At 39.3% G+C, this 72,089-nt stretch overlaps 1 protein-coding gene, 1 long non-coding RNA gene and 4 other non-coding genes across 10 annotated transcripts; 1 reads left to right on the top strand and 5 right to left on the bottom strand.

The window, feature by feature from the left end:
* Positions 1–18,441: 18,441 nt before the first annotated feature.
* On the bottom strand, positions 18,442–25,543 carry LOC128605170 (hyaluronan-binding protein 2). The gene is made up of 13 exons (XM_053620358.1): positions 25,431–25,543; positions 25,227–25,332; positions 24,688–24,774; positions 24,325–24,432; positions 24,064–24,180; positions 23,289–23,399; positions 23,022–23,193; positions 22,827–22,918; positions 20,997–21,609; positions 20,151–20,293; positions 19,911–20,045; positions 19,651–19,796; positions 18,442–19,287 (listed from the first exon to the last, which is right to left on the bottom strand). The coding sequence occupies exons 1-13, from the start codon at positions 25,491–25,493 to the stop codon at positions 19,120–19,122; spliced, it is 2,061 nt and encodes a 686-aa protein (XP_053476333.1). The 5' UTR covers positions 25,494–25,543; the 3' UTR covers positions 18,442–19,119.
* A 1,198-nt stretch (positions 25,544–26,741) lies between these two features.
* On the bottom strand, positions 26,742–26,812 carry trnag-gcc (transfer RNA glycine (anticodon GCC)). Its single transcript has one exon. It is a non-coding gene; the product is annotated as a tRNA-Gly (tRNA).
* A 2,511-nt stretch (positions 26,813–29,323) lies between these two features.
* Positions 29,324–29,394, bottom strand: trnag-gcc (transfer RNA glycine (anticodon GCC)). The gene has a single exon. It is a non-coding gene; the product is annotated as a tRNA-Gly (tRNA).
* Positions 29,395–29,729: 335 nt separating this feature from the next.
* trnag-gcc (transfer RNA glycine (anticodon GCC)) lies at positions 29,730–29,800 on the bottom strand. Its single transcript has one exon. It is a non-coding gene; the product is annotated as a tRNA-Gly (tRNA).
* A 333-nt stretch (positions 29,801–30,133) lies between these two features.
* Positions 30,134–30,204, bottom strand: trnag-gcc (transfer RNA glycine (anticodon GCC)). The gene has a single exon. It is a non-coding gene; the product is annotated as a tRNA-Gly (tRNA).
* Positions 30,205–31,504: 1,300 nt separating this feature from the next.
* Positions 31,505–45,834, top strand: LOC128605174 (uncharacterized). Of its 5 annotated transcripts, XR_008385496.1 has the most exons (6): positions 31,505–32,406; positions 32,644–32,712; positions 33,022–33,260; positions 33,508–33,563; positions 43,194–43,391; positions 43,489–45,834. It is a non-coding gene; the product is annotated as an uncharacterized LOC128605174 (long non-coding RNA). The 5 variants fall into 5 exon arrangements; XR_008385494.1 differs by having other exon boundaries at positions 43,194–45,834; XR_008385493.1 differs by lacking the exons at positions 43,194–43,391; positions 43,489–45,834 and adding an exon at positions 33,935–35,507.
* Positions 45,835–72,089: the final 26,255 nt, after the last annotated feature.

Raw genomic sequence — 72,089 nt, 5'->3', positions numbered from 1 at the left:
AACACTGTCTATCCATCCATTTGCCATACCGGTTATCCTACACAGGGTCATCGGGGGAGCCTTGGGACTGCCATAGGGAACTCGGGGCACAAGGTGGTGGACACCCTGGATAGGGCACAATCACACACACATTCACACACCCATTCACACACCCGTTCACACACTACAGACAATTTGAGACGGCCAATCAGCCTAGAACGCATGTCTTTGGACTGGGGGAGGAAACTGGAATGCCCAGTGGAAACCCCCGAAGCATGGGGAGAACATGTAAGCTCCGTGCACACAGGGTGGAGGCGGGATTCGAGCCCCAAACTCCAGGGGTGCAAGGCAACCACTAAGCCACCATGGCCCCCACCAAGTAACTTCAATGCGAGACAATTTCAATGAAACTGCATTGGTTATCCTTGTTTTTTTGTTTTATTTTTTAATAGTAGCAAAACACCATATGAGATCTAGTCATTTTGCTCAATTTCTCAGTCCTAATACACTAGATAAAATTTACCCCATAAAACCCCGTAACCTTTTTCACCATTCCGGCTGTGCTTTGAAAGCATTTCCCTCATTTATAATATATTAAGCCCTTTCCTATATGTTCCTGAGCTAACATGGGTTTTACTTCAGCACTAATCATGATCGCTTAGGAAGAATTAAGCCACCCTGAGTGTGTATTAGTTCTTATATCCAGACAGATCGCAAGGAACAATAGTGAACACACACTGCTCGCTGCAGATACCGGAATCAGATGTAGGATTTATTCCTTAGCTTTTGTTTGCCTGGTGGTTTTTGGGAGAGATTTAGGCGCCGCAGATCTTCCTGACAAGACGCTTGTAAGATCTAGGCTTTAATGAGTTTCCGAACTTTACTAACTCGCAGAGCTGGAACAGGAAGGAAGTGGATGAAATATTATTTCTGCCGAAATTCAGACGTCAAAGTAAAAGTCTGGCGTTTTGACAAGCGTGACGAGTATAATGCTGAGATTTGACGACTGCGACGTGGGATTTACGTGACAGGAAAAAACAACATCAGTGACTTAAGACTGAGGATCAAACTCAAGAGAAGTGTGTTTAGCTGAGAGTATTTTATCCAGCACACGCTAATGGTGTCTTTAATCCTAAATTTGTGCACTGCTTCAATTGCTAATGCTCTGTTGAGGACGTCACACACTTTATAAAGTTACTATGTGTACATGTGCATTTTAATACATTATCTATCCATCTATCTATCTATCTATCTGCTAGATGAGATTATGAGACATGTATTATATGAATATATGTTCATATAGATTGTTCATATAATTTCATATATCATATAATATCTATGCAATTAATCTAATAGAAAAGGAAAAGGGAGGAACTTTTATCAAAAACTTACATCAGTAGTCTTATAGATAATTAATAATAATAACGTCTCACAGAGTGTGTGTATGTGTGTTTAGCATCAACCAAGTTTGTTGATGCGTTTTGAGTTTCCGTGTAAAATATGCTGAAATGTGCAGAGAGGTTAGAACACAAAGCAAACACTCGCAGCAGCACTTAACGACGTCCTCTCCTGAGTGACTGAGTAAATGATTGGCTGCTTAAAGCGCTTGTTTGTTTTGTTTTTTTTTTAACCTTCTCCCATGAGCATCTTATTTTTACTCATCTTTTCTGATTTTTGTTTTTTTAAGACTCTGAGCCTGAGAATAAGAGGCCTACAGCGCTGCGCATTGGACTCCAAAGCCACTTAAGGATTTGGACATGAAAGACGCATCACTCCGCTCCTGAAATGAAGTTTATTTTTCCACCCGTCCCGATTGACTGAAAGCGGCACCTCTAAGCCAAAAGAGAAAATTGGATTGGCGTTGTCCTTTTGTTCAATGTGAACATTAAGAACAAAGCACGCTGACAATGTGGTACAGGTATGTAGAGTGCTCTGGATATTGATGCTGGGGAAGTGTGCTAGATGAACGTGTAGTAGAATAAATAAGTGTAAGTATGCTAGATACGTGATCTGGACCGTGTTGTTCATCTGTTAAACGGTCTGGTCCTGTAGCAGCTCAAGCTTAAACCCATCCTTAATCCTAAAAGACTATTGAAGAGCACTAGCTCCGATGAAGTCCAGGAGGTAAACACTTAGTGGAGTGCCGTTATAGCAAAATAATCGATGACAGGATGGTGTGATGAAGCAGAGATAGTGTTACCACACCAAAATGGTTTTTCCCCGCCATTCTTACACTACAGCAATTTACCCGTTATTACAATCTTTTCTCAATTAACAAAATGTTGTGATCTACACTGATTCATGCATTTTCTAAACTGCTTATCCTTCACAGGGTCACGGGGGACCTGGAGCCTATCCCAGGGGACTTCGGACACCCTTGATGGTGTGCCAACCTACTGAAGGACACAATCACACACATTTACACACTACGGACACTTTGGACACGCCAATCAGCCTACAGGGCATGTCTTTGGACTGGGGGAGGAAACCGGAGTACCCGGAGGAAACCCCCAAAGCACGTGGAGAACATGATGAACTCCACACACGCAGCGTGGAGGCGGGAATCAAACCCCCAACCCTGGAGGTGCGAGGCAAACATGCGAAAAACTAAGGCATCCTTTTATTTGTATCCATTTATCGTTACGTATAGTGTTGTGGAAGGGGCGCAAAACAAGTTCCTGTTATCACTTGCGTTATAGCTGCTATAAACATAAACTCTTTTTTGTCTCTCTCGAGACAAAATCTGCCGCTTGTCATGTTCCTGTCATGTTCATACTGGTTTTAAATGCAACTGAATTGCAATGATCTCGACTGCCCATTGGCTGACAGAGCAACAACTGGATTTCAGCCGGAACGATAATGTATTAGAACGAGCCCATTAATATAATATAAATGCTCTGAGCTGCTGTTATAGATAATGAAATAATCAACACCTTCTGACCAATCAGAATCGAGAATTCAACAGCCCTGTGCTATAAACTGTTTGAGCAGTGAAATATCTTCCCAGTGATATGTTCTTATAGTTTCCTCATCATTGTAGTATTTTTTTCCCCCCCAGAACATTTCCTCTCATCAGTCTTGATGCATGTGAGGGCAGCTCTTTTTTTCTGTAAGACAACGGAGGGCTGTATTAGCACCACGGGGGCTTCAATCGGTCTCCGAGAACCCTCGTTAAGTTTCTTTAATAACCCCGTGTAAACTTAAACCCCTCTCTCATTAAGGGCGAGTCGGGAGTAATGCTCTCCTGATTGCTCGGTGGCACAACGAGAGGGAAAAACCAACAGGGGTCACTCTTCTACATTCCACCGAGCCATTACAGGGTGAAGCGTTTCCACCTGGGCCTGATGGAGCCAGTGTGTGTGTGTATGAGTGTGTGTATGTGCACAGTAACTTATCGCAGGCCAAAAACAGAGCTCTCATTGTTGCGGAAGGTGGTGAGCACCAAATCAGGCCTCAACGAGCGCAATGAGTCTCGTATCTACAGACCGACTCGAGCCACTGACCTTCAGGGATGAGAATGGAAATTCCCCCATTTCTTTTCCCCTTCTTTTTCCTCGCACACTTCACATGAGCTGCCGAAGCATTACTTTGAGCCCATTACTTTCCTAATCACATTGTAAAAAATCCTCAGCGCCTTTCATGCATCCCACCCTCCTTCTTTTTGCTCTTGCTCGCTCCCCTCTGCGTCGGTGTTCGCGTTCTCCGACTGTGAATGGATTACGCCGAAATAGCTGTTACTCAAATTTGAGGTCAGCTCCCAAATCCATTTGTGAGTCTATGTGTGTGTGTGTGTGTGTGTGTGTGTGTGTGTGTGAGAGAGAGAGAGAGAGCGAGAGCGAGAGAGACACATACAAATAGCATTGCTGTATTCCAGCTGTTGTGACCTGCTTTCCAGCAGTTCTTCTTTATTTTGGAGCTGAGGCTTAGTTCCTCATCGACGAAAGGCACAATTTCTGTTGTAATCTATATAAAAAAATAATAAAGAAATAAAGGATGTCAGATGACCCAAAAAGCAATAGCATTTATTTGTTTGTTTGTTTGTTTGTTCATTACTAATTATGACTTCATCGAAAAATAAATTAAGCACCTCCATAGCATTAACAGATGCTGAAAGCTTACTTTAACTTCGTCTTAAAGAACTACTGCTAGTATCTTTGTTCTACAAAAGATGGAGTGTGTGTGTGTGTGTGTGTGTGCTGTAACTCGGTCACGGCCGGCGGTAAAGCCGCTCTCAGCTTGCCTGCCGTCATGGAAACGAGTTATAATCTGGAAAATGAGGCAAGCGGAGAGGCAAACTGACCTCGTGTGTATCGGCAGGTTATCCTGTCTCGCAAATATTAAAGTAAGAATGGCTGCTCAGGCCAGGAGGCACCGCACAATAGCTATGTTTGTAGAAGGAGAAACCGGATCCTCGGGAAGGGAAAGCGTAAAGTGACTTGGCAAACGCACACAACAACTGGATGTCATTGAGAGGAGAGGACCGCTGAACGTGTGTGTGTGTGTGTGTGTGTGTGTGTGTGTGTGTGTGCGCCATCTTTGCTGTACCTTGTGATAAATTAAAGCTATATTAAGTGTTTGGGACCTGGGATAGAGTAGTTGGAGTGAGTGTAAAAACCTCATGATGATTCAGATAAAGGATAGGTTAGGAAGGTACTTCATGATACTCGAAGACATTTCCCTGACACTTATGTGTATGTATATATATATATATATATATATACATAAATACAGAACGCAGCCCTGTTAAATTCTCTAATCCGATTGGTTCAGAAGCTCTGAAAGTAGTTCAGGCTACAAGCCAACTCACAGGTTTATCCTAACGTCCTTGTTGTAATACGTCATCGTTTCTGTACTAACAGCTTACACAGGGACTTGTACGGTTTTAACGGGTTTAAAAACGTGCAATCGGTTATATAAAGAAGTGTTCCTGAGATGTCTATTTAACGTTTATGGAAGGAGTCTCCAGTGTCAGCGCTTCGTCACAGTCAGAGGTAAAGCTGCGACGTTGAGTTTTCCAACACGGGAAAGTCTTCAGGACAGAGGAGTTTATACTTTGCGGTTTCTTGCTAACACGACGGTTTATGTCTGTTAGAATGTAAGCGACAAGAGCGTCCAACTAGTTCGGTGGATTTCCCACTACATTAAACGTAAGTACGAATAGGGGGGAAAAAAAAAGATCATTCACGTATTAATGCATATCGCAGCGTATCGTGACGTATTGCAAGATTGTTTGATATTTCATTAATATTGAGAAATATTGTAACTTCTGGCATAAGAGGAATAAAGCTCAGAGTGTGCTGTGATTGGGAATTAATCGACTCTGGTGCGGAAACTGTGACTTCCGCTTCGCTCATCAGACCACCTGACCACCCGGTGCTTGATTCATTTCCTATAACAGCATGCACCCAAGGGTTTTCTTATTTACACCTTGCCCCCACCATACCACACCGACTGTAAACTTCTATCCTTTTATGCAAATGAAGTGAAGACTGCGTAAAACGTAAGAGCAGGTTGGTGATTTGCTCAGATTCTCCGAGAAATAAATTATTCAACAATGCACGTCTCAATTTTACAGCCATTTCATCCAGTTCCCCAGCAATCCAACCCTGGCTGGGCATACGCTTAATTAGGGAAGCGATGGAAAGTGTGTGTTAATTTCATTAATTTCAAGCTTTGTTAAGACTACTTACAGTGCACCTTGTCCCTGTTTCATTTATTAAATCCCAATTAGTAAATGCCTCCCCTTAATGATGCTCATACTCCTTTTATTATTGTAAAGAAACAAATCCTGTCGTTCAACTAAATACGGAATGTGTCTAATGTGAAAAGTGCTGTTGTTCAAGAAAAAGAGAGAGAGATAGAATGAGAGTGAGAGTGAGAGAGAGAGAGAGAGAGAGAAAAAAAAGAAAAGCAAAATGCATTGAAGCCAGCCAAGTGCATTACACACATATTAAAGTCATTTTCGCTTTGCCTGCCAGAATTGGCCTCGGCAGTGGGGAAAAAAAAGAAAATCAATTTGAACTTCTCATTGTAGTTTCAGGTATATAGGCTCCTTTCACCGCTTAACTTTGAAGTAAAAAAAAAATTTAGGTGGTGTCGTGTGGGCGCGGGTGTGTTTTCCAATCTTCATAGGGACCCCATAACGGTGTCCCCATAAGAGCGGGAATATCTGACAGTTCTGACCTTGTGAGGACGTTCGGCTTGTCCTTTAAGAGAGCGAAAAGGTTTTGTTTTGGTTGCTGGAGTTGACGTGAAGTTTAGATTTAGGTGTAATTCGCCGCATTAATGACTATCTCAGTGAAAGGTCCTCACTAGGATAGTAAGACAACCGTGTGTGTGTGTGTGTGTGTGTGTGTGTGTGTGGCATGCTGATGGTAGTGGTGGGGGTGTTGGGCGTAGAGGAGTGACATCTCATCATCAGCAACTTCAAAAAGCACGCTGCCACTTAGCACTCAGCAAGCTAATGTCCCCGAGCCATTGGGAATGTAAATTATTCAAACTCATTTAGCGCCGGCAAATTGGCCTAAGTTCAATCAAGAAAAAGCAGGCGCGAGAAGAGCGGCCTAATTGTGCTTGTTTGTCAAATGAAAAATTTCATTTGGCTGCGGAATGGAAGCTGCCAGAGGAAATTCTTTTTTTAAGGTGAGCTCCTAGCTGTATTATCACCTAAACGCAGTAAAATCCATAATCACGCGGTGATAATGAAAATGGAGCCGACGTTAACATTCAGGCTTTCGTGGCCCCCGGGGCGGCCGACGATAAAAAATTAAGTACCGTGCTCTTCGTTCCTGGCACAGTGACACCCGGGCTGCTCTCGAACCGCCGAACATTTTTTTTTTTTTTTTGCATTTAAAATAAACTTTATCAAAGTGCCATTGCAATGTGGAAAATGTCAACGCGGGATGCTCTGAAGGCAAATTGGATTTCCATTAATTGTAAAATTATTGCTTTTGACTGATGTATTGCTATGCTTGTTAAGAGCTGCCAGTGGAACGAGTCCCTGTCTCCATTTTTATGTTATTCCCGCTTCTCTGGAAAAAAAAAAAAAAAAAAAAGATAGATAGAGAGAGAGAGAGAGAGAGAGAGACTGGACATCCAAGTTGAAGTGAAATCACCTGTAAGTTAACCACTGGTCAAGTTTGTCCATCTATCATTTTCTTGTTTTTTTTCAACATCTGGGTTTTATGTTATTTATTTGTTTTTTATTCGATCATGAAGTCACATATCTTAAAGCACAATCAGATTCATGGGTCCATATTTCTGAATAAGTGAATTGTTGATTTCTAGCAGCAGCACGTAAAGTGGTCATCAGAATAGTTAAAAGTTGTCGAGAGCGATCTCTATCGCTCATACTGCTGAGAGTAATACACAACGCGTCTATTAAAGTGGCACGCGTGTGGCGTTTTAGCTGGTCTTTTAGCCACGTTGGCATTTTCAAGGTAAAATATCAAAGCAGCATAGTGGTAATTAAAAAAAAAAATTGAAATAGTTAAGATCGCTATAGCTATGTTCTGTTGATATCGATCACAACTGAACAACAAAAAGCATCATTTCAAGGTATTTCAACTGAAATAATGTGTTAAATCCTTTTACAGAACAAACCATTTCCACAACATTTTTACAAAACACCTGAGAGGGTTTCATCTAAACCTCTTTACACGCTGTGTAACAGAACCCTGAAATGGAAACGCACTGGTACTCTTCTTACTTTTAATGGAAAGAGGAATTCAAGCTTTTTTAAAAAATGTTTTTTTAATTTGATTTTATTTTGTATTTTGGGGTGCTAGCTAAATTCTCAACGTGTACGTGAGCACTGTGTCAATCAGTATGAGCGAAATCCAACACGAGAATACAATAGACACCTTATATTTTCAAATCTTCCGAGAGCATGACCACGTCACTCTCGGCCCTGCTATTGATTCGACTCCGAGCTAATCCCGGAGCCCGTCGTTTGCAAGCTATGACCACTATAAACACCATCGACAGACACCACACAGGAAGCTCATGATACACCAAATCCTTGTTTATTCTTATCCTGGAAAGAAAGGAAGAATACTCTAGAGAGCTTGTTCTTGACCTCTAACACTCAGCCCTTCACCTCACTATTATTTATCTTTATGTAGGTAATTCTGCGATTGCAGTGCAATTTTACCCTTGTAAGTCTTCAAAATGAAACATAATTATATATATATATATATATATATATATATATATATATATATATATAGCTAACATGCTGCGTTTTGCTCTTAAAGCAATAACAGAGATGGGGTTTATAGTGTAGATTTAGCAAATACAAACTATATGCTAATGACATGAGGGTTTGACATGAAGGACTTTCTAATGATTTGCTTTTTGAAATCAAATAATAATCCACTTTTAATCTATAAATCGTGGAAATAGGGTTGTACTTTCAAAGTGGCCTCGTCGGTATCACTCTCTCAGTTATTGGAAATAACTGAAACGTGAAAAGACTTTTCTTCTTCCCATGATCTTCAAAAAATTTGAAGGATGTGTTTCATAGGGGTGAATATGTTCAGCTAACAAGGTTCAGTTGTATATATATATATAATGTTTTATTATATTTTATTAATTTTATATAAACAGAGTGCATTTTCTATGTGTGTTCTGCTGTTCATTCATATCAGTGCCTATTATTCTGCATCTTAAAACCTCCAGCAAAAGGATCGTTAATACTGAGGGTTTAAAAAAAAAAAAAAAAAAAATGCAATTTCCCTCTAAAGACTCGTTCATCAAAGCCATGTTGCCTCCTATTTCATTAACTCTAATACAACAAGCTTAATTTTCTCTTTATAACTGTAATTTGGCATTTAGTGTGCACCTAAAATACTGTTTACACAGTCATGAGTCACTTCTAATGAACAATACTGCACAAGGAACTCTTCTTCCGCTAACGTGGCTGTGGTATCTATCAATTAAATGACCTAACACATCACACTTAGTATCGTGGGTTATTAACATTGGGGCTGTTTGGAAATCATTTAAGATGATTGTCCTATCACTCATCTGGATTCATCTAGATATTTCGAATAATGGGATTTTATAATCTTTTTTTTTTTTTTTTTTTTTAAGTGAACTTATTTCTCTGTAAGTCTGGCCTGGGCTTGGTGCTCCTGATAAGCTGCTATATTTAAAACCTGACATGCATAGATGAAAAGGACCGTATGGAAATTTATAGTTGAGTTCTGCCCTTTAGTGGTTGCTGGACAGAATTACAAGTGGAGGAGAGGTGGAAAAGGAAAATAAGTATGTGATGGTGTTCTCCTACTGCTGTTCAGTCTTTACAGGTGAACACAAGTAAACGCAATCGAAGTGCCTCGCGTGACAATCACCTTGTGCATACATCATACGCAAATTCTTGAATCTGATTGGCCGGAAGGTGTTGATTAATTCCCATTTGCTGCTCTGACAGCAAGGTGTATATTAACGAGCACAGGGACTTGCATGGCAGATGATCCACGTAAGCAAATTATCAATACGTTGGCAGGGTGAAGTTTTCTATAAGGAGGTGTTTATTTAACATTTAACATAACATGGAAGGAGTCTCCAGTGTCAGTACGTTGTAACACTCAGAGGTAAAGCTGAAACTTGAAGTTCACCGACACAGGATAGTCTTCAGGATGGAGGAACTTGCACTTTTTGACAATCTGTTTTTTTTTTCTTCTGTTTTGTTTGTTTTTTGCGTTATTAAATTCAAGAGAGAAACAAAATGGCTGCTGAAGGAACGTTTATAGCTGCTATAACGTAACGGGAGCTAACTTGCGGGCGTTTGTAGACGTTCCATAATATCAAATGTAAGTATAAACAGATGAAAAGTAATACATGGTGTTCTTTAATGAATTAAAAATTGCTTCCTGTTGGCAAATTTCTGTGGTGTAATTTTTGTCACTTTATAGGGAAGCTCGAATGAAAAGTACAGTCTGTTCTTATTGTTATTTTCTTTCGCCGAACAATAATGGAGTGCTATGTATAATTAATATGGTAGGCTAATTTGAAGAGCATAAGGTCTGACTACAAGCTGAATGTGACTGTTCACTCTGTTCTCCATTCACGCTCACTCTCCCTCTGTAAAAATACCCGCAATATGACCGAGCGATCAGTGCCGTCTTTGTCCAAGCAGCCTCCGATCAGGCAGGCACACGACCCCGGCCCTTGACCCGCTCTAATTAAATACTGGATTAAGCAGGAGGAAGCAAGCCGCCTATATTTCAGGCGAACGACCGTCCGCTCAAAGCCCTTTAAAATGAGCTAAGCGATGCGTTTAACTTTAGGAAGCTTACCTCCTCCACGTTGGGTGTCATGTTAGGCCCGATACAAAGACGCTGTTTGTTCGGGCTCTTAAGCGTTCGTACGGCACCGAGGATTCCGTTCAGGACCGGAGAACTTTTTTTTTTTTTTTTTTTTTTTTTAAAAAAAAGAGAGCTATATGAATCCATTGGTGCTGGTAGCGTTTCAAGGGATCTACTCAATCTTACCGCAGCCTGTTCTCTAGAATGAGGTAATTACTTATTGGACATCAGTATAATCACATTACTGTTCATTATCATTGTAAATGAGAGCATGATTAAGCTAAAAGAAAAAAGAAAAAGAATGTGATAGCAGACTTAGAGTGAGGGTTATACACTTTCTGTAGCTTAATTCTCGCTAGGTCTAAACCTCTTTGCTTCTAATGATAAGAAAGTAAAAAAAAAAATCAGGCTGGGTCGTAGTGAAATACAAGTGAAATACAGTGGTGTTCAGGCTGGGTCGTAGAGAAATACAAGAACCCCATTTTTCATTGTTGCAGTGTGTGTGGAGCGTAAAATTATAATTAAACCCCCTAAAATAAAGATACTGCATGTCTAAGTGGGACCTGAGATTGAGTTGAAGTGATACTGAGTGGCACCTGACCTCAGGAAATATCCTCTTTCTGGTATTATGGAATTAATTGCATTTTATTTGCACAAACAAGACAGCCTCGAGACATCCACAGCACATTTGTAAACAGTGGGTAAGAATCAGACCGTGTAATTCATTATGGGAAAACATTATCTACCGAATTAGGGCTGGGACAAAATACTGGTGTATGAAGATATGGGATTTTAAAACAGTTATATCGTTAATGTTATGCTATACCAATAATGTTAATGACAAAAAACTATTTTCTTTAAGTCAGAACTGAAACATTGCTTTAAGTCCCTGAGTCTGTGATGGTATGGAAAATTGACTGTATAATCAGCTGTACAGCTCACTAGCTTGTTTTGAACTATATCATGGTGCAAGCACCAAAACACCAATACCATCGTAAAAATAACAAGAATCATAATCTTAACTCATAACCCAATCCATTTCTCTCAGTTTATCAGACGCATATAGCAAGTTATATGTTGTGTTAAATTAGCCCCCAAAATATTAGCAATCCAGCTAATCATTGCAGGGTGATCACCATGCAATAAGTTAATAAAACAATAGCCAATGAAACAATTTCGCCAACATTAAAGAACTCACTTAAACAAAAGCAAAAAATACATAGCTGGTTAGCTGTATTTGGATAATATTTCTAATAGAATGAACTAGCTAACAAATCTATCTAGCTAATGCTAAAGAAACTCCTAGCTAGCTAACAAAACTACTTAGCTAATGTTAAAGAACATCCTCAAACAAAAGCCAAAATAGAGAAAATTCCCACACAATGCTAGTTAGATATGATTGGGTAATATTTCTAATAATAGCTAGTTTACAATGTTGTGTAGATAATGTTAAGGACATCCTAAAAGAAGCTAATAATAGAGGGAATCCCCACACAAATCTAGCTAGCAGTGTGTGTGAACTTTACTTATATGAACTACAAACTAAAGCTAATAATAAAGCAAATTCCTCACACAAAGATAGCCAACCGTTCTTAGGAAAGTATCTGACGTTAGCTAGCTAGCATTGTGTGGGTACTTTCGCTAGTTTGACATTATATTACATCATACTAGCCAATTAGCTGTGCTTGATGATAAACCTGTATGACTAGCTGGTTTGTTAGTATTTTTGGGAGCTAGCTAATGTTAAAGACCCTCCACAAACAACAGCTAATAATACCAGAAATATGTTGATGTTCGGGTAATATTCTGGTATTAGCTAGCTAACAAAGCTATTTAGCAATGTTAAAGGACGCGTGAAACATAAGCAAATATTAGAGAAAATCCCCCCCACACACAGCTGGAAAACTGATTGGGATACATTCCCATATTAGCTAGCTAGGAAAGCTGTTTAGATAACGTTAAAGGACATCCTAAAACAAGATAATGATAATAGTAATAGAGAAATTTCCCACATAAATCGAGCTAACTGTGTTTGGGAAGTATGAGCTAGGTAGCAAAGCTGTTTCGCTAATATTAAATTACGTCGTCAAATGAAAACTCATAGCTATCCAGCTGTGTTTAGGAAATGATCTAATATTAGCTAGCTAGCCTTGTGTGGGAATTTTCTCGATAATTTGCTTTAGTTTGATATTATTTAAAACCTGTATAACTAGCTGGCTTGCTAATGTTCTTGGGAGCTTATTTAAGGCAAAATAGACTTATCAAAACAATATAAATATTTTATATATATATATATATATATACATGCGGTGACTTAGTGGTTAGCATGTTTGCCTCGCATCTCCAGGGTTGGGGGGTTCGAAGAATTCTTCCTATGCCCTGTATACGTGGAGTTTGCATGTTTCCTCCAGATACTCTGGTTTCCTCAACCAGTCCAAAGACATTACAATTGGTTAGGTAAGGATTAAAGCACTTCTGGGTATGCTGTTACAGGAAATTAATCCATGATATGAAACAGCGTTACTGTTACCACCTTAACGTCGATTACGTATAATCCTATAAAAGCACATCCCGAAGAGTCTTATTCGTCTTATACTGCAACGATCTCCCAATGATACTAATTTGTAATTTATCAATGGACAATACGTCCTGCTCTTTAACCCCTGCTGAAAACAAGCAAGCAAGCAAACAAACAAACAAACAAAAACAATAGAAACCCTCATATAATTGTAATGGTTTTAATAGTTATACTGGGAATTGTATTGGTTTTAATGGAAACTGTAATGGTCCCTGGGAATTTGTTGCCTTCTATAGTTAGCACGTTATGTCTAGTGGATACCACTAAAGGCCAATAATGGTAATGTTTTAATGGTTAGCTGATGGTTTTAAAGGTATTTGTAGTGGAACCCAGTAGAATTTCTGTGATGGTTTCTTTATATATATATATATATATATATATATATATATATATATATATAGCAGGGACCATTTACAGTTATATTTAATATTGTGGAACGTCCACAAGACCTACAACGTATTATGATGACAATTCATAAATGCATTATAAGCATTGCTTTAAAATGTAATTCCATACGCATGCATTATTACATGTTATGAATGTATGCCTATGGAGTTCATAGAGAGTACCCCCCCCCCCCCCAGTATTTCTTTTGTGTTTAAACCATTCATACCTACAAATGCAATAATGTTTATTTACGCGAATCGATTTTTTTTCCACAAGTGAAGAACAAAGTGCCAACTTTCCATTCGGCATGGCAAACTTACCTCAAACCACACACAGTCCACGTACAGATAAATAAGTGCATAATCTCTACACTCAGCTCTTATCACGTCCATGTGCTTTCAGCGGCACACACCCTCACACACACAGCTGATGAAAGCAAAATCATCTTTAAATAGTGGCTTAAGATTATGACTTTCGATAAGTCGTGCCACAACAGGTTTGATCAATGAAGCATGTATTCGTCGTATTGCCTATTTAGATCACGCCGATTAGCAGAAGTGGACGTTTAAATGCCACTTAAATTATAGCAGCAAATCTTTTTTTTTTTTTTTTTTTCTTTCTGAATTATTAATCTGTCTGACGGAGGTGGGACTCGACATGTTTATAATGGACCACATAAAGCTGGAAAGGAGATGAAAGATCAGAATACGTTTAGGTCTTTGATAAGAACGGAGGTGTGAATGCGAAGTATTTTTATCTCCTACTCAGAGTTCCTCTCGTGACAATATCGTTCTACGTGTTATTTATTTATTTATTTATTTATTTATAAAACCCCTAAAGCCTTCGGTATCAACCTGACATTAGACTCCCGTAAGTACCCCATTTCTTCAGTTTACCAAGCACTTGAGCTCTCTTGTATCTGCCGGAGCTTACACACATACACACATACACACACACACACACACACCTCTTGCCATTCCCCTCCACCAGGGCTCCTTATCATCACAAGACAGTCTCAATGCTAATTTTCCGTTTACCAGGCAGTCCAGCGCCTGTCCAAATAACGATAGGAATCTCCCCATGCTGTTTGCACGTCATTTCACGTGTGCCATCTTTTCCCAGCCTAAACTCCATTTAAGTTTTTAATAACATTTTATGATGGTCCACATCCGGGTAAACACAATCTGATTACCTAGAGGAATTGAAAAATGCAGGGCTGACAGCAATTGGTTTGATGTTTTTTTTTTCTTTAAGGACTAGAGAACAGAAGAATCGTTTTGTTACACGTTACACACTTTTAGTAGGCCTGGATGTGTGTCGGTGTGTGTGTGTGGGCATGTTTCTATATCTTGGTAGGGACCGAGGACAGGAATATCTGCGAGTTTTGTCGTTTCACGTCGTGGTGACATTTGTCTCGTTCATAAACGCACACCTTGATGTTGTGTATATACGTCTTTAATAATAAATGAAATGTCAGTTTTTTTTTTATTTACTTTTCTTCTTCCCATGATCTTCAGGAAATTTGGATGATTTTGTGCATGTGACCAAATATTTTCTAGGGGTGCTGTCATGGATATCAAACAATTGCAAACGCAACACAGGTTTATCCAAAATAACTCTCTTTGTTAAATATAGGTGTGCCAACAATTATTGGCGCCTTTTTAGTCAATGCTTTGTGTTACCTCCATTTGCCAAGATAACAGCTCTGAGTCTTCTCCTATAACGCCTGATGAGGTTGGAGAATACACGGCGGGGGATCTGAGACGGTTCCTCCATACGGAATCTCTCCCGATCCTTCACATTTCGAGGTCCACGCTGGTGGACTCTCCTCTTCGGTTCACCCCACAGGTTTTCTATGGGGTTCAGGTCAGGGGACTGGGATGGTCATGGCAGGACCTTGATTTTGTGGTCAGTAAACCATTTTTGATGTATGTTTTGGATCATTGTCCTGCTGGAAGATCCCACCACGGCCCATTTGAAGCTTTCTGGCAGAGGCAGTCAGGTTTTCATTTAATATCTGTTGATATTTGATCGAGTCCATGATGCCATGTGTCGTAACAAAATGTCCAGGTCCTCTGGCAGAAAAACAGCCCCAAAACTTTAAAGATCCACCACCATACTTAACCGTAGGCATGAAGTACTTTTCCACACGGCTACCTCTCTGTGTTTTGTTTGCAATTGTTTGATGTCCATGAGAGCAGAGTATTTCTGTGAATTTTTTGACAAAAGATCAAAAGGTTAAACAATAAAGACAAATTTTCACAGCCTTCTTTGCTCATATTTACCAAGGGTGCCAATATTAGTGGAGGGCGCTGTATAGTGGATGACTCATGAGAGGTTAAATGGAGTCACATGATCTTTCTTTGGTAGCATCTTAGTGAGTATAGAGTGTAGTTATAGTGAGTTGGGACCGGCAAAATGTTGTAGAGGTTTTATTTATTTATTTATCTGAAACATACAGGTTGTGAAGGACACTTTGTTTACAAAGTCTACATACATATTTTTAACAGTAATATCAGTGGAAAACAAATGGCACCCCGATCATGCAAGCAACCAAAGCACATTTTGACAGCCTTACCATTCAATCTCAATGGAGTATTGCAATTCTCTGTACTTTCCAGCCTATGACATGAGAACCGTTTTTCTGTCCTTCATTCAGACATTCCAGTCCAGTAATTTGTAGACAACATATCTGAGAAAGTTCCCCTTTTCACTGTTCTTGTCTGATTTGTCACACAATATGGATTTTTGTTACACCATTAAGACCCTGAAAGTACGACCGGATCATTTGTGTTTTGCACAAAAGAACATCGCTTCCCCAAATTATTTCAGTGTCCGTTCCAGGCGTCTAAAGTTCAGCGTCTCGAGCAATTCGTTGATCGTTTTAGATTTCCCCACCAATAAACGCCTCTTTGTGTTTGACCGAGCTGCTTTGGACAAGCGCTGGCCCACGGCTGCCTAAATGGCCCGATTCTGTTTCCCCTTACTCACTGTAAATTTCAATAATTTGTTTGACTGCCTTCTCTCCCTGTCACTTTTTATCATATTATCAATGACCGCTAAATTTCTCCCTCGCCTGCTCCAGTAGCAGAGCTGACCCCGCTCCCTATTACAGTTCTGTAATGAAGTGCAATGGACTGGTAATTGGTTCACATTATACCAGATCAGGTAACATTAGCCTTATTTCCTTATCGCAATGAGTCCTGCTGCTGCCTTCTCAATGAGAAACTCAACACAGCCTTTCCCTCGCTTTAATGCACGGGGTGTCATCCAAATAACATTTCAGCTCATCCAGGCAATCCCCCCCTCCCCATTCCAGTTTTCTATTTCAAGATTGCTCTCGATGTTTAGCTAAGCGATTTCTGCTTGTCTGCCGGTTCCTTCTGCTTGAAAACTCCCGAAAAGGCGGCGGCCATTAGGCACGGAGATATAAGCGGATAGCATTCCCCATCCAGCGGGAAGTACAGTATGCAAGATGGTAACCTAAGTGAATGGGTGAAATGCGAGCAGGCCGTACAGTGGCCTCCTGCCCCCTTTTTTTCATTCGAGTGGCCCAGACGGCTGCTGCCTTTTGTTCGAGCACTGCGAGCAACAGGAGCCACAGCACAGTCATGTTTATTTCAGCTCAAATGAGTTCCCCGGCCATGCGCGTAGCCGACGTATTAGCCATGACCATTGTTTTGTCTGCTGGCCGTTTACTGTTTCATGCACCTAGGCCGACACCGCTTAGCAAACGAAGTCAGGTCCTGCCGAATGCGCTTACATACGTGGTAACTCTGTAACATTAGAACTACACGAACTGAGGTTTGCTTTTTATAAGATACCGGAATATTACATTCACACGCTGAGAGATCAGTACTCTCCTCAGAGCGTCTTGAAGCTGGTAGGATCGAGATCAGTAATCATAAGAGAGTGCATCCGCCTTCCTTCGAACTCGCATTTCCATTTGCCTCGCATTCTCTCATGTTAAAATTGATGGCTGCATGGGTCAGTATTCGTATGGTTCCCCTTTTATGAGTAGCATGGAAATATATTTGGAATAAACAATGCAACATGTTCATCATACACATGAGAGGAAAGCGACTGAAAAAACGCCATTTACAACACACCTGTCAGTCACGTTATAGACACGCCCCCGATGCACCTTCGGTCTACCCCCATTTTTAGTAGTCAGAAACCAAAATATAGCAGATTAACAAATCCTAGTGCTTAAACCATGATCAAGGTATAATTACATTAAAAAAGCCTGAATCTGAAATCTGGAAGATTCTTATTATACCAAATTATCCCCGTCATGTCATTATTCCAGTTATAAACTGGTAAACTGTTTGGATCAGTGACAACAACTTGAGTAGTTTTCCAGTAATCCAATATGCCTTTTTGATCAAATGATGTTCAGCAATGTAGGTTCTGTCCTGGGGCCAAGCATTTTTTCCTTTCCAGGAACTTAACTTACCGTTAGGCCATCGAGATGATAATAATTACATTTTTAATAGTGTGAAAACAATTTTCTCAAAGGGGTGTTTGACGAAACCCAGGATGACACCCCTCTGTTCTCTTGTTACACTAACAGCCATGTTCTGGGATGCCTCCAAAGGTTCATTCCCCCATTTAGCCCTGGCCTGTACTATTACACACCATCTATACATAATTAATAGAGTGGTAGTCTTTTAGCCTGGCACAGACAGGTGTCATGCCTACTGCGATGCTCAGGTAGATGTTAATGCTTAATGTTGCAAATAACACGCGACACGTCTAAAACTTCAGGTTACTTTGACAATAAAGTAAATGCTTAAATATTTCTCCCTAAGACAGTTCGTGTTTTACAGCTCCCAGGTCTGTAACTGCGTTCAATCTTCACGCTGAGCACTGATCGCAGACTATAGAGCACGATTTTGGACAACAGTGTTAAAATGTTGCAGCAATACTCCCTTATTAATGTCAGTTCACTGGGAGTCCGGCAGAAAGGTAAAAATACGGTCATGCACCTGATGCCTGCTCGTGGACTTTAGAGGAATTAAGCGGCTTCTTCTACAGGAAATTATCCTTCAAGATGGAGTTTATGGATCAGTGGTCTTTCCTACACTCCCTGGAAATCCAAAAATGTAATCGGGCTTGTACTGATTATAGGCAGCCATGGTTTATTGTTTGTCAGGGAGCAAGACAAGGACAAAGGGACACTACAAGTTCAGGAGAGGACCACTTGGTACGTTTATTCTAGTTATTGCACAAGTTATGTAGCATGGTGCACGCAAGACTTACGTTAAATTGGTAAGCTGAATATATTAACTGTTAGCGGAAATGATAGAATAGTTGTGGAGAAGTCATGGGAGAAAAAAAATAGTCCAACCAATGAGATTTATGGTAAGAAATTACTCCTTTTATTATTATTATTATTATTATTATTATTGTTATTATTATTATTATTATTTGTTTTTGAAAGGGAGAAAACACTTGTAACCAGTACACATAAAACCCAAACTCATGTAAAACTACCTGCACTCTGCTGCCATCTTGTGAAGTGACATCAGATTACCAAGATGGAAAGGTGGAACCTTTGACGGATCCAACAGAAGCTTCTAGTGAATGATCAGTGTATGGCAGCAGTGATCATTAACGCAGTATATTGTATTAATGCAGTAATGAAGTATATTTGGTTCAAGAGCAGGTTTATTTGAGACTTTTTTGGCCTCTGATCAACAGTTTCTGGAAGGAATACTCAGTTTCTCAAATTGAATGACCGAATTCCGTAGATGCTGAAAATAATTTGGTTTCGCAGTAATCTCTGCACCTCAAACTGATCAGTATGTATTATGTAACCTCGCCGTTTTGTCTTTATCAGCACTATTCTAACAGTGAGAGAATTTACACACCCGCCCTAGCTGTTGTCCTGTTGATCCAGTCCACAAAGTTTTTGACCCGGGTATATACCCCGGGCTTGTTCTTCAATCCACAGTTATCTCCCCAGCTAACGATGCCATAGATATAGTGTATCTGGTTTCCCACGCAGGTCAAAGGCCCTCCGGAGTCACCCTATCGGAGTGAGAAGACATTAGTACCGTTAAAGTGACACACACACACAAAAAAGAAGAGTTTCTAAATCAATAAATACTGCATTTTTTGTTGTTGTTGTTTAAATTTGACATCAACAAAAAATGTTGCTTTATTTATATTATTACTAATCTCTGTATTTATCTTCATATTCTTTTAGTATTGGTATTTATTTTTCTGTCACTATGAAGTTTGAGTTATTTGTTTGCCTTTATTTCCTGCCTGTATATGTTGTCTGAATATTTTCCATATGAGACTTTCTAAAGGTCCGTATCTTCCTGTTGTTGTGCAGAGGGAACTTTTACGGCTATTTATAAGTTGTGAAAGATTGGAGCGTTTTCTCACTTGACACGAGTCCACTCCACCTTCCAAGTGACCAGCGCAGACCATGCTGTTATCTATGATGTTCCCATATACTTTAGCACTGGAGCAAGTTTCCTGGGAAATCAGCAACACATCAGCATCCAGTAACTGATTGGAGCCATATAGTGCTAAAACGCAGAGATAAAGACGGTCTGTTTAATCAGTCCAATGCTGTAGTCTTTCTCAAAAAGTTTTTACCCTCCTAATGTACTTCTCAGAGTCATGAAAATTCTCTTACTTACATTCAGAAGTGGCCCCCCATCCAGAGATGCTGCACACGGTTCCATCAGGAAAATCTTCACTCGGCAAGCAGGCCGTCTTTACAAACTGGCTCTCCTCTGCGCATTTCCCATTTCTGTCTTTTAGCCTAAGCAGAGCTGCAGATTGTATTATAGCAGAATAATATAACAGATATCAGTCATGTCATATTAAACATCAGCCCGAGGGCAATAACCAACATGCGCAAAGGAAACAGTGATCACCAATGTCATTGTGGACAGACTCAGTTGTCTCTTTGTATCGCTCATGAATAATGGCCTCTACAACCTCCAGCGTTTGCTGTGTCGGCTCGTTCTTCGCCAAATTAATAGTTCCCAAAACGACTCGGTAATCCTTTGTCTTATCGCTGTGAAAACACACATGTTTGGAAATCTTAACAGTGCAGCCACTCTAAAAGAAACAAAAGCATTTTCTGTAAAGTTTTAAAATAGTCTGGTGCGATAGCAGTGCGTGTTTCCATACTACAGTAAAAAAAAAAAAACGATGGTGGAATTTTCTTAAACGTTAGCAACATTGGTACTAATGCTTCTATTTATTTCGCTTCCATTTATTTACTGTTTATTTACTATTCTAGGTCGTCTTTGGCTAATCTGGCATCTGCTGCTTCAATAGTGGATAGACAACAATTTATCAAGGAATCAATACTTAGGAAATTATTAATGCAATCCCAAGTTCATAAAAATACCCTTTGGTCCTCTATCCATCCACGTGTTTGGATTGCTGAGGGCACAGAGGCCATACACACATGAACGGAGAGCTAATTACACTACCCGAAGGCCAACGTGCAGCTACATTATACTGTTTGCTTAGTTCTGTTTGCATTAGTGTCATTATAGTACAATTGGAGCTCTTTCTGTCTCGTGTCTTGTTATAAGGTTATATTTGCTGTTTGCGATTTCTAGATACAAGAAGCGTCGTAATAGCAGGAAGACGACACATCTTTTGGAAAACGCTTCCTAAACTTTGACTTCCTTAGAAACCCGACTTCCCTCGATCACTAAACATGTCTTGGTGAATGGTCAATACAGTACGCATTAGAGAGTACTCACATACAATGTCCTGCAGTCAACACCCAGCATGGCTTAATGAGGGTGCCTCCACATACGTGTTTGAAGGGCAGGACTGTAGCTTTGGGTCTGAGCTGAACAGAAGCCTGCCATGGCTGGCCACCAGGAAGTGCCTTTATACCCCCATAAATGCGATTTATTGGCCTTTTTGGTTGGGGTTTGCCACAGATTGCAAACTGTCTCTCCACGGGCCGGATGGTGGGTGCGGCTGGGACTCCTGGGGTAAGGATTTCTGTGTCGCTTCCTGGTGTGCTGCTTCCAGCATCCTCACTCACTAGAAAAGGTTTTCCAGCAGCCTCACTAACTGGAAAAGGGGTTCCAGCAGCCTCACTAACTGGAAAAGGGGTTCCGGCAGCCTCACTAACTGGAAAAGGGGTTCCGGCAGCCTCACTAACTGGAAAAGGTGTTCCAGTAGTGTCACTTACTGGTATAGGGGTTCCAGTAGCATCACTGGCTGGTATGGGGTTTCCATCAGTGTCACTTCCAGGAATGGGACTTTCTGAAGTACCTGGTGGGGTGGGTTTTATGGCCGGGTGAATGACAGCAGAATGTGCTGTAGTGGGCTTCGGTTCCGGATGGGCGGTGGGGGTGTCATCTAAAATAATGTCAATTGCAAAAAAAAAAGCAACAAAAGAAAGGTTTCAGGTCATCCAAGTTATTTGAACTGTCTAGTAAGGTGCAAGGTTTTGATCCCAGGTTGTATGGTTTGTCCCTCTGGTAGATCCCATGAGTAAGAGTTTTCTTTAGACAGCTATTCTTAACTATCCTACGAAACCCCTTTGTTTTCTAAAAGTGTGGGGGAATCCTTAAGGGCTCTTTGTAGAATCCTACAATAAAAGGTTTCCTCTCAGAGAAGGTTCCACATGGAACCCCTTTAAGATGCTAAGAAGCTTTATAAATCCAAAGATGTTGTGAGGAACCTTTTTTAAAAAAAATAAATATATTTATATAATTGCATAGACTCAACTAGACTTGGGATAATCATTTCGCTACTCATCTTGATCAGTTCCACTGAGTGGTAAAAGAGATCCCTGGCAGGCATTCCCTCTACCAGACCAGGCACCCTGCTGGCAGGACAAATTGTTTGAGAAACTAGAGATATTGGGCTAACTGGCAAGCCTCATAATGTCACTAGTGTGAACTATTTTCACTATCAAACTACCATGTATTCATTCAGTCATGTTCATTAATCGCTGTATTACGGTCAGTTGTGTGTTAGAGCGACCCCAGCTAGGAGAAAGCCCGAGAATCTGGATGAAACCCATGCGTACATAGTGTGAACATGAACTCAACAAAGGCAGTAACCCAGGATAGAACCCTGGACCCTGAAGCTGTGAGGCACCAATACCAGACGTATCACCATAACGGTAACTACCGTGCAATGTAATTTGTAGAGGAAACAAATATTCACTCCATTGTTTTAAATGTACATTTTTTGTTGCATGCATCTTTGTTGATATCCAATCACAGCATCTCATTTAGGGATCTGAAACCTGGAATCATGTATTGGCTCTGGTTGGGGCAACACAGTCAGTGTCTTTGTCTGTATGGTTCGGTGACAGTCCAAATGGGTTACTGCCTAAGGACCTAACAAGGAAGGGTTTTTATCAGGTCAAGACTCTAAAGGTCAAAAGAATCCTCAGAGGACAAAATATTCCAGAAAATTGGGATTTTTTGCCAATTGGCACCACCTGGTTAAACTAATTAAACCCTCTGGCATCTTCAAATCTTCATTTAGTATTGCTAGACAAGTGTCTGTATTATTAAACAATCTAGTAGCATGAAAATGAGAGAATGGAGAAACATAATTACCAGTGGGACATTTCCTCACGTCGCAGTGATCCCATCTTATCTTCCTTCCGGTTCGTACGAAGCACCATGGCTTTGATTCACCATCTGGATTTCTGTGATTTAAGGAATACATGTGAGCTTCAAACACTGCAGTCTGTTGACGTGCCCCTCATGATTAAAGACTAAAGACCTGTGAAGACATGCATAGCGTAATACCTGCAGTAGTTGTGAGGACCCAGACCCTGAGGGTCGTTGAATGTATTGAATGGGTTTGTTCCTTTACCCAGAAGGAAGTAAGAATTCCAGAAAAGACAATCATCTCCATTCTCTGTCTCTGATACCATCCCTCTGTAGGACTCACCATTTCCCTTATAGCAGTCATTTGGGCCTCGAAAAAAAAAAATTAAATGAATAAAAGTTCCCGATTCAGTTGTCTGGTTGTTGAAGTGTAAACCATGGTTTTTAATTTAAATACATACTTACCGACCTGACAGAATTTTCCAGAAAAACCTGTTTTGCAGACACAGTCAAAGTCTTGACCATCTTTCTCACAGGTACCTCCATTTAGACATAGGTTCAATTGGCATGGGGCGACTGGCGTAAAAGAGCACAGACGAAACACGCGCTCTGGTTAGTTCGTCCGAATTGAAACAGCGGTCAAACTGTGTGTCGTCGAAGGTAAATGCGGAGATGGATTAAAAATAAATAAATACAACACTTTGTAACAGTCAGAGCTAAAGCTATATCTTTTTAAGTGTTCACAGCAGAGGGCTCTGCGGATTCTCGGGAACATGGCAAGCTGCGTTTGTTTCTCTTATTAACTTCCAGAGAGAGAGAGAGAAAAAAATGGAGGCTGGTGAGTTACAGTAATGGTGGTATATAACTGTTATTATTACCATTATATAGCGTAAGTGACTGACTTGTTTTCGTGGATGGTCTACATCAGTGAATGTAACTCTAAATGGATAAAAACTATAAAAATCTACCACTCTTGTGGTATAAGAGGATTAAAATACTCCACTATGTACCGTTATAGGAAAACAACCAACTTTGTTGTTGCTATGACATTATATATTATACTTCCTATAAACAACATTCCGGATCATGTTTCATTCCTTACATACTTGAAAGATCATTAGCTTTTTTAGAAAGCTACATTTTTCCAGGAATCAGATCTAAGAGACCCCACGGAGTACTGATGATGTTCGTAAGATGTTAGCTTCTAACCAATACTGGGCGGTGCTAGGAAAAATCTTACTTTTTTTGCAGTCGGGGGGTTGGAAAGGTGCTTTACACTTGCACGCGAAGTAAGGAGGAGTCGATGTAAGAACACATTGACCATATCCACACGTGTCCGCCTTGCAGGCCTTTTTACCTGTAAACAATAAAAGAATTTCCTTCCTGAAAAATACATGGAATCAATTCAATGCTGTCTTATTTACTTTTTTACTTTTTTATTATTATTATTTTTTTTTTTTTAACGTTCAGGTTGAGGTTTTCATGTCAGATGATGTCTTACTTTTCTCACACACCCTGCCTTTGAAAGGTTTGGGGCACTTGCACTTAAATCTGCCTCGGTTCTCCTCACAGAGTCCGTTGTTGAGGCATGGATTTGGGGTGCAACTCCCTAAATAGACCAGAGGTGATCAAACAGATAACGAAAAGACAGACGGAGAGCTAGGTTATATCATGAGAGGTGAATATGTACAGAATTGTACAATTCTGCAAACCGCACTGAACACAAGACAGGATCGTATTGAGTACAATTACTTCAGGGTGCTAGTTTGAGTTTGGAGGAGTAGCGTCGAATTAAACGTGAATTATACTAATGGGTGCCTAAAAAACATCCAGCGGTGATCAGTAAGCATTCACCGACGCATACCTCTGACACCTTGAAGCTGAAACAGCCATTGGCCCCTTTCTTCGTCATCATCATCACTGCTGTCGTCATCGTAGTCAGCCAGCAGGTCTGTTAAATATAGAGTTAATTATGTCATAAATGATTTTAAGGGTTAGTGCCAAGTGTGAAGGGGTTTTGTCTTATTCCACAGAACAGTTACGCGTGACTGAATGCACGTGTGTTTTTATTTTTACAATGTGACTTTCGCATTTGATTTAATCTCACGCGTGATTTTTTTACACACAACTTATTTATTTCTACATCTTTAACGTCCACAAATAACTTTTTCGCATGCGACGTTCACGGGTTTCGTGTATTTTCATTTAATTTGTTGTCTTTTTTTTTCACATGCAGTGCATGCGTATTTATGGTCGCGTGGGATTTTCACATATGCTTTATATATTTTCACACGTGATTCCATATTCCACGTGATACCACGTGTGTTTACATGCAAATTCGTGTTGAAATGCACCTTTCCCCTTAAGGATAATTAGTGTAAAAAAGTTTCAAATGTCACCTACTTTCTACTCTTCCCCGCCGCTTTCCATGTTTGTTGCCATGTCTCTCCCCTGGTTTCTCCTTGTGATCCTTTTTGTCATGCTTTGGATGGTGGTCATGTTTTGACAGCTGGTTTGATAGGGAAATTCATTAAGTGATCGCAAATATAACTGTATAAAGTGAGCACAATGACCCAAGCCAAGACCTGAAGGCGGTTTAAACCTCACCTGTGCAGGTAGGATGAAGGTACAGAAGAAGACAAGGAGCAGCAGTAGCAGCTTGAGCTTCATGGTGGCTGCTGGTCAGAGTGCCAAAACCACGAAGCAATACTCTGTAGTCCACTAGCTGAATCACAGTAAGGTCAGGGTCCTCTGTGTTATGTGTGTGGGCCGTGCTGACAGAGCAGGACAGTGTTTGTTCTGGTCCACACTTTGCCCCCTGAATTTACCTAAAGTAATCCTGTGACTTTTGAGTGAACGCTGGGATAAAATGTGCTTAAAGTAAGAAATTAACATGCATACCCTCGTGTAAAACTATTAACATTATTAGTGGTAGTATACAATTAGTTTTTTTTTTTCATTCCAGATGTTGTACAGTGGATCAGGAAGAGCATCAAATTGTTTCTGATTCCAAATCCGTCTTAATCTTAATCTGCGTAACGAGCAGGGAGTTACTCCTACAGTAACTCGCTCGCTTTTTTATTTATTTATTTATTTATTTATTTTTAAAGTCAATTTCCATTTGTCTATGGAAGCTAATCTTAAAACAAGATCAGTTAATCGTCATGTTAATTATTTCTCATTTAACAAATGAGTAACTCATGGGAAATGTATTTGTGTATTGTTGGGGGCTCCATCTCCATCCGCTTATACTGTGAATGTGATGCTATTTTGTATCCTACTGCTCTGGTCTTAGGGCGTCAATACCATATTGGAGAACAGCTGGGAACATCTGGCAAACCGAGGCATTGCACAGATGTTGTGCACCACTAGGCCTCTGCATGTTTCAAGGATGTTTTATTATTAGAACCATGACTTCTACTCGGGCCATCTGCTCTCTAATGTATTTACAGTAGTGGTGAGATGATGTAGAATAGTGGGAGAATTATATACTACTGAAAGCAGACATCATTTTAATAAATCAGTCCTTGAAGTGGTCCTTGAATACAGCTTATACTGGACTCCATGGATCAGTAGCGCAATGTTCCATTTTATTATGCTATGAATTGTTTTTTCAAAAAAAAAAAAAAAAAAAAAGGGGAGATTTTCATGATCTGGTGTGATCAGGAAAGGTTGAGCTATAGGATCTCCAGGCCAATCCTTGGAAATTTACAATCTCAGCTTTATTTAGAATGACCACCAGATGGTAGTGGTGTATTTGGTTTAATATCAAGCTGAACCCATCTTGAGATTTCTTCTTTCTGTGTTTCATAGTATTCAAGTGCATGTTGTTCAGCTGTCTGTGTGTTTTAAATGCAGCAGATATAAATTTCTGAAAAGATGACAAATTATACATGGTAGAAGAAAACTAAATGTTCTTGCATTGGCCGGGAATCGAACCCGGGCCTCCCGCGTGGCAGGCGAGAATTCTACCACTGAACCACCAATGCTTAGGGATGCTGTAGGTTAGTAAGGTCCACGAGTTGCAAGCTTGATGCAGTATTTGCAAGCAAACACTGCATCAAGTAAGCAAAATATTAAGTGTTATTTACTGTAATTAACTTCAAAACGTATCCGTTCCTATACTTTTACTCACCTAAAAATTGGGTGGTCTGATACAGAACTTTCTATGTTTTATGTTGTTTAACACACCTAGATGTAAACACCAGGAAGTAAACACTGAAATCCTGAACTCACGTCTCATATCCAACTTTCCATATCAAACCCAAACGAAAATTACACACAGAAAAAAAACCTTTTCTATATATTTTATAAAAATGACTGTTGCATTGGCCGGGAATCGAACCCGGGCCTCCCGCGTGGCAGGCGAGAATTCTACCACTGAATTACATAATATTATATGTCATGTAATTATATCCACAACGCAAAATACATATGTAAGATAGCATCACACATAATATTTTTAACCCTTTAAATCTATTTAAGAACTTATTCTAGGACTGAATCAACTTAAATAATGACATTATTTTCCACCTCGCTACATATATAATAATTGAATATTTGACCAAGTGGACTAAAAAATATAAAGTGTCACCAATCGCTAGCATTATTTATAATTATTATATTTATAAAGACGTTAAGAGACTTGTTAGGAGACATACAAATGTCACCTATGTACAGTGTTCAGTCGACTTATTTTTATACAGTGAACTAAACGATTAAATCAGACCCCTGTCTGAACTGTTATAGCATTGGACAGCTAAAGAAAACATCTCTGAAAGACAGACAGGCATTAAAATATGGCAGATTATATATAGTAGGGGAAAAAACTGAACGGTGTTGCATTGGCCAGGACTTGAACCTGGTCCTAATGTAACGCTGTGGCACGCCCAACGCTGACCTTGCAGAAACTTCTTGAAGCTGTGACTATAAAAGCCAAAATTGCATGAATTGCATAATAAAGCTGGTGTCTAATACTGTCACAGACGTTGAATATTGTTTTGACAAATTGACAGTTGGTTGTGGTATAGCCTGTCACTTTTTACATTACGTGTAGCACCTTAATTCTGCAAGGTACCATCTAGTGGATGCCGCTTTTATGAGTACTTTTTTGGATCCGCTTACAAAACAATATAATAATTCTAAATAATGCTAGCAACTGGCGTTCCGTCGATTCTCCATCTGTATAACGGTTGCTCATGTGTGGCTTGTTAGCACTAGTGCTGTAGTCTGTCCCTGTTTTATGTTAAGTGTAGCACTATTATTCTGGAAGAACTACATTTATTTGCTAATATTATAATTGTCTATAAAAAAAAGAATAACAATAAAGCCTACTTGAGCTTATCTAGTGACTAATTCTCATAGTGTCCACGGTATTTTAGGCCACTCAGCATTGGTGGTTCATTGGTAAAATTCTCGCATGCCACATGAGTGCATAGAACCACTTGGCCAGGATAATTCGGAGCCTCCTTCAATATGGGGTGAACAGGACATGTGAGGGGTGAGAAGGATCCTTTATGATGCTATAGGCCTTTATTATACATTATGCAAAAGGTTAGGATGGTCTGAGCTTGTGCTTCTCTTTGCTAGGTTGACAGAGGAATTAGGATGCTGATAACATCGCCTGAATTGTCAGCAACGTCAAAGGACAAAGTGGAGTGCAGCAGAAGAGTTTGCTTTGGACAGGGACACCGATTTCTTCTAATGTGTGCTGTTGCTTAATGATCTGGTTAATGAACTTCTTTTTATGTAGCATTAATTCATTCCTCTTCTCATACACACGCAGGACTCTCTAGGTAATTTCTGTAGGCCATATCTGTGTAAATCATCACCAGTCATCCAGGCCACCCTATACACCCGCAACAAATTTTGAAACCACTGATGCTATTTTTTCCTTTCCTAAATTCAATTTATTACACACAGTATGACCATCTACATCTCCTCCTGGGAGCTTCACTGTCTGTATACAATAGCTATCCAAAGTTCACATTTTCAGCCTTTCCCAGTGTGTTGCAAATGCATCTGTTGTTCTTTTTAAGACCTTCAGAGTCCCAGTTGAACCTTTTCAAGTTGTCTTGAGTTCCCATCACCATGTGTTGAGCAGTTAGCAAGTCCATGCCACTTGTATGAAGGTACTTTGACAGTGAGCTGTGAGTATGGTTTTATATCTGAGTAACGCCTCAATGTATCTTCTGGCTTTTACTCTCATAGTGGGCTGCATTGTATTGTCCTTCTCCATCTACACCATGGTGGTCACAAGATCAATGAAAAGTGCCCCTTCAGGATTACCCTACCATCCAAAGATTTTCCTTAGCTCATGTTCTCGCTGACCTCTGCCCACACTTCCATGTGTTTGTAGGACTCAAATATGAATTAACGACATCTGGCGTTTCTTTTAGGTCATTTATTTATTTTAAATGCACCAGTCATCTCTAAAAGACAGACATATATTTCTAAAAGCAAAGGCAAATTATACATAGTAGAAGAAAACTAAACATCTTTGCATTGGCCGGGAATCGAACCCGGGCCTCCCGCGTGGCAGGCGAGAATTCTACCACTGAACCACCAATGCTTAATGATATTGTAAGTTAGTAAGGTCCACGAGTTCCAAGCTTGATGCAGTCTTTACAAGCAAACACTGCATCAAGTAAGCAAAATATTAAGTGTTATTTACTGTAATTAACTTCAAAACGTATCCGTTCCTATACTTTTACTCACCTAAAAATTGGGTGCTCTGATACAGAACATTCTATGTTTTATGTTGTTTAACACACCTAGATGTAAACACCAGGAAGTAAACACTGAAATCCTGAACTCACGTCTCATATCCAACTTTCCATATCAAACCCAAACGAAAATTACACACAGAAAAAAAACCTTTTCTATATATTTTATAAAAATGACTGCTGCATTGGCCGGGAATCGAACCCGGGCCTCCCGCGTGGCAGGCGAGAATTCTACCACTGAACCACCAATGCTTAACGATATTGTAGGTTAGTAAGGTCCACGAGTTGCAAGCTTGATGCTGTCTTTACAAGCAAACACTGCATCAAGTAAGCAAAATATTGTGTTATTTACTGTAATTAACTTCAAAACGTATCCGTTCCTATACTTTTACTCACCTAAAAATTGGGTGGTCTGATACAGAACATTCTATGTTTTATGTTGTTTAACACACCTAGATGTCAACACCAGGAAGTAAACACTGAAATCCTGAACTCACGTCTCATATCCAACTTTCCATATCAAACCCAAACGAAAATTACACACAGAAAAAAACCTTTTATATATATTTTATAAAAAATGATTGTTGCATTGGCCGGGAATCGAACCCGGGCCTCCCGCGTGGCAGGCGAGAATTCTACCACTGAACCACCAATGCTGAGATGGTTAAAAACTTATGGGCATCCCCTGAGAGAGTTCTTCTCAGTTTTTTTTAACTATACTTTTTATACACAATTATAATATAAGCAAATAAATATAGTTCCAGTATTACGGTGCTACAGCTAACATACTACTAACCTCCAAAACTACTGGAACAGCAAGGCCAATTCATTTGTCTGTGCTATACACTATAGAGATTTGGATTTGAGATAAGAGTTTAGGATTTCAGCTTTTATTTCCTGGTATTTACATCTTTCTTCAAATTCAGGGTGCAAACTTTAGCAATCCAGTAGGGATGTAGGGAGAGTTGATAAATACCATGTCCTCCAAAAAATGAGAGGGTCAGGGTCAGAGGTCTGCTTATCACAGTCTCACAAAATCCTGTGTGAATCACTGATATTAGCAAAAAAATGTCCCTGATACCCCAAAACTAATCTGGCCCTGAACAAGAATCGCCTAAAACATTAGATTGTGCATCAAGTGCATTAATATTCATCTTCAAAAAGTATGTTTAAATCGCAAGCAAGCTCTGCAGTCTCGTGTAGGCTCGTGGTGGTCCAACATCTGACTATCAGACTTTATATTGGATTTTCCTTTATTTTGTCACCTGTTTGTATTTGACACTGCAACTTGACCCTGTCTTATCATGGCAACTTGTGCATACAATAATCAAGTAATCCAAATAGACAAAACAAAGACAGACACATTTTAGACAGAGTACATGTAATGATCAGACAGTGTATTTCTCGCCTTGTTTATTTCCTTTTCCTCTCCTCAGTGCATCGCTTTGTGTAAAGGTAGAATCTGTCAGTGATGCATGGTGAGTGGACGGTGCCGTATTTAGCATGTAAATGAGAGGACGCAGGGAGGAGGTAGATTTCTCCACACACATCATAATGAGCTGAAGGACAGAGGAATTAGGATGCTGATAACATCGCCTGAATTGTCAGCAACGTCAAAGGACAAAGTGGAGTGCAGCAGAAGAGTTTGCTTTGGAGAGGGACACTGTGTTTCTCTTAATGTGTGCTTTTGCTTATATCTCTGGTTAATGAATTACTATATATGTAGCATTAAATTAATTCCTCTACTCATACACACGCATGTCTCTGTAGGACATACATCTCTGTGCGTTACCAGGACGAATAAACCAATCCAAATCGGAGATCCATCCATCCATTTTCTATACCGCTTATCCTACAGAGTCGCAGGGAACCTGGAGCCTATCCCAGGAGGCATCGGGCACAAGGCGGGGTACACCCTGGACAGGGTGCCAATTCATCGCAGGGCACAATCACACACACACTCACACACCCATTCATACACTACGGACACTTTAGACACGCCAATCCGCCTATCGTGCATGTCTTTGAACTTGGGGAGGAAACCGGAGTACCCGGAGGAAACCCCCGCAGCACGGGGAGAGCATGCAAACTCCACACACACAGAGCCACGGTGGGAATCGAACCCCCAACCCTAGAGGTGTGAGACGAACCTGCTAACATATATAAATATTAGAATATATAATATAATAAATCAGATAACCATAAATTAAGATCAGCATTTAATTCCCTTGGAATTTGGGTGAGAAATGTTTTCTTCCTTTTTTTTTTTTAATAATAATAAAACCAAAAAAAAAAAAAATCAAGATGATAATATCATAAGCATAGCTCAGACACAATAATGTAAACAATATAATCAAATCAGTGCCAGGAAAGGATATAAACACAGATTAACGTACAAAAAAATAAATAAATAAAAACATAAAAATCTTTAAAACACACAAACTTCATAAAGGCGTGGAGTGACGTCATCTCCCGACCAATCAGGTGGCGAGTTTGGAGGCACGCGGCGCGAAAAACACACCTCATAGACAGTACACCGGTCTCGTTAGTGAGTTAATATGACGTGATTTTTGATGAATGTTTTATTTCCGATATTCCAAAGTTGAAATATGACTAAAAATAAGAGCTTGTCTATTTTCCGGTACATTAAACGATACACGATGTGACTTCGCACAAGCAGTTCAAATTGTGTTGATTTTCTGCCTGTAAATCCACAGCGAGGGCAAAAATACTGGTTAAAACTAGTAAGAGCGTTGCTATGGTTACAGCGCGCGTGAGCGCCGGGTGTCGATTGTTCTGGAAAGAAAGAGAAAAACACTAATTGTGGAAACAGCTTCACAGATTTTTCCTCTAAAAAGGTTTACTTTGTTTTTCGAGGTTATTTATATTTATATTTTATATTATATATTTATATTTATTCTCATTTTAACATGCCTTAGTTGCAAGTTGTTTCACAGAGCCACTTTTATATTTAGTCTCAAGTTAGTTTAGTTATGACTCAAACATGAAGAGGAAAAGAAAACGTCATCCAAAATCTGTTCAGTACCCTGTGTGTGTTTTATGTATTTATGTATGTATTAATTTTTTTAACACAGCAATGTTCCCAGCTGTGAAAGCCCAACTCCTCCAGCATCAGCATTACCTCCATCTATCCAACATTTGAGGTGATTTATTTATTAAGTCATTCATTAAGTCAAGCTGGGGTTATATATGTCTTTGGGTAGAAACACAAGAAAGAAAGTTAGGGTTTTATAAATGTTATATATTTCTTGTTCAGTGCTCATTGTGCCACTTTGTCGTCCTCAAATTTTGCTCAACATGTCGACGAATGTGTTCACTGTTACAAGTCTGTGACTTCGATATCCTAATGTTACACCAAGGCCTTGGGAAACAGTATTTTCTTATACTGTATACGTGTATATGGGTAGAATGACAATAAAACTCTCTAATTTGTAATATTATCTAATCTACAGGGTGTCCCAAACACCTCCATACATAGGGGATTGCGTATGTTTTTCCAGCGCCATGTCGGTTGTGCCTTCGCCGGTGGAAGTTCGTGGACGTCCACGTCTCGGTTGGTCCGCAACACTCCAGAATTTGTTCATATGTTGGCGACAGTGTCGTGCGTGATGTTCTTGGCATGTTTCCCCTGTTGAAGTCCATCGCAACCTTCGCGACAGCTTCCTGATCCAGCCATGTTAATTTTCCCTATGTATGAACACTTTTGGGACACCCTAACCAACCTTGTCTAAACGACATGTATACTGTGTGTGTGCGTGTGTGTGTGTGTGAAGTTCCATACTGTATGAATATGTTGTATTGTTGTCCTGCAATAACATTATTGACGAACCCTCATTTAGGGATCGCTAGGAGAATGGATCTAGTTTTGGACGGATGGTTCAAGTTACCCATACTCTTTGTATGACTGTTCTTTAATTCTTTGATTCGTTTTTCTTCAGCGGAGATCTTTATCTCGGTCAGGGTCATGGTAGATCTGAAGAATGTTTGGTGTGAGGTGAGAATACAACCTGTATTGGATGCCAGTCCATCACAGGGCATGACACACACACACACACACACACACACACACACACACACACACACACACACACACACACACACACACATTCATACCTAGGGGCAGTTCACCTACCAGTATGTGTACGGGAAGTGGGATTAAACCAAAAAACCCAGAGGAAACCCAACGGACATGTGGAGAACATGCTCTGACCACATACAAGCATTCAGTTTCAAAACTCCATTCAGTGCCCATTTAAAGAAAAGCTGTAACTGTGTACTTATATAAGGGAGTCACAGTATACATGCATGAATATTATTTAAAGTTCATGTAATACACTCCCTGCAATGGACTGGCACTCTGTCCAGGGTGTACCCCGCCTTGTGCCCGATGATCCATCGGATTGGCTCCAGGTTCCCCGCCACCCAGTAAGGATAAGCGGTATAGAATATGGATGGATGGATGGATGGATGGATGTAATACACTCCCAAGAATTTCCTGGTTAATTCATTTCACAGTGCTGTCCATATAAAACAGCATTAGAGTACATAGTACACAGGTCTTTATATTCTCTTGACCACTAGAGGTCTCTAGTGGACACTTAAGGCCTCCATTTCATAACCATACTTCATAAACCATTCTTCATAAAGCAACACAAGTTTGTGGCTATCTAATAAAGTGAAGTGTTCCTACTAGGCATAGCGTACATGATCAATAAGTCTAAACCACCGACGTGCTTTTCTACAAGATTCAGGCCGTTTCTCAATATCCCCGTGAGCTCGTTCTACATCATCATCTACCGCCGAAGTTCAATTCCAGTACTCGTGAACGCAAGTACCAAGGACGCATGAAATGACCCAGGTGTGTTATTGATATCGAGGATGCATCGGATGCAGACCCGAGCGCACTGAAGTCTGCTCGAAGTCCCAGAAATCATTGCGGCAAAACGATAGCAGATGACGGAAGACTGACCCATACCTGTAGTTTTAACATCGTTTTAACGACAATAATCGAAATAAATCAAAATATGCATCTAAAAAGAATGATTGTGCTATATGGTTTAGATTGAGATATATATACGAGGTCGAATTTATCTATGCTAGCTTTGCGTAGGTAACGGTAAAATCGTTTTTTAGCTTAGTTTTTCGTTAGCGCGGGATCGCAGTTGCAAACAAAGAGCTTGCTACATCAAAACATGCGGAATTCACTTTTGGTTAATCAGCTAGTTAACAGTAAATCTGTTAAACAGCTGAAACACATTACTTAGGGAGGAGCACTGACAAGATGAGGACGCTGTCCCGATACTAGAAATGTGCTGGGACGATCCACTGTGCAACAGGAAGCTCACAGCACATCGAAGTTCTCGTGTTCTGTGTCCTCCCGTCCTTCCGAGTTCGTTCTTTCAAGGTAGCTTGGCAAGACCGGTCTTCACCAGAACGCGGGTTCGTTCTTTGCGTTCTTGGAATTGAGAAACAGCCATAGTTACAACCCTAGTCCATCACTTTTTTCAAAATTGTAGGGATGGTCACGTGTAGCTTTTAAGTCAGGAACTCTTGTAATGTGAAATTGGCATGCAGCCATACTGCAAGGGTCAACAAACTATAGAATAAAAGTGTGTGTGTGTGTCAGTAAAGCAGTAGATGGCACTGCAGGACAGCATTACAGCAGCTCTGCTCTTTCAACCAGACTCAATGACTTGTTCACCTCTCATCAGTCTGATCTGCCTTTCTCAGCTCTCCTTCCTGTGAACACACACACACATGCACACACACTTATTGTGGTTGTTAAAAAGAGGTGATAAGAAAAAAAATCCCCAGTGTGTTGGGGCTAAAGCTATGATTTATGTTACTGTGCTTTCCTCTCTCTCTCTCTCTCTCTCTCTCTCTCTCACACACACACACACACACACCCACACACACTCACTCACCCTCTGTCGCTGTCTCTCCTTCTCTTTCTCTGTCACTCTTTTGCTCCCTTTCTCTGCCATTCCTCTTTTTCCTCTCTTTCTTCTCTCTCTCCTTCACTCAGTTTTCATTTCTCCTTGCTTTCACCTCTCCTCTCTTTCTCTGTCTCTTCGCACTTTGTCCTTTTTTTAATCCTTATTTTACTTCCCTTACTCTCTCTCGTTTATAATTACCCACTGTCCATCCCTCCGTCTTTCTCTCCATCTCTATCCCCCACTCTTTCCTTCTCTGTTCACCTCTTTTTTTGCCCCTCTTTTCTTCCCGCTCTTTTTTATCACCTTCTCTTCCTCTCATTCTCTCCCTTCATTCTCTTAGTTCTGTCACTCTCTCCCCCCTAATTCTCTATCTGTCTGTCTCTGCCTCCTTTCTCTCTATCTTTCTCTCCCTTGCCCTCTTTTTATCCTCCCCTCCCTCTTCCACTTTCTTTCTACATTTCTCTTTCCCTCCCTCTCGCACTTCCATCTCTTTTCCCTTTCTCACATCCTTTCATTCTGATGTCACTCCTCCCCCTAACTTTTCTCCCTCTCTTTCTGTCTTTTCTCTCTTCCTCGTTCTGTTCCCTCTCTCATTCTCTTCCCTCTTCATTCTCTTTGCCAGTCAGCTGTGCAGAGTGTGACGTATGTGTAGAGGTGATGTCACAAACAGTTCCAGTGTGCGTGTGTGTATGTGTGTGTGTGTGTGTGTGGGTACAAGCGTCATTGGTCTTTTAAAATGAATATTAATTCAAGAGTGAGTAATCAAGCTATTTCCTGTTATGGTTCACTTGAGGTCAAATCTGGCAGTTTGCTCATGTCTACACGCTCTCTCTCTCTCTCTCTCTCTCTCTCTCTCTCTCTCACACACACACACACACACACACACACACACAGGCATCAGCAGGGTATAAAAGTGTAGATGTAAACATAATGTTTAATAAGTTTGGTTTGGAAAACATTTTTAATAAAAACACTTCAAATGTGTGTGTGTGTGTGTGTGTGTGTGTAAACCAGTAACATTAATGTCAAAGCTAGCAAAGTGACTAGTTCTCTTGCACATTATTTTATCCTGACTCGATGAAGCTAAAGTGTGGACTCCAAGCTCCCTGTAACAGAGGATCCGATCCTAAAATGGCTGCTCCTGAAGCTGAGCTGCTCTAATACCTCTGCTGATAATGATCTACGACTCCTCTCTATCCCCCTCGCTTTTCTCGGTCTTTTGTTCCTCTGTTCCCCGACAGCTCGTTTTTCCTCTCTCTGTCGGTCTCGCCCGCTTCGAGTCGTGTTCTTGAGCGTGTTTTAGCTTTGCACTTAAAGCTTTTTTACACCTAAAGTTATAAAACCCTGCTCTCAACCCTAGCACTCTTTCTTCCTGCTCTATCTATCTCTCCCTCCCTGCCTCCTTATTGCGTCTAAAAATGTTCTCAAAGAACACACAGCGCAGTCGGACGAGTTCTCGCTTTTCTGCCTGTCACGGCGTGATTTGCGGCGTACGAACAGAGATACGCTTTATATATCGCTACTCGCTCTGAACTTGTGGCACGTTGCGTAGAAATGAATACGGTGCTTTAAATAACGCCGTTATTTCCTCACCTGAGAGCATTTTTCAGACCATTAAAGGTGGAAATATATCAAGTATACACACCGAAATTACAAAACGTATATGCCATAAAACAAACGTCCCCGTTACAAACGACCGAGCGTTGCCATAAACGTCGAAAGCTGTAATTATTTGTTTTTTCGAACGCTGAAAGTTCTACCGAGGTGACGGCGGGCTCATTCATATTCATCCTGACTACGGCGGCCTGTTTAAAACAGTCATTACACAGTCAGTTTTTTGTGTTTGTCCCAAAAAAGAAAAAAAAAGTGGAAAGAAAAAAAAAACAACTTCAAACACTCAACAACGTGTCATGAATGATGAAGTAGATTTAGGGTAATGGAGGAATTGTATTGCTTCTCTTCTTCTCTTCTTCTCTTCCTCTCATTCTCTCGCTTCTTTATCTCTCTCCCACCTCTTTCTCCTTCGTGTATTGTCTCTTTATTTGTCCTGGCAGTGGCCTAGTGCTTTATTATTCACGAAACATGCCTGAGAGAACTGTAATCTAATCATTTGGAGTGTCTCTACTGTTACAGTCACCCAGAATATTTCACTCTGGACCCCTAATTCGGGTTAAGCTTTCGAAACACGCCATTATTTTTTATTTAAAAGCAAGGCTTACCATGCAGCTCTATTAATTGGTACCTTGCACCTCATTAGAAAGGCCGGGGGTGCACTGTGGCACGACGAAAACTTCGTGTCGCACCGTTGTTGAGCGCAATTACAGTTTTATCGCTGCGGTTAACGTTCAGCTCGGCTCGTTTACGCAAGCACCTGCATAAAGCCTAGGTTGGATTTTTCTCCACGTCAGGCAGTTCTTTTAGTACAGCTTGGATTCCAGGTGGTGAGGATTTATTAGCCTTGGTCTCCTGAAGTATCATTCATTAAATCATCTTCAAGCATATTATTTAGTAACTCCTATGAATTCTTTGGTGAATATAGTGTAACTAATAGGAAAGGTGTGAAATTATGAGACGCTGGACTCGCTGAGAGCTTCTGGGAATTATTTTGCTGGCAAAAACTAGAACTTCCGCATTAATACATCACCAGTAACATTACAAATTGGTTGAGGCTGTTTAATATGAAAATAAAAAACAACAACTAATAAGCTATATATTCTATATCTGTATTAATCAATGTAGCTATTTTAAGTGCTATAGCTCAGAAATCCTGTCAGATTAGCGCAAGTTAGCCTGCTAGCTAGAATATGACTTAAACTCCTGTCGGAGGAGCTCATGTTAGCTTGCTAGCCAGAAAAGGACTTAAAAAAAATCCTATATAATTTAAAATCCTGACAATGTTGGCTAGCTGTACGAATACGGTTTAGAAATCCTGTCAGAAAATTAAGTACGTTAGCTTGCTAGTGAGAGTATGGCCAAGTTCTGGCAGAAATCCTGGCAAATGAGACTGGGTTGTTTTAGCTGGACAGTATATGACAAAATCCTGTGAGAAATCCTGTCAGATTAGTGCAGGTTAGCTTACCAGCAAGAACATGATTTTAAGTCCTGTTCTATCTAGCTAGCATAACTGAGAAGATTATTAGCTAGCCGAATAGAGTTAGGACCGTTTACGAATATGACATTTAGTTACATATATATTTTGAAATCCTCTCAGAAATTCTGGCTACAGTTAGCAGCTAATGAACATTTATGAGATAAAATCCTCTCAGAAATACTCAGTTTAACTCGCCTTAGCTAACTGGATAGAGTTTGCAGTGAATGAACATTTACGAATAAGACTTAAAATCCTCTCAGAAATCCTGTCAGTTTAGCTAATGTTAGCTAGCTAGGTAGCTAGCTAGAGGTAGCAGTCGATGAACATTTACGAATATGACTTAAAATCCTCTCAGAAATTCTCTCAGGTTTGCTCAATATTAGCTAGCTAGCTAGAGCTAGCAGCAAATGTGACTTTTCAAAACTGTCTCAGAAATCCTGTCAAGTTAAAAATTAAGTAAACATTATGCGCATTTATGAATACCTTTTAGGTACTCTATTCAAAGTAAAAAAAAAAAAAAGATCTTCTTATCTGAAATTTGTATGAAGTGCTTCATGGATAATGCTACACATGACTGAGATATAAGGGAAACACTGATTTGGTTGGAATGCACCCTTGAAGCATGAGTGAATACCAAGAGACTTCTCTTGGTATTTCTGAGACGTCTGTGCATGAGTCTGTGCCGTCCATGTGTCTGTAATAAGATCCGGAGTCATTCCCTGGTGGTAGACCTCCCAAAGTGTATACTTCTCCTCTCCTATTACTTTAGCTCTCAACACATAACCCTCTACATTCGCCTTCTACTTACATGCAAATTCTCACGCTGCCTGGAGATGACCTCCGGGTCATTTATTTTTCTACAGGCAGGAGGACCATGAAAAAGTGTGAGGGTGACCCCTGACCTTGGTTTCTGCCTGACTATTAGGAGAGGTTTAACTGCTCTTATATTTCTGTTTTTGCCGAGGAGTCAAAGGTGCATTGCTAAACTGAATTAAGCACTGACAAGATATTTAAAGTTTCTTGTATGATAATGGTAAAATCTAATATCACTGTTACACCACATTATCAGTCGACGACTTTTCAAAGAGGATGTCATTAAGTTTAGAAGATATAGGGTCGTGAATGTATCTTCGGCTGTTCGAACGTGCGTTTTATTCACTTTTCCAACTGTACGTTGTTTAAGAAGTGAATCCAACGCATCGTTATTGCGCGGGCTCGCGTCCGTGGTACTAACTGTCAAGTACAGCTTAGCCCGGGCTGTGAGTTAAGCTAAACGCTATTGGCGATTTAAAAAGGGGGAGGAGCCACTCTCTATGTCCCGCCCTGCCTTCCGGTTTCAGTGGAAATTACATCAACACATCGAATAACCCTGCACTTTTCAAAGAACTTCACAGGGACTTTAACATTAAAACGAACAAAAACAAACAAACATTAAAAAACAATAGAACATGTAAAGGATTTTATTGGTTTTGAATGAAAATATACTTAGAACCATGAATATTATTATTAATGCTTAGACAAGGTAATTAACGATAAGAAAGGTTGACGCCGCTCAAAAATTGTGTAGCATATATTTTATTTTATACTTTTTGTGCCATCATTATCCTGTTCTGGTTTATCATAATTATCATATCACAGTATTACTATTACTCTGTCATACTGATATACATAAACAGCTGTACGCCATGTGTCCCGGGTTAGTGTTTCATTGAGTCATTTGTTCTTCTTATCTCTTGTACTGTGTCGTTATAGTGTGATGTTTTCGTATTAGCCCGTGGCTAGAAATTTAAAATCAGAAATTCAAACCTGGATGTCAGAGATAGGGTTTGATTAAGTGTACACTTGATTAAAGGAAATGACTGCAATGTTCACGACCTACTTATTAAAGTGGTACACATGCAGTGCTTTGCAGTATGATATGTTTCATTTTAAGGCGTGCTTTGATTTGATGTATAGACATTATTTGTTATGGACAGTGTAAATCTAGCACTGCCATGAAGATTTTAAAGTATCTTTTATACTGTTACAGCCACTATTCAGTTTTAATTAAACCAAAAAAGTACTATCTGTCAGGCTGTCACTGAAAAAAGAGCCCTTCTACTGCATTTTTAAATGACTGGGAGTTGCCTTTGGCAGACAGGCGTGTGTTTTAGAGGGTGCGGCTTTATGAGGATTATCGGTGTGTGATTTAGAGACCACCTTTCATATCTGGCAGTAATGTTTAGCTATCATTTAAAAAACAAAACACGGCAGAATGCTGATGAAGCATCCAGATGTAGTGTGCAGGACAAATCCAGAGCGAGAGCGATGAAAGGAAGTGAAGGAAGGGAAGAGAAATGTCAACACGAGAGATCCGAAATTGCTTAATTGACTCGAAAAGATAAAATCAGATGTTTTAAGCCGGTGGTCTTCTTTATCACTCACTACTCCATCATGTTTCGTTGGTCAGGGGTCCAACGCTTTCTTTTTGCCGACTTGAAAGCGTAATCGCTTGGACTGGTTCCACATGTACTGGTTTTAAAATTTCAGCTTCTCCATGCACTGTGGCCACGCTGTATAATAACTGTGTAAGTAGTGAAGCTCTCATCTCTCATCTGGATGAATATTTGGCAACACTGTCTGCTCTGCAGGCCCAAATCACATCTATTTCGACCTCTGGAACACTGTCCCAAAGTCCGAGCCACTTACTCAATTCATTAAGCAGCATAATTAGGCTATTTTTTAATCAACAGAAGCAAGGCTTACTGGAAGGGCTTCTGTATTGCTAATCAGAACAGAACAATCGAGTGTGTTTCCAGCATTTGGATCAGACAGAAAAACTTTAAGATGTTCGATGAGGTTTATGCTTTAGTTTTGGAGGATTATTTATTACCAGCTACCAGAGAATGTTATCGGAAAGTTCAGTAAGGTGGTTGACATGCTCCAGGAAGGTTAAGTTGTAATTGAATGCTTTGAAAACGTGTACTTATGGTTAATTTCTTAGGGCAAACACTAGTTATTTATCTAAATGTGGTTCTATGAACCCCATATAACTGCCAGGGGTGGTGAGAACCACGTGGATACTCTCTCGTGTGCATGTACATGCAAACCAAGACCTTTCTTTCATCATTCAGCCATCTTTCATGAAGTTATATACGACACGTTATTTACAGTAATTACTGTCGTCATTCAGTCTTTCTCTGGAACATTTTTTTGCTGAGTTCTCGCAAGTCAGCGCTGGCTCCAAACGAAAAAGAACCCTGGTGATTATCCAGGACTCACAGAAGCACAACTATGTACATAACAAGCCCCATTTCAATCCTCCCAACTGCCGGAAGCAGTGAGAATCACATGGATAAAGTATGCCATAACTGACATAAGTTATAAGAATGTAGCCCTAACATGTAACATGGAACCAGGGAGTATTCTGTATTATTGCATACGCGACTTTAACGCATCAGCACCAGCTTTGTTTTTTGCAGCCTGCGTAATTTTAATCATCTGTACATCATACATCGTCGAAAATTTGAACCGCGACTGTGAGCGTTTCAATTCTGTGTTTATTTGCAGTGTTAATAGCTTGATCCTGTTCTAGTTGCTTGGGTAATTAGACCCACTTGTCACACGCAGCCTGCGTTTCTCTCCTCCTTCTTTCAGCTTTCCTACATTTAAGCTGAAGAGCGTCTGAGCGCCTGCAACCTTTTCCGCATCACCAAATTAAATTCAGGCACCAAAGCAAGCAGCTTTCATTTGTGTTTAATGCCCCTCAACCAACAGTTCCCCCCACTCTCATACGTCTAATTAGATTCAGAGAAAATGAACTCTAATTAAAATTTTAACACTCCCCCTAAAAAGCACTAAACTGGCGTGTCGGCGTGTTCGCCACGCAGGTCTGGCATTTTATGCTCGTACCAAACCGAGGAACTCCGAGCGCCCTGATACAAAAACACATTTCATTAAGTCTGCTATTAAACTGGTGTTGATTTCCCTTCTCCTTACAGTATACACTCTCTGTGTGGCCTTGTTTTTTAGGCACCAGCTCCCTTTTTGTTGTTTTCCGCTGGAGCTTTTCCTGATAAGAGCTGAGGCAATATCCTGTTAGGAAATGAAACGCATATCAGATAAATCATGGCTATATGAGAAATGAGATTCACATTGCTGGTTTCTTCTCACATTGTTAAGAACATTGCTCCCTTATGATCACATGCGAACGTTTCTGAATCATCCTAGTACTGGGCTGCAGGTCTTGCTATAGACTTGACCTACAGTAAATGTCCAGGACTAAATATAGGATCGTATTAATGATATCTTACCAAATCATTTATTTGTTTTTAAAGCAAATACTGTATATGAACATTTCGATCTGAGTTTTTCGGATAAGTCTTTTATTTTACGGCTCCGTTATTCTCTAAGTTTCAGTGCAAAACCAAAACGAACGTCTTGATTGACTACATTTGTGGAAAATTTTGTAAAATGTACTACTCCTGTTTGATTATTTGATTTTAATGCACCATCAAGAATGAATATAAAGTGACACACACAACTAAAAAACAAATAAGACTGAGTCACCTGGTTGAATAATGATTGAATAATGATGTTCTTCTTCCGTGCGTTCCAGACCACCAGGCAGTTTCCTTCAAAATTACTGGAATTTTACCAGTATTGCTCAACACCTTGACGAGTACCAGCGGTGAAGTTGTCATCTTGTGACCGTGACCCTATATACATAGGCAGCCTACAAAAGCTATGTTGCTATGCCACACCTATCCAATTTTCCAATGTCTAATTATTGTCAATTGAGGACACAAGACACTAGGTATAGCATTATAATTCATTGTTTTTCACACCAAACAAAGGGGCGTGTTCTTGCATTTGACTTATTACTTATTTCTGACTATGAATGGCATTATCAGTGAGGGATGGCATGGCGTTTGTTCTGGCAGAACCAGATGCAGTTGGATGATCAAAGCCCTACCCTATCATTTATCTATCATGTACTGTATGAAAGAAGGTAAGTTTGTATGCTGCATTGTGGCAGCGAAAACAGAAATGGTCAGACGGTTCGTTTCTTAAGTCCCTGCAATGAGAAGAGTGAGCACTTTAACAGAAGAAGAAACTGTGAGCAGGAATGCAACACGGCAACGAAGTGCAAAACTCAGAGGAGCTTAGTACAGGTGGCCCGCATACAGAGACAGACCCGGATGTAATCTCAGTGGCTGTTTTGTACCCCAGTGGTGGTTGATGTAAAACAGCGACCAAGCAGCTTTGTAGGCAAGCTCGACAAGTGGACCTTCTGTCTTAAGAGCTGCCTATGTATTGGCCAGATGCAGCCGGATAGGGGACGTGCTATCTCTCAGCAGTCCTGTGCCTAGGGATTGGCAAAATTACATTAGAGCACAGGTCGATATGACAGACTGTACAATTGTATTTACAGACAAGGCAAACGATTTGGGTCACAATGTGTTGGCTAAATCTACTAAACCTCTCTATTAGATTTTTCTATTAGTCTATGCTTATAGTTTAAAATGGTTTTGTGCCTTTTCCCTGTTCTCATGGCCCTTTGCTCTATTTCCAAGCTAAGACAAAATGTGTGTTTATGCCTTTTTAGTTAAACAGTGCCTCAATTAGCACCGTACTCAGGAGGGTCATTTGCAACCTGGGCACACTTTTTATTCTGTTTGTGCTCAATGTTACATTAACATATTAATGCCCTTGTCGTGCATGTTGCTTGTAAGAAAAGGGGACTGTTTTAAAGGTGACTTGTAAAACACGGACGAATACAAAGAACGCTCTATCGCAGAGTCAGTCAAGTGGACTTATTGATGGATTAGGGGGCTTGCTTTTAAAGTCGATACGTCGACAAAAGCACAGAAGGATATGGTTGTATGCACCCTTCAAGAGAACGGAGAATTGCTCACTACACACAGAGTAGTAATAATAATAATAAGTATGTATGAAGCTGTTTCATATCTACAAACATAATCTACTAATAATTAGATTTACCTGTTTATTTAATAAGGAATTTGAAAAGAACATGATGCTTTATATTTATTTGTTACATTTTTAACCTGCAGGCTTGAGCCTTGTAACTCATTCCCGTTTGCACCCAAACACTGATTTAAAGTATTAGCACACATACAGGATTGGTTGTCCTCTTGCTAAAGTCCATAGCTGTAAGCTATATTTTGTCAGGTAATAATTATGTTCTCTTTCGAGTCTCACTCACCGCTCTTGAATTCTTTACAATGGCTCGATTAAACTTTTATCACTGTTTTTTTTTTCTTTTTCTTCCTGCATGTCGTAAAGGGATCTTGGAGCTCTGTGCACAGTGTTGTTTAAAGTGTGTGTGTGTGTGTGTGTGTGTGTGTGTGCGTGTGTCTCAGAGCGGTACACTTATGGGCGGTGTTTATCATCAGTGGTGTCATTAATGGTGCTACAGATGGCATGTAGTATGAGTTTCTAGTTTATTACATACTCTACCTCTGTGTTCCTTTATAAAAGAACACACCTCATGTAATCTTTACAGTCATTCCAGTTGGGAATCAGACACATCTGTCTTATCCAAACTGCCTCCATTTCTTCACCGGTGTGGTTTAGGACACTAGTGTGACTTAGTGTCATCTATAAAAATGAACAAAACTTCACTCTGTAGTTGAACACTGTAACATTATGAGGGTAGTAAACTGGACAACCTTTCTTTTTTTTTTTTTTTTTTTTGTTAGTGTTAGTACAGCCTAGGCTCTGCCTCCTAAAGTTTGAAGACTGTTTGAAGGCATTGTTTTAATAATAGCAGCTAACGGAAGTTTTCTCCTTCTAAATGTTATATATCCCTCACTATAACATTTCTGGACATTTTTTTTTTCTGTTGAAAATTGAGTTTAGTGCTAGTCTAGCCAAAAATAAAAAAGCCTCAAGCCTCAGTGGACGATGCTTCATTTTGCAGACGAAGACCCCATTTATACTACTATGGCAACTGTTGAGTTTATCAGACTAAAAAAAAAAAAAAAAAAAAAAAAAAAAAAAGGAATTTTATTGACTGACCAAAGTAGATCTGAACACAATTTTACTTACTGAGGACATGATTGAAGGGAAAAAAGCTTACTCTAAAGTAAGCAGGAAGTGAAAATTACAGGCCTGACATATCATCAGCAAGGGAAATGCACAGTGTCTGTCATTGTTTATGGGTCACAGACTCCAGAAAATCAACACTTGTAAAAGGTTTGCTCACAAGTATTAAAATTGACATGGGGTCTGGTGTATAGAGGACATTATATATATATATATATATATATATATATATATATATATATATATATATATATATATATAACCTGAATCCTGAACTGGAGATAAAATAAACCAGAGCCAAAACAACAGAAATGTCACCTGACTTGACACTTGACACTCGCACAGCGTACCTACACATCTGTTTCTGCTATACAGACATGTCGAAACGGGAGGTCTAGTTTGCACAGATGGGATATCTGTTTCATATCAGTCTGAGATTTCATAGAAGGGTTTACTTACTTTAGTCTTGTGTGAACAGTGATTGACGATGCTGTCATGGTGGCCTTCCACGATCCGGGACAAGGAAGAATAGCATCCCGTGTATCGTTAGCTAAAACGTTTTGTTGCATCGAGTAGTTATTTAATCATTTTGAAATTGTGTGTCTTTTTCTTTGTGTGTAACCCACCACACATGACGGACGGACTGTCCGATCTCTGTTTCGGGCATACTTGAGTGGTCAGTCATAGGTAAATGAAATTTCTTTGAAAACAAGGTTTCTCGATGTGTTAAATATTTCTCTGCTTTTATGTTTTGGAAGAGAGTTTAGAGTCAAAAGCCATTAAATTATAACAAGGAAACTGAAATAACATTGATTCTGTAGATCTGAAAGAGCTAAAGAATAATATAAACCACAGTGCTGTTGAATCTAGTTGGCTAGAAGGTGTTGATAAATTTTCTATAACAGCAGCTCGGACAGTCAAAATGACTTTATTTTTTCCTTAAAATGGTTCATTTTAAACATCAGTTTAAAAATTTGATATGTTTTCTGTGCTGTATTGGGAATAACATTTAGGAGATTTGCAAATCATTGCATTCTGTTTTTATTTACATTTTACACAGCGTTCCCAACTTTTTTGGAATCGGGGTTGTATTACAACTATAGTGAACTGTTTGTAGTACAGCTAACACGTTAAAAGATGGAACGTTGCATGGTGTTTTTCAGGTTAGTTTTGTCTACCCTTTGTTTGGCCTTGTACGTCTATGGATTATTATTTGACAGCACATTAATCTTCTTGTGGAACTTGTTTACACTATTATTGCCACTATTCGTTTTTTTAAACACGATCAGGATGAACAGGTATTCAGATGTGGTCTGCATGTTCAACACACACCTACAGGGCATTTTCTCGTCCCACAAGCCTGATGCTGCGGATTTATGATAATCCACACCTAATCCTGATTTCATTTGATGTATTAAGACATTTATACACTTAGCCACTTGAATATACCGCACATTATCTAGACGGCGTTCATCTTTTTTTTCCGACGAGGCGACACTACTTCATCGTAACGGCTGCCGATAACCGACTGAACAATAGGTCAGCTATTATACGAGATGTAATTATGATTGGGATGAAACCAGTGTGAATGTGGCAGATGATTAAGGTCATTGTGTAAATGGATTCAAATTGGACTGCGGCATGATTAAGTAATGAAATGGTCTGAGTTTGGGAAATATTATCCTGTATTAACCTATGTTTTATCTCCTAATTCCATAATCACCCATCATTATGTGTAGCTGCTGGATCTCTGGCTTTTAACAGATTTTCTGCATTTAAGAAAAATATATTGTTCCAATTTATTTCCACTGATATCAGCTGAAACGACGTGCTGCAGTTGCACCTCCTGTGTAATATTTCCTATAAACAAATAATACCAGTGCATTGTTGAAATCTCATTGGTTTGAAGGCAAATCACAGGTTAATATTAATGTAGATGCTTTGATACATTATCATTTACGTTATACATTATAACAGAGTAACAACGACTTTTATGTCAGACGCTACAGAGAAACAAAAGAGAAAGAGCAAATATACATTCCTACATAATGAACCAGTCATAAATAAATAAATATTATGTTTGAATATTCATGCATTTTTGATTTTATTCATGTTGAAGACTTTTTTTTCCCTCCACAAACACATGTAAGATCCACAGTAGGACCCAAGAGTTCAAACCACCTCCATATAAGTCCAACAGATTCTGTAAACCAACCTCATGTTTATTATTCTCACCCACCTCTACCCTCCTCTTCAGCAGCCATTATGTAATAATAATATCATCTAAAATAAACCCAGAGATTCCTGAAATGAAACCAGGCCTGGTTATTTGTGCTCCATTAGCCGTGTGGTTTCTGAGTGCGGTTTCCTAGTTGTTCTCTTCTGCTTATTGCCTTGGTTCGAGGCATGTGAGAAATGTGTTCTCATGTCTGGGTAGGTGTTTGTGGCTAACCAGTGCCACTAAAAATTGCTCTGAGGATCATTAATATGTTCCCTGGGTGTATTGTGGCGCTTAGAAGCTCAGGGAAAATTCACTACACCATAGATGTTCAAGTAAAAGTGTAAACGGTCCAGCTGCATGAAATGTTTTACTTCGAAAGAACAGAACAAGCAGCTAATATGTCCGAATTCTGACAGCGGTTACTTTATGGCTATAAATAAGACATTTTGACGTGGTTGTATGTTGTTTCGTAGTGCTGCCTCATGTCACAACTTTTGACTGGCATCACAGACTCTGAACTGATTAGACATCTGATTTTTTGTTTTTTGTTTTTAGACATCATCAGTTTTTTAATCTTGGCAGAAAGAGCAAATTAACTTAAAAATCTTTGAAAGTCTGTGAGAACGCTAACATTTCTGAGCTAAGGTCTTGTGTCAAGACCTGTAACTAGTTTATGATATTTCAGTTAAAATATTTACATAAATGGATGTGATTGGCTGCAACAGAGGATCTGCTACAGAAAATCCAATTGGTTCATGTTTAGAAAACTAGAATCGTGGTAGCGTTGCCTGTTTTTTCATACATTTATCTGCATTGTTTTTTCAGCTGCTTGCTTCAGTCTGCTGCACTGCATTGCTGGGTCACAAGGCGTAAAGTAGTTGTAGCTATAGTCACACGGCATAAAGTGATTGCTTTCGAAGTACTATCACAACGTTTACAACCTTTATTCCCTTAAATCAGGTGTACACTAAGGAATATTGAGCAGGGTTCTTTATACTGAGTTTCCGATATCGAGTTTTTTCTTCTTGATTTGCTCTGCCTACAGTAGTACAGGCAACTGTGAAAGATTAATAGCAAAGATGGCATTGGACTGTGGTCAAGCACAAGCTCTGACTGAGATCACCGTTTTACTCAGCAGACGTTAGTGACTGTCCTGAACTTGATATGCCTTCTTCAGCTCACATCATAGCTGCTGATATATGAGTTCACCAGTGTATACAGCCTGACTGTGTTGACTGACCACTGTTTCCCAATGTCCAATCACTGATTACCACTGTTTCCTAATGACCATCCCTGAGCACCACTGTTTCCCCATGTCCAATCACTGATTACCACTGTTTCCTAATGACCATCCCTGATTACCACTGTTTCCCCATGTCCAGTCACTGATTACCACTGTTTCCCAATGACCAATCACTGATTACCACTGTTTCCCCATGACCTATCACTGATTACCACTGTTTCCCCATGACCTATCACTGATTACCACTGTTTCCCCATGACCTATCACTGATTACCACTGGTTCCCCATGACCTACCACTGATTACCACTGTTTCCCCATGACCAATCACTGATTACCACTGTTTCCCAATGACCTATCACTGATTACCACTGTTTCCCCATGACCTATCACTGATTACCACTGTTTCCCTATGACCTATCACTGATTACCACTGTTTCCCAATGACCAATCACTGATTACCACTGTTTCCCCATGACCAATCACTGATTACCACTGTTTCCCCATGACCAATCACTGATTACCACTGTTTCCCCATGAACCATCACTGATTACCCCTGCTTCCCCATGACCAATCACTGATTACCACTGTTTCCCCATGACCTATCACTGATTACCACTGTTTCCCCATGACCAATCACTGATTACCACTGTTTCCCAATGACCAATCACTGATTACCACTGTTTCCCCATGACCAATCACTGATTACCACTGTTTCCCAATGACCTATCACTGATTACCACTGTTTCCCCATGACCAATCACTGATTACCACTGTTTCCCAATGATCTATCACTGATTACCACTGTTTCCCCATGACCAATCACTGATTACCACTGTTTCCCCATGACCAATCACTGATTACCACTGTTTCCCCATGACCTATCACTGATTACCACTGTTTCCCAATGACCAATCACTGATTACCACAGTTTCCCCATGACCAATCACTGATTACCAGAGTTTCCCCATGACCAATCACTGATTAACATTGTTTCCCCATGACCTATCACTGATTACCACTGCTTCCCCATGACCAATCACTGATTACCACTGTTTCCCCATGACCTATCACTGATTACCACTGTTTCCCCATGACCTATCACTGATTACCACTGTTTCCCCATGACCAATCACTGATTACCACTGTTTCCCAATGACCAATTACTGATTACCACTGTTTCCCCATGACCAATCACTGATTACCACTGTTTCCCAATGACCTATCACTGATTACCACTGTTTCCCCATGACCAATCACTGATTACCACTGTTTCCCAATGATCTATCACTGATTACCACTGTTTCCCCATGACCAATCACTGATTACCGCTGTTTCCCCATGACCAATCACTGATTACCACTGTTTCCCCATGACCTATCACTGATTACCACTGTTTCCCAATGACCAATCACTGATTACCACAGTTTCCCCATGACCAATCACTGATTACCAGAGTTTCCCCATGACCAATCACTGATTAACATTGTTTCCCCATGAGCTATCACTGATTACCACTGCTTCCCCTTGACCAATCACTGATTACCACTGTTTTCCCATGACCTATCACTGATTACCACTGTTTCCCATAACCAATCACTGATTATCACTGTTTCCCCATGACCAATCACTGATTACCACTGTGTTCCCATGACCAATCCCCAGTCACCAATGTTTGTCCCATTCTCACACTTCTTCATTTGAGTTAAACTCTCTCCTTGGAGATATAGTAATAAAAGCGAGTCATTGTTTCCTTTCATGACTGCTCAGTGTCGTGGCTTCTTTTTGATAGAAGCGTTAATATGCGTAAAAGTTTCTTTTTTTATGCCATAAACAAAGATGTCTTCCATCTATAGGAAGTAAATTATTAATGAAATAAAAAATCTTTATGTACCCATCCATCCATTTTCTATACCGCTTATCCTTTTCAGTGTTCACGGGGAAACCTGGAGCCTATCCCAGGGAGCATCGGGCACAAGGCGGGGTACACCCTGGACAGGGTGCCGATCCATCGCAGGGCACAATCACATACACGCTCACACACCCATTCATACACTACGACACTTTAGACATGCAAATCAGCCTACCATGCATGTCTTTGGACTGGGGGAGGAAACCGGAGTACCCGGAGGAAACCCCTGCAGCACGGGGAGAACATGCAAACTCCACACACACAGGGCCAAGGTGGGACTCGAACCCCCGACCCTGGAGGTGTGAGGCGAACGTGCTAACCATGAATATGCAAATCAGTATACGGCGTCATCGAGCAACTTTTTGAGCGTCTACTTTCCCCGAAAAACAGTTGGCAGCACTGCATGTAGTTCTGTTTCGGTCACAAAACTTGTGCATAACATTTCACAAATCTTCTTTTTGTTCTCCCAGAAGTACTTGTATACAAATGAACCAAACTGCAAATTATGAAATAGCGACATAATATCTTGAAATATTGACTTATAAAGTTAAGGTAACAAGATATTAAGTTGAAATAATAGCAGTTCAACTTTTTTTTTGCACGACTTGCAGTTCTAGGCTTCTGTACTTGGAAAGTATGTCTCTGTTATAAATGGAAATAAATGAAAATTTTGCAGTGTATAAAAAAATTTGCACACATAGTTGCGCCTTTAGATACTGATACCTTTAGATACTTTATTCATATAAAGGGACATGAAATAATGGATTTTTTTTATTATAAATGTAAATAGTTTTTTTGGGGTGGGGCTACACAGCTGTAAGTTATCTCATCATGGCATACGACATGTGCTTAACACCTTCCTTAATATTAATATTTTTGCTTTTATTAACTCTTCCTACTCTTATTATTATTATGATTACTGTTCTTTTAACAGTGAACTCTCAGATAATTTATTCATACACAATTGTGCAAGCTGTTTTGCGTTCTTTGAGAACGTCAAACCAAATAAGTAAAAAAAAGAAATAAGAGTTACATTATTTGCCTTTTTTGGACAGTTTTATGAGCTGAAGATCCATTATTATCATCAATCTTTGGAGAAATAATGTAAGAATTGTGCAATGTGCAGGAATATAAGACTCTCAGCACTTGATGAATTTATAGTCTAGCGTGTTTACTTTTGAGAAAAGATCGTTGTTTTAATGCGCAAGGCCTGCGTATGTGCTGTCTTCTGTCTTTAATTCAGATAAAGCAGTCGATTTTTTATCTTGATAGTGATATTGTTTCATTTTACCTGACAAGTACTTCTGTTAGACAATGTGATGTAATTTATTTCTGACATAGCTACAGCAGGCGCTCCAGAAACGTTCTCACAACATTCAAACACGCATCTGTTCAAATCAACGCAGCTGTGAATTGAGATGAGATTTTTTTTTTTTTTTCCAGTTCGCTTAAGGAAAGGTTCAATGAAAAGTTTATTGAAGAAAAAAAAAAATACGTTCAAAAAGTTAGAAGTTAACTTCCCATTTAACCTTCATATTAATTTATGTCTTACTTTTTATGGTTATACTTTTTAGATAGTTTATTTATTTGATATATTTAACTGCAACGTATAACAACTGCACATATGCAAAATACATTCAAAACACAGTTGTACGATCTTTGTATCCCTCATATTATATTTCTATATATGTTTTTTTTTTTTTCTCGAATGTAAATTTCTACAGTTTCACTACATGTCATACTGTGTAGAGTTCTGTGTGTGACCGATGAGGTTTACGACTCCAAATATGTAAAAAAAATCTATATTTAAACACTGTACAATAAAATATAGCAATGATTTTGGACAACTGAAATCACCTTTTTGTGAAAAATGGCGAGGCTATTTTCTGGTCACATTTAGGCCCAAAGTTTGAAGGCAGAATGTTCCAGAAAGGTGAATGTTATACAGATGATAATATAGAGTATTTCTGCCTCTTTTCTTAAATACAGAAGCTTACTGTTGTTATACTCGCTTAATAGTAGCTTATAGTAGCTTCACCCCTTATACCCCCATCTTATTATTATACAGTTATTAATCTGAAAGCATATTATTACTATGAATTGTGAAGTTGCTACAGTGATTTATAATACCACTATCCGGTGTCACTAAGAAATGGATGGGTTCCCTTTTGAGTCTCTTCTTCATGTTGTCTCAGAGGGTTTTACTCACCACTGTCCCCATTAGGCATTTAAATCTACATCCAGTTTTCTGTACATCTGCTGTCATGTGTCAAAGGTGCCCTACAACTAAAATTGAATTGGCCTTTAAACATTAAAATTAAAGGCTTCAGCCGTTTTGTTGTTGTTGTTATTGTGGTTGTTGTTGTTGTCACTCAACCAGACTTGCTCCCTGTGGCTACGCTAAGCAGAAAATGGATTTTCCTTTGTTGTCACGTTTAATCAAAGCGAGCAAGTCGTCTTCTCGTAAAGAGGAGGCTGACTCGTGTAGAAACAACGTCGGTCTGCAGCACTTTAATAAAAATGTGGCACGCTCTAGTCTCTTAAACAGAACACGACACATTCTAGACATGGCACGTTTGCATCCGTCCTCGTTCCCAGCCGTTTGATAATGGATCGTTTTCTGGTGGATCTTCACAGTTTCTCCAAAAGTGCAGCTCTGGGAATAATGTGAAAATAACCGATTGTATAATTAAATGGTAAATGCAAAGTTTACTTCAGAACATTTGGCGATACCGCTGAATTTGATATGATTTACAATATGATTTAGCAGCGTCTGATCGAAGCTACTACATGTGACCACTACTACTGTTCAGAATCTCGGGTAGGTCTACTATGATGATGACCTAGAGCTTACCTTACCTTTTATTGCTTCCATAATCCTCAATGCAGTTTTAACCATAAAGTAAAGTGGGTTAACATCAATAAAATCATTTCTATTCTGTGCATTATAGAATAACTTATAAAATAGTCTCAAGATATTGGTAAAAACCTAACAATAATGGCTTTAAATTTTTTTTTTAATTTTATCAGTGAACATGTACCAGCTGGCATCCGTCTTGGAAGCAAACCCTGGTTCATTCAAGCTGTCCAATTACGAGTACATTTCTAGGGTTTGAACCAAGACTACAGTTCCTATAGACATAAGGGGCTGTTGTTGCTCGCTTTAAAATCAACTATTTAGATGTGATCTCCTTTAATTCTTTTAAAAGAAATAATCTTAATTTGAAGGGCTGCACACCACAAAGTGTCAACATGTTAAGCACCTATAGCCAGTGTACAATAAATGCTATAAGTTTAGTAGCATCTTCGCTTCATTTAATATATTGATTTGTGCTCTATTTCACAAAGGGTGCCAATAATTCTGACAGAAAGAGCTACTTCTGTCAGAGTACTCTAACTAAGTGGCAGATTAACCCCCGTCTCTTGCTAACTATAAACGGATTAAAAACAAACAAACAAAAGAGCCCATTTTACACAAAACACTCTCAGATATTGTCAGTATTTCTTTACTCTGAAAGTTTTCTTTTTTTCGGCAGCCATTTTGACAGCCTGGGTTTTTAACAGACTCCTTTGTGGTTTGCTGTGTTACACAAATATTTCAGGAGCAAGCAGGCTCGGTACACTCACATCTGATGTCGCGGTGATTATTGGACCCAATTGAGACGGCACAGAGACTCAGAGGAAACGCAAATGAAGCCTAGCATCATCTGCTACTTTCCCGCAAACTCACACGCCCACACACACACGAGTACACACACACACACGGAAACAGCACGGAGAATAAATTGAAAAGTATTCCTCCCTTGTCTCTGTATTTGCTCTGTTGGCTTGGTTATATATTACTCCTATACATTATTCATATCATTGTGCTTATTCAAAAACGTCTTCGTATAGGCCTCATGTAGCATATTTAAGTGAACGCAAACACACTCTTAATACGTGATTCGAAATTAATATTAAAGAGAACGCACACGCTATTTGTACCAAAGGCAGTCATTTGTCATGCCTCTCGCTTTCGTACTTTGTACCACAGCGTTGCTGAATTCTCAAATCTGATTGGTCAGAAGGTGTTGTTTAATAAATCACAGGTTTATATGAATGCTCTGCTATGTTATCGTTTCTATAGTAACAACTTCTATAGTAACACAAAGACCTGTCCACAAATGAGTTTTCTAAAGTGACATGACGAGCTGTATTTTTGCTGTTGTTGTTGTTGTTGTTGTTGTTGTTTTCTTATTAATTAACATGAAGAGAATAGAGACGCTGGTGTGTTATCGGCTGTTTATAACATAAACAATACATTTTTACATGGCTGTTCCACAATATTAAACATAATTATGAATGGATAAAAAGCATGCTGTTTTTTTTTAAAAATAATAAATAAAAAATCTTGGCACTGGACCATTGTTAAGAAAAGAAAAATAAAATATGTAAAGACATGCTGTTATATGAAAATAATCAATGTTGGGGTGGTAACAGTAAACAGTAATGGGAAAAGAAACAGATAAATATAATTTCAGCTTATGTTTAAGACACTACCGCCAAGTGGAATTTATACATTTACTGTTTTATTAGTAGAAAAAGTGCATGGAATAACGCAACAGGTAGCCTTGTGTTAGCTAGCTAGCTACTAGTTTCACTATTTGTTTGTTTTTTTTTTTCTAAGAATTCAGTTTCTTTTTTTCTTTTACCTGATTAATATTGTAATGTTACTCAAACATCAACTAGCTTGGTACCAAACCTGGCAAGCAAATCAAATAACTACAGCTTTAATACTAGCGTAGCATAAAAAACAGTATTTTATGCTAAGCAGGGCTGAGTTTCCCAACATTCTCATAGCATGAAGATCAAACACGCTTTCTATTAGTTAAGATGATCTTAATTTGGGATTCTCGGAGAAACGGAGCCCACTATGCTGAGCCAAAGAAATGAAAAGAAAAGCTAGTGACATTTTACTTTGGTGTTTAAGGGTGTAAATAGCACTATTATGTGGCTAATGCTATTTTCACCCAGGTGCAAATAGACACTCTGTTATATTACCTAGTGACACGTGTCATTTTTTGGGGGTTTTTTTTGTCGTCTTTGGAACCCAGAGTGCTCGTGTTGTAATGAGTGCAGTGACCTAGTTACGTGTAATGCAAGTCTCTTAATGCTTTTGTTGTTGTTGTTGTTGTTGTTGTTGTTGTTGTTTTAACACTCCAATGAGATTTTTTCACCTGTACAAAAAAGGCTTGGAAGTTAAAATGGATCTACAATACATACATAACACATGTACCGTCACATAATTATTTTTATTTCTAATCCTCCAGTGGTTCAACACCTTGTTTCCAGGGCAGGAGCAGAGCAGGAGAGAGCTGTTGCTGCTTGTATACATCTGAAAATGATGAGGGGGAAAAAAACAGCCTGTTTGGCAGGTTTATTACGCTAATTTCCATATTCCTGCTCCAAATCTGCCTTTGCCATGCTCTTCTAGTTGTTCTCACCTTCATTTCACCTTTATCTTAACCTAGATGCTGTAGTTATAAAAGGATGTATACAATTAATCTGATCAAGGCTGTGTGGGAGCCATTTTAGGTGGCAAACAACAACCCTTTTTGTATTAAGTACCTATTGAAGGAACCAAAAGATTCGGTGTACACTCATTAACAATCAAACGCTTATCAAAAGTCTTGACTGCACGTTGATAAAGGCTTATGGTGAAAATGAATTTGTAAGACGAATGTAATAGTACAAATTTATTTCTGAATTAAAATGTAGTTTTTACATCAAATAGCTTGGTAACACTTTAATTTAAGGTTCAGTAGCAAACTATCTATACGCAAGTAATACATACTTTACTAAATAAACATCGCTGCAATAGGTTATTAAACATTAATGCCTATGTTAATTTAGCAATTTGAATAAATATATGTATATATTTGAAAGCGTGGATTCAAGGATTCGCTATAGCAGTCCACTGCTTTACAAAGATTTTGTTTCTCCCGCTCCGGAGCAGATCCTCGACTCATTATCAAAGACGTGACTGGGTTGAGATCTAAAAAAGTCACTTAATAAAGCTTTCACATGATGCCCAAATATTAATACTTTATATAGTGTTTCAAACGCCCTGCACTATTCATTATTCTATCATTAATTATCATTTTTAAATCAGTGTGTATAATTTGTTTTAAATGTATTACCGGACGCTATATCTTTCTTGCTGTGTTTATTTTAGAACGATATTATTTAAAAAAAATAAAGTCATGATCGCTGTTTTAATTAATGGTCGCTCGTCTTGTTCTCTTTGCCAAGGAGTCGTCTGTACTTCCTGTTATTTTAACCGTTCTCAGTATTCGCTGGTCAGTGTTGGAGCTGGACTTAAAACAGTAAAAATAAATAAATAAATCACTTCATGTGAGTATACAGTTAATGCAAGAGCCGCTTCCTGGTTGTTTCCCTTTGAGTATTTGATCATGTACGGTTCACTCTTTCCCCTGTCTGTTGTCATAAAGGCCGGAGAATTTAGCTCGATCAGGATAAACATTGTAAACTCCATCTCACTGTACGCACATCAAAATTCCATCAAATATCGACATCTCTCCAATCCTGTGCATAAGCACACGTTCCAGAGAGAGACTCTTGTCTGATCTTAGATGGCATGCGTCGAGCTCATGTACCATATAATGAGTGTGTATGGAGCTTTTTGCATCAGAATAATATATTATTATATATATTTTATATATATATAAAATCGAGAAAATGTCAGAATGAAAATTTTATGATGTTCAGAAAAGTCATCGAAAGACTGGAAGGTTCTTTCTATCGATTTTTAACACGGCCAAATAGATGGTGGTTTTTAGGCAGCCGATGTTCATTCTTCCTTTATGACCGTTCACTTCGACTGAACGGACTCCTAGGACAGTCGAGAGGGTTTATCAGATGAAACTTCAACGCATATGTATCTTGATTTAAACGCGTAAAATTGAAAGAACGAGGGTGATACGGTTGAATTTGTTCTGAATTCACCATTTAAACCAATCAGAACTCTCTCTCAGAAAAAAAAACAAAACAAAACAAAACAAAAAAACAATACACTCTAATCAGAAGAAATAAAAATAGAACACTTTGGAAATAATTCAGCTCATGGTGTTTAGAGAAAGAACGGTTGTCTGTATGATCCCAAGAACACCATACACACAGTGAAGCACAGTAGTGGTAGCTACCAGTAGTGGTAGCACGTTGTGAACCCTTGCGTGGTGCACCTGTTCAGGGACGATTAGTTGTGGTTTCATGAACTTTCCACCTGCATATTAGCAAACCTCTTGTACTGACAGGGATAGTTAAGGTCTTTTCTCATCGCTATGACTCTGTAGTTTAATAATATTGTCCCTGAGAACGTTAGCAAGATTTAGACACGACCTTTGAAAACGTAAAGTTATAATAAAACCCATTATATCTTCCGGTAGTCATCACGTGCATTCTTTACGCTCCCCCCCCCACCCCCCTACTTGTGTATTGTCTTCTTGGTTTTTGACACTATGAGACCATAAATAACTTTTGTCAGGCTATAAACATAACTCAGGTTATCTCTCAGTTGTAAAACACAGAAGAGGAAATATAATAGAGTTTGTTTTATCCTTGTAAAACACATGCAGAAATGGTTATAGATATACCCCGTTGTAATGGTGGACAATTTAATTAGAAAAAAAAAAAAAAAAGTGCCGTTTTCATATCTAAACAAAGCTCCAGACAGAGATAAAGGAACACATCGAGCTTGACAGCACAATAATACGCGCGTAATCAATATGTAAATGACTTCACTAGCTTAGCATTCACAGGAAAATGAATCTAGAAGGCGAGATTAAAACAAAATACCTCAGTGGCATCAAACCATGTGCTCATTGTGTTGCAGAGGCAACTTTAGTTTGATGTTGTTTCGCTTAATTTCCGAAACGAAGCTTTATCACTGTTCTTTTTCACATTTTGTAGCATTCCTTGATATTCACCACGCAGCATTTTTACATAACAAGTTTCCCAGCACACTTTGTTTTTGAACCGCTTAAAAGGAACCCCGACTACTCGCTCATGCTACGCTCAGGTTCAAATCGAAAAGGCTGAAGACATGTTTATATCGCTGTAGGGTCGCTGGAGAGTCAAGACCGTTGCAACCATTTGACGTCATTACTCAGAATGCCTTGCCACGTAAACACCAATGGAGACCTACGAGTGCAAGGATTTTTATTACTTAAAAAAAAAAAAAAAAAAACCCTGACATCTAGAGTGTTTTTGTATAGCAGGTTTATATAGCGGACGTCAGCGTTAATCTAATAAGCCGTACAAGTCTTCATAGTCGGGGTCCCCTTTAAAATTTCAGCATGGAAACAGTTCATAACTCATTTTAACCGTGTTTATAATTCTGTTGTCAGTTCGCCGTGATTCCTTGTAACTCTCATAACGGCTCTTAAAGATCTAGTAATGTGCTATAAATAATTCCTTGATAGCACCACAAATATTTGCTTAGTTATAAAGGTTGTGCAATACACCACATGGCATTATAATGAATAGTTAAAGCTTATGATTGGAATTATTTATAGTACATAGTAATAATTAGAGCTTTATGAGGCATTATTAGTTAATTAAAAAAAAAAAAAAAAGAGAATCCAAAGTGATTTATGATTATGGGTGTCATATAAAGTGTTACCAAAGGCCCTTAGACATATGCACCTCTATTCTTCATACAGTCTGCGATGGTGAAAGCTGTGTTTTCAGGCTATAGAGCGTACACGTTTTCTTGTAGTCTAGGTATTTACCGGTTTAGGCCTCTGGGAGGTCAGCCTGTCCAATCTAGCTGTACACTTTAAAGAATGTTTCCCTGAACACTGTAGAATTGTGCGCCCGGCTCCTGGAAATGGGTTCGCTCTCCCTGAAGGTCACGTAGATCTGAAGGTAATTAGAACAAGGCCCGGTTTTCACGGTTTATTCGGAATTACCTCTGTCTCTCTCTCTCTCTCTCCCTCTCTGTCTCTGTCTCAGCCGTAAACGAATGCCCTGTGTTTCTGTGTTAAGTGCCTTTCTCAAAAGAGCGCTGAGCAGACCCTCAGAGCAAGGTCTGCTCTCGGTTAATAATTTGAAAGGTGTTAGTTCATGGCAGGATTTTCATTTTTTTTTTTTTATGTTCTAGCTCCTATAAAGCAATAATTAGTAGGCGAGTAAAGTGTTGTATATGGCTGGAAGGTCCTAGATGCTCACTGGCATACTGTTTTCCATTTCAAAAGCTATTTTTATAGCTATATATATATATATATATATATATATATATATATATATATATATATAGAGAGAGAGAGAGAGAGAGAGAGAGAGAGAGAGAGTAAAGTTTATACAAAGTTTGCCTCGACATGCCACGCTATGTTTTACTTCACAGTATAATATTCTACATGAAATGATTCTAAGTAAAACCTGCAATCAGTTATGCGCGTGCGTTGATAAATCATGTAACGGAATGAAGCTACATTAAAGCATCCTTAATCCTAGAGTAAATGGTGTAATATGACTAATAATAGGGTACCGTTTTAACAGAATATTAACCCTTTAAACAGGAAGCAAGAGTCGGTCTATAAATACACACCTTCTCTGTTAGTTTCACAGTAGTCTCTAAATAAATCACAGTCTTTAAGTAATAATACTATATACTTTATCACACATTACTGAATAATCAACCATGGCCACATAACCCATAGTGAAAAAGGGGTTAATAATGTTTATTAATAATAGGGTATTTGAAGAATAGGGTTACTAGTTAGAATAATATTAAAACATGTACTGATGATATTGTGTGAAAAGTATGGGATAAATATAATAGTTGCTGGATAGTTACTTGACTAGCGGAGAGGGGAGATGAATAAACGGATGAAGAGAGGGGGAGGAAAAAAATTAAGGTGTACATATAGTTTATTGTGGAATAATATGAAAATAATGGAAAAAGTAATGGGGTTACTACTACTTTTACTACTGCTATTACTACTTCCACCACTACTACTAGTAGTACTATTACTGGTACTACTGCTACCACCACTACTACTATTACTACACTACTATTACCACTACTACTACTACCACCACCACTACTACTAGTAGTACTATTACTGCTACTACTGCTACCACCACTACTACTATTACTACACTACTATTACCACTACTACTACTACCACCACCACTACTACTAGTAGTACTATTACTGCTACTACTGCTACCACCACTACTACTATTACTACACTACTACTACTACCACCACCACTACTACTAGTAGTACTATTACTGCTACTACTGCTACCACCACTACTACTATTACTACACTACTATTACCACTACTACTACTACCACCACCACTACTACTAGTAGTACTATTACTGCTACTACTGCTACCACCACTACTACTATTACTACACTACTACTACTACCACCACCACTACTACTAGTAGTACTATTACTGCTACTACTGCTACCACCACTACTACTATTACTACACTACTACTACTACCACCACCACTACTACTAGTAGTACTATTACTGCTACTACTGCTACCACCACTACTACTATTACTACACTACTATTACCACTACTACTACTACCACCACCACTACTACTAGTAGTACTATTACTGCTACTACTGCTACCACCACTACTACTATTACTACACTACTATTACCACTACTACTACTACCACCACCACTACTACTAGTAGTACTATTACTGCTACTACTGCTACCACCACTACTACTATTACTACACTACTACTACTACCACCACCACTACTACTAGTAGTACTATTACTGCTACTACTGCTACCACCACTACTACTATTACTACACTACTATTACCACTACTACTACTACCACCACCACTACTACTAGTAGTACTATTACTGCTACTACTGCTACCACCACTACTACTATTACTACACTACTACTACTACCACCACCACTACTACTAGTAGTACTATTACTGCTACTACTGCTACCACCACTACTACTATTACTACACTACTATTACCACTACTACTACTACCACCACCACTACTACTAGTAGTACTATTACTACTACTACTGCTACCACCACTACTACTAGTAGTACTATTACTGCTACTACTGCTACCACCACTACTACTATTACTACACTACTACTACTACCACCACCACTACTACTAGTAGTACTATTACTGCTACTACTGCTACCACCACTACTACTATTACTACACTACTACTACTACCACCACCACTACTACTAGTAGTACTATTACTGCTACTACTGCTACCACCACTACTACTATTACTACACTACTACTACTACCACCACCACTACTACTAGTAGTACTATTACTGCTACTACTGCTACCACCACTACTACTATTACTACACTACTACTACTACCACCACCACTACTACTAGTAGTACTATTACTGCTACTACTGCTACCACCACTACTACTATTACTACACTACTATTACCACTACTACTACTACCACCACCACTACTACTAGTAGTACTATTACTACTACTACTGCTACCACCACTACTACTAGTAGTACTATTACTGCTACTACTGCTACCACCACTACTACTATTACTACACTACTATTACCACTACTACTACTACCACCACCACTACTACTAGTAGTACTATTACTGCTACTACTGCTACCACCACTACTACTATTACTACACTACTATTACCACTACTACTACTACCACCACCACTACTACTAGTAGTACTATTACTACTACTACTGCTACCACCACTACTACTATTACTACACTACTACTACTACCACCACCACTACTACTAGTAGTACTACTATTACTATTACTGCTACTACTACTACCACCACTACTACTATTACTACACTACTATTACCACTACTACTACTACAACCACCACTACTAGTAGTAGTACTACTATTACTATTACTACCACCACTACTACTACTACTATTACTACTACTACAACCACTACTACTACTACTATTACCACCACCACAACTACTAGTACAACACTGCTATTACCACTACTACTGCTGCTACTACTACTACTACTACTACAACCACTACTACTACTACTATTACTACTATTACCACCACCACAACTACTAGTACAACACTACTATTACCACTACTACTGGTACTACTACTACTACCACTACTACTACTACTACCACCACTACTACTAGTAGTACTACTATTACTACTATTACCACCACCACAACTACTAGTACAACACTACTATTACCACTACTACTGCTACTACTACTACTACTGCTGCTGCTGCTACTACTACTACTACTACTACTAATAATAATAATAATAATGATTTTTTAAAATCAGTAATGTAGTGTTATTGTTGTTGTCGTTGTTTTATTCTTAAATATTAATATTTAATTAGATGCAGGTATTTGTAGCCATGGTTGTTTAGCGCTAAAGTTTCAGTCGTTCTGCCCAGCCATCTGACTGCTCCACTCCACCTGAGTGCTCAGACGTCTGCTAATTAGCCTACTGACTCCTGCATATGTTCCCTAAATAATAATCTAGACTGTTTACCTGCCTCGAGCTGTCAGAGGAATGGGTGAGTGTGTGCGAAGACATGAAGCTGTCCAACATGCACGGTTGTTTCCTTTACTAACAAAAGGTTACACCTTTCCACTATTATTGACGTCATTATGCGTAGGTAATTATCTTGTAATTATGGCTTATTTCTGATTGTTTATTCTAAGAACGTTATTTACTAGGAGAAAAATGACAGGAATGCTGTGGCATTTAAATATAGACTGAGTTTACTGTCGATCAGATGATACACTTTCAGATTTAAAGACTGCGTAGGTGTCTGAGAACAGGTTGTTGATGGGGAAGAATGTGGAGTGAGAGGAATTAAAAGGAAGAAACCTGAGTTTGTAATTATCTACAATTCTGTTATTATGGGGGGGGGGACAAAAAAAAACACGGTGCCTAAAAACGAGTCATTGTTCTGTGTGTGAATAATGCAGAGGTTTGTGAACAGCGGAGGTGTATAAAGATCAGCTCACACATCTGTGCTTTATGGAAATCCGGCTCTTGGAAAGCGGAGGAACATGCAAATTCATATACTGTACAGTCAAATGTTGTTGAAAACTTTTCCAACCTGTCTTCTTTTTATTCTTTTAGTTTGCCTCACCTTTATATCCACCAGTCCCCTTTTATAAATCATTTTACCTTTACATTGACATGTTTATGCTTGACTGTAGGGTACATCATCAGTACACGTCTTGAATTTTTCAAGATAAAAACAGAAAATCTAAAAATAAATAAATTAGCAAAGAACACCACATCGTTTACTAAGTTTAAAAGTAAAAAAAAGTCAGTACGAAGCGTTAGATTTTTAAGAGACGTCAGTTAACACCTGTAGGTGTGCTGTAGGTTTATTTATCATTATATATGATTTGACGTAATTGGCTAATAATTATATACAACATCATTCATTTCATGAGGATTCTGTTACATAACTACCCATGTGAGGTTAGGGAGCCAGTAACAAAGTAAAGAAAAATTGAAAGTAATGAAAGAAAAAGAAAACAACTAGGGGCTGTTCTGCTTATTTGTTTATTTGCTTATGTGACATTTGTGTTAATTGATTTGTTAACTTGGAGATGTGTCTCTTGTTAGATAATCCGGTACGATATGGCTGCTGAACACCGTTTCAGTTTGTTGGTAAGTGCTCCTTTCTTTAAGATTTCGTTTGGAAGTCTTTGAATGGTGAGGGTATGGGTTTAGATTTATTTTAAAATATGATAAAAAAAAAAAAAGGTTTATTTTTAAATCTTGAACTTAGAAGCCCTCATTCACAGCTTTATCGAACATTCAGTAGTATTTAATAATAAATGAGTGACTCATGCCGGGTCTATCTTCAATATCTTACAAACGATCAGACTACAAAATGATGAAACATTATCTGAAACTCGAATACATGGCAGGATGATGAAGACGCGATTCCGTCATCATTAGACGCTCAGTGAGATGATACAGATGGCAGTATTGTAAATGTCAGTAATTAAAGATCGCAAGTTTAGATTTTAAAGTGTTGAGAAAGGCTGAGATCAAATGCTGCAGTGTGAGTTATAATTCTTTGTGGTGTAAAGGTTTGGCAAGACACATACGCCTTGCCTCTGTCTTTCCTCTGTTCCCTCACTCCTCCAATTCCCCGTATTATTTTGTTGACTACAACACCACCTGTTCTTTTTGTTGTGGCCTCCTAGCGACCGATATGGACGCTCCTGTTGTGTTCCTTTCCATAAAGAGCAAAGGGGGAAAAAAATATATGCACTTCTGTGAGTCCACATGTCATGGTGTATTTGTCTCGCGTACACTCACAGCAAAATCCCTAGTGTTGAATTAACACCTAGTCCGTTGGATTAACTCTTTCGGAGTTCATTTATGTCTATGTTTACGTGGGGATTTTGGATTAAAAAGGTCGCATTTAGTACCTTAAAGGGTTCAGAAATATAAATAAAGGTTCTGTGATTAACTCTACAATAGGGGATTAATCTGAAACCCTAAAAAGAAATGTGTACACCTCCTTATACATGCGCTTACCCAATTAGCCAATCGTGTGGCAGCATCAGATGAGCTTCAGTTAATGTTCATCAGACATCAGAATAAAGACTTTCGTCAATGGCAAGGTTGTCGGTGTTACGTTGAGGATTTCTGTACTGCTGATCTTCTGGGGTTTTTACCCACAAGAGCTTCTAGAGTTTATACAGAATGGTGCGACAAACAAAAAACATCCAGAGAGCGGCCAGAGGTCAGAGGAGAATGGTCAGACTGGTTCGAGTTTACAGGAAGGCTACAGTAACTCAAACAACCGTGGTGAGCCGAAGAGCATCTCAGAACACACACGACATTAAGAATTTTCAGAGTTAATTGGTTTAACCGATCATGCTCTGATATGCAAATTTATGATAAACCGAAACGTTCGGCTCCAGAATTTGTGCGGTAAGCTACCTAGCTAGTTGCTTATAGTGTTCCTCTGGGGAAAAGCCTTAAAGATTCTATGTAGAACCCGAGGACAGATGGTATCCCTTTTTTTCACAGAGTTGTAACTTTGTAGCTTTACGCGGTATGTAGAAGTACTTAGAAAGTCCATGAATGTGGTGAACAAATGCCTCGACCTAAGTGTTAGCACAGTCAGAGAAAGGGTTACAGGTTCAAGGGTATATTACCGTTTATATAGTTCACACAGTCGATGTAAAAAAAAAATAAAATGAATGAGTCCTCTTACTATCCTTCCTGCAGCATCTTCTTTTGGTTAAACAAACAGAGAGAAACGTTCCTGAATCTGAGCATGTGCCTGAAAGAAAGGATATGACTTGAGTCTGATGCTTGTGTAGCGTGATACCAAGCAGTGAGTGAAAGAGATGGAGGGAGAGAGAGAAAGATGGAGAGAGAGAGAGATGAAGAGACAGAGAGAGAGATGAAGAGAGTGAGAGAGATTGAGAGAGAGAGAGAGAGATGAAGAGAGTGAGAGATGGAGAGAGAGAGAGTCAGAGAGAGAGATGGAGAGCGAGATTGGGAGAGAGAGAAAGAGAGATGAAGAGAGAGAGATGGAGTGCGAGACTGGGAGAGAGAGAGATGGAGAGCGAGATTGAGAGAGAGAGAGATGGAGAGAGAGAGATGGAGATATATACAGTATCTCACAAAAGTGAGTACACCCCTCACATTTTTGTAAATATTTGATGCCCATGCCCAAGTGGGTTAAGGCAGTGCTGGAAAATAATGGTGGCCACACAAAATATTGACACTTTGGGCCCAATTTGGACATTTTCACTTAGGGGTGTACTCACTTTTGTTGCCAGCGGTTTAGACATTAATGGCTGTGTGTTGAGTTATTTTGAGGGGACGGCAAATTTACACTGTTACACAAGCTGTACACTCACTACTTTACATTGTAGCACAGTGTCATTTCTTCAGTGTTGTGACATGAAAAGATATAATCAAATATTGACAAAAATGTGAGGGGTGTACTCACTTTTGTGAGATACTGTATATATATATATATATATATATATATATATATATATATATATAGAGAGAGAGAGAGAGAGAGAGAGAGAGAGCGAGAGAGAGAGAGACGGTGGTGTAATAATATCACTCTCTTTTCTGGGCAGAACAGAATCCCTTGTAATCATTTTTTTTTCTTACGTCCTGAAATTGACCACAGAGATACGTGCCGCAGTTTGACGTATGCGATCCTTGCACGTTTCTCGTCCACGTGTGTTAGTGGTTGTGTTTGTGGTTGTGTAATTCTCTGTGTAATTGTCTGTGTGTTTGCGGTTGTGTAATTCTCCAACTGCAGTGGAGAGCAATCTTGCGGTGTCGTTTTTCAGACTTAGCCGAGATTTACCACCTCTCGTATGGTAACGCTTTTATGGTGCTGAGAGAGGGAAAACAGCCCTTTTTACAAAAGTGTGAATGATATCTCTGTCTCTCAGTATGTGTGTGTGTGTGTGTTTACATGGATGTGTGTGTGGGTATCTGAGGGAAAGGAGCAATGGCCCATCAAAGAAAGATCCGGCTAAAATATGACGCACGTCTGGCTGCCCTTGAGGACTGCAAGTCAAGAGGAAAATAGGGTTTAGGGGAAGATGGAGGACAGACGACGTCCTCCCCCTTTTTTTTTTTGAAAAGAACAAGAGATGGATTGTTCCCTGAGCACATCAGAAGTGTTTGTGTCTTGATTGGGTGTGCGCGTGTGTGTGCATTAGTGTCTAGGTTGGACACTCTGGCTTTTCAGTAGCGAGACTGCATCTTTCCCACGTGCACACCCACACAAACGCTTACTTACTCACTCCACGTCTGACGTGAACGTAATTCCCCGTTGCCTTCGTGCCACACTGAAATGCAGTCTCTGTCCAATCACAGCCCTCGGCTGTACTCGGGGGCATGACCACAGTAATCAGAGAAGGGTAGAAGACTGGAACATACAGTAAGATGATGCATATGCGTACGATACGTACGTGTGAGCAGAACATTCCAGAATGACCGGAGAACGAGGAGAACGAATTAGCAATGAAAATGACTCTTGATTTTAAATAATATCGTTTTATCTCGGAAACGTATGTCAAAATGATCGACACGCCTAAATATTAGAATAATTTCCTCGCAGAGAATTACACCTTCGTTTTTTTCCCCCTCCCCCTCTCTTCATCCGTTTATTCATCTCCCCTCTCCGCTAGTCAGTTTATTCATCTCCCCTCTCCGCTAGTCACCCCAGTGTGAGTGTGAAATCCGCACTGCTGAGTGCAATTAAAATGTTTATTGCTTTAGATGTAGCCTGCTGTGTTAGCTTGCTGAACTCCATTAGGCTACCGGGAAGAGTGTGTGTGTGTGTGTGTGTGTGTGTGTGTGTGTGTGCACAGGAAACACCTATAGTAGCGGCTTTGTCAGATTTAAAAGACATATTTATGAGCAATACGCATCAACTGAGTTAGGATCGACCTCCTTTAAGCATAAAACAAACACAAAACAAAAATCAAAACACAATTTGACAGTAAAAAGGAACAAATGAATTCTTATTTAGTTGTGTGTGTGTGTGTGTGTGTGTGTGTGTGTGTGTGTGTGTGTGTGAATTACACATCCATGTATGAGTGTGTCTGTGTTTACTGGTGTACCTGTCATGTGAGGGCTCTTGGGCCAGAGCAGATGTCCTAGCAGCCTTAGTGCTTAGTAGGGATAATATTTCAGCAATATTATCCCTACAGCAGTCTTATTCCTGAAGTGTGACTGGGCAACACACACACACACACACGCACACACACACACAATTGCCCGAGTTACCATCTGACCTGAATAACTCATCCACGGTTCCAGGCAACAAACACACACCTGCTTGTTCATATGTCCTACAATGAACAGAGACGCACTTATAGACTTGATATGGATATATATTTGAGATATTAGCCAATTTATTAGGTACATAAAACACATAAGTGTACAAACACTGACTGTAGCTCAGCTCTCGCTATTATAAGTTCGTCCCTTCAGTGGAAAGGGGCCGCTGTAAAACCATTAGATGTTCTTTTTTAGGTCTCAGATCATACTGACTCGATAGTGGGTGTGGTGCTGGTTGGACTTCTGATGGGAAGGTCGTGAGTTTAAATCCCAGCACTGCCAAGCTGCCACTGTTGGGCCCTTGAGCAAGGCCCTTAACTCTCAACTGCTCAGTTATATAAATGAGATAATTGTAAGTCGGTCTGGATAAGGGCGTCTGCCAAATGCCGCTGTAATGTAATGTAATGTAATGTACTGCTGGACACCTCGAAAGTGTCCAATGGAGATAAAATGGAGGTGTATGTGAGATATGCAAGGAATAACACACTCGGAGGTACGATGTTATAGCAAAATGATCAACGATACGGTGGTATGATAATGCTACCACCCAAAAATTCGTCATTTTCCAATAACAGCATGCCTCAACCAGTTTTTATTAATCTGAACTAAAACTAACACAGTTACAGACACTGTAACCAACATGAGACAAAATAAAAATCTCGGCGTCAAAAGCAACAGCAGCCTGTAATACACAGAGGGACATCTTAATTAGTTGTTAAAATGCACTACAATACATTTTAAAAATTAAAACGTTCGACTCTTCATCACAGCTGTGGCTCTAATAAGCTTGCAAATGACTTTTCCGAAGCACTTCTTCAGACTAAATTACCATGTTTTAATCTTCCACCGCCAGTGACAGGGAACATCCTGTGGGAAATGCAACATCACTCTTCCTCCACGAAACTCTCCCCTAAGTGTTCTCGAATAACACACGTGGAGTTCTCGTTATCGGAAAGGAAAACACATCAGTCCCGGTACGAACTCACTAAAACCTCTGCGCGTTGTAAAAACGCCAATGATTTACAAGGTATTTATAATTCAGATATCACCAGAGGCATTTAATCCCCTTTTCTTTTTTTTTCTTTTTTTTTTCCAGGACAACTTTATGTTATAAAATGGACAACACCATAAAACACGCAACATCGACATTATAAAAACGCAACAGGAAAAAAAAACAAAAAAACGCACACATTATCAGACACGGGTCAAGCTAGTCAAGCGTCCAGTAGATTTCAGTACATACGTACATGTTCTCATAATTGCAATTTTACGCATAAGCAGTTCAGAGACAACAAAATACAAATAAAAAGCACAGTGATGGACATCCGACGGTCTGTATGTGATTGAAGCGTATACAGGCAGATTATTAGCACCGTCGTGGGCTGAAACGTTCACCGCTATTAGTTTTCCTTTCATTTCCATGCTGCTCATGTCTCAGGTTGGTGGACGTGTCCTTGGTGTCCTTGTCCAGACCTGTGATTGCATATTGTTCATGGTCCTTGCCTCTCCATATACAAGCGGTGCTTATTTACAGCATTCTTATACTTACAGTAGTAGAAATCACTATTTCCAGAGTTGTTCTATTTATTAGTGAATACTTATACTCATTAGTCTGCCTGAAGACAAGAAGTCAGCGTATAAATAATGTCGGCTTGGACCTAACGTTTTCTGTCGGTGGGGATTCAAAAGGTCTGTAGCTCCAATAAACAAACTAAATATTATTGTAGGTTTAAATAGCGAGTTTAATATTTCTCTAGTTGGGTTAGAAAAGTATATATTTATACTGTACTAATAAACATGTCCTTGCAGTGGGGGCTTGACGGTTAAGGCTCTGGGTTACCGATCAGAAGGTCGGGGGTTCAAGCCCCAGCACTGCCAAGCTGCAACTGTTGGGCCCTTGAGCAAGGCCCTTAACCCTCTCTGCTCCAGGGGGTGCTGTATCATGGCTGACCCTGAACACTGACCCCAACTTCCTGACATGTTGGGGTATGCGAAGAAAAGAATTTCACAGTGCTGTAATGTATATGTGATTAATAAAGACTCATTATCATTATATTTTGGATATTCATGCTTGACATTGGAAAATATGTTCTCAGAACTGTTTCCAGTAGTGAAGGCTTGCGTCAGGACAGCCACATTTCCAAAAACGTGAATACGTTTAGTACGAATACAGTGTTCAACGTGGCTTGGTTTAACTACTTGACCTTGGCAGCAAGAAGAAAGTCGACGTGCCATTTCTGTAGATTTAAAAAGTGGAGAAAAAATGAAATAAAACTCGACACCCTAACATTTTGGCGTCGTGCAGCCATAATATGACTGGCATGCTGTGAATGTTTTATCAGTGGGAAAACTCATACCGTTGACACATAACTCTGAGGTTTACAAAGTTACATTGACCAAATAATTGACATTTGACACATGCCTCTTGCACATATTGAAGCCTTGCAGTTAGTGGTCACCACTAAATCTGACATTTTCATTGATTTTGATTTAATCCTTCCATAGTGTACCATGGTTTTCACAGCAATCTGCTGTACTGTATGTTTAAGGGAAGAAAAAAAAACCCCGATTCTAACACCCACCCAGAAAACACTCGTATAGAAAATCAAATCCTTTTTCTTTTTAAAGAAATTATTCTTTCTACTGCTGTTTAAATATTGGAGAAACTTTTTTCTCCAATATTTCTGAGCAAGTTTTGCTCCTACAGTCCACAGTCATGTTGATTCAGTTCATTGGGCCACCAAGAGTAGTTCTAAAAAAAATTATATTAATATAAAGTATTGTATAAGCACTTAAGCAACAGGGAAATAGAGAAAGATGAATTTTGACATTAAAAGGTAGTATTGGAACACAGCCCACAAAAGCTTTTAGTCATGCACATAGTCATGCACCTTCACTGAAAAGCAAATGTTATATCTCCTAACAGTCATTGAGTCCCTCCTAAACTGTGTATTAGAGAAAACAGCTTCCCCAGACGAAAGTTCACCTTTAATCCTTGCTTTAAATGGACTAGGAGTGCTGTCAGATTCTTAATTAATTCAAAATGAAAAAAAGGCAGTAGTCAAGATTATACTTGAGTGACAACACTCAAGGTCTTTAAAGCAGCATTTAAAAAAAAAAAAAAGAAAAATTAAATAATTCTAACTGACATTTTTGTAAATTTACAAAGGTTCCTACAT

The sequence above is a fragment of the Ictalurus furcatus genome, chromosome 3, assembly GCF_023375685.1.
Source record: "Ictalurus furcatus strain D&B chromosome 3, Billie_1.0, whole genome shotgun sequence".
In the NCBI taxonomy this organism is placed as follows: Eukaryota; Metazoa; Chordata; class Actinopteri; order Siluriformes; family Ictaluridae; genus Ictalurus; species Ictalurus furcatus.
This window is presented reverse-complemented; position numbering and strand designations above follow the sequence as displayed.

What these genes read in the sequence shown, in the direction of transcription:
- LOC128605170 (XM_053620358.1), bottom strand. Translation starts at nt 25,493, where the DNA reads ATGAAGCTCAAGCTGCTACTGCTGCTCCTTGTCTTCTTCTGTACCTTC. An exon ending in CGTGAGGAAATGTCCCACTG is followed by an intron (nt 21,610 to 22,826) that starts GTAATTATGTTT and finishes ACATTATTTTAG; the next exon opens with ATGACACCCCCACCGCCCAT. An exon ending in ATGGGGGGCCACTTCTGAAT is followed by an intron (nt 19,797 to 19,910) that starts GTAAGTAAGAGA and finishes TCTGCGTTTTAG; the next exon opens with CACTATATGGCTCCAATCAG.